This window comes from Gossypium arboreum, chromosome 6 (genome assembly GCF_025698485.1).
Source record: "Gossypium arboreum isolate Shixiya-1 chromosome 6, ASM2569848v2, whole genome shotgun sequence".
NCBI classification, from domain to species: domain Eukaryota; kingdom Viridiplantae; phylum Streptophyta; class Magnoliopsida; order Malvales; family Malvaceae; genus Gossypium; species Gossypium arboreum.
Window position 1 is genome coordinate 21,481,222 of NC_069075.1, and position 72,089 is coordinate 21,553,310.

At 34.7% G+C, this 72,089-nt stretch overlaps 2 protein-coding genes and 1 non-coding gene across 3 annotated transcripts; all 3 read right to left on the minus strand.

Annotated features, from left to right (window-relative positions):
- Positions 1 to 6,015: 6,015 nt before the first annotated feature.
- LOC128294613 (small nucleolar RNA R71) lies at positions 6,016 to 6,122 on the minus strand. The gene has a single exon (XR_008284921.1). It is a non-coding gene; the product is annotated as a small nucleolar RNA R71 (small nucleolar RNA).
- Positions 6,123 to 11,576: 5,454 nt separating this feature from the next.
- LOC108485301 (uncharacterized) lies at positions 11,577 to 12,768 on the minus strand. Its single transcript, XM_017789122.1, has 3 exons — positions 12,402 to 12,768; positions 11,956 to 12,180; positions 11,577 to 11,749 (listed from the first exon to the last, which is right to left on the minus strand). The coding sequence occupies exons 1-3, from the start codon at positions 12,766 to 12,768 to the stop codon at positions 11,577 to 11,579; spliced, it is 765 nt and encodes a 254-aa protein (XP_017644611.1).
- Positions 12,769 to 34,853: 22,085 nt separating this feature from the next.
- LOC108485604 (9-cis-epoxycarotenoid dioxygenase NCED2, chloroplastic-like) lies at positions 34,854 to 37,130 on the minus strand. The gene has a single exon (XM_017789463.2). The coding sequence runs from the start codon at positions 36,964 to 36,966 to the stop codon at positions 35,158 to 35,160; it is 1,809 nt and encodes a 602-aa protein (XP_017644952.1). The 5' UTR covers positions 36,967 to 37,130; the 3' UTR covers positions 34,854 to 35,157.
- Positions 37,131 to 72,089: the final 34,959 nt, after the last annotated feature.

Sequence of the window (72,089 nt, forward strand, 5' to 3'; positions counted from 1 at the left end):
ATTCAAGTAAGGTCACTTCTTGAGGACTTACCTCGGATGTTGTCGAACGGCTTTTTCGCTATTCGATCACCTTTTCCTTCCCTTGTCCAATTGTGGCCCTCTTAGCTCTTGAGCTAATTCAAACAAATTCAATTTATTAAAACCTCATTGTGCTTGCTTATGGCGAATATGACAAGGATTTTAAATGGTCATATGGCCACTCTTTAGCTTGAATACACAATGGTCATGCACATTTTATACTACATCAAGCAATTCAATACAATTTATTTGAGCATCAAGGAAATGCTAAGGCCTTCAATAGGCTACCCAAGGCCGAATATTCATGTACATGTTGAGGTCAATTTTGCACTTAATACCTCACAAAACAGCATGCAATTTACTAATTAATGCTTTGCACATTGTGGCCCAAAACTTATAATATAGCATCAAGCACCTACATGTGTGCTAGGCAATTGTGCTTGCAATTTCACAAGCATTCTTCCACATCTTCTTCTTTAAACCAATATATTCATCACTTAGTTCATAACCAAAACATAATATGCAATCATATATATGCATATATGAGCATGGCCGAATTTCAAGGTGTCCATAGCCATCCAAAACACAAATTTTAACTAACATGCAAGAAGCATGAATCATGCTCAAGAATGCATCATGGCCGAATATGACAATCATGCTTCTTTTCAACTTCAATCATGATAAAACAAAAAGAAAGCTCAAAATCTTACTCATGAGTAGACAATCCATCATTGCATGCATCATCATCAAGTTTCACACTTAGCATGCAATGGCTTTATCACCATAACAACTTTGGCCAAATGCCATTTCCATGGCATAACAAAGATTTGAGCCATGGCTAACATGCACATCAAATTAGCAACCAAACCATGCATGAAACTCCCAACACAACCTCATACATACCTTAATCTTGATGTAAACTTAGCCAAATCTCCTTCTAGGTCTCTTCCAACCCAAGCATGAAGCAAAAATCCTCCCCCTTTTCCCTTAGTATTTTCGGCCAAGAAGATGAGAAAGGATGAACAAATTTTTCTTTTCTTTCCTTAGGACATTCGGCCAAGCCTATGGAGAAGAATGAACATTTTTTTTCTCTTTTTTCATATTCTTATTTTATCATTTCTAACATCATCCATTAGTAAAACATGTTGGGAACATGTTTTCCTTGCCCATAATTTGTCATGGCCGGCCATCCACCTTAGGGAAAGGGGATAATTGACATGCAACTCCATTTATTTCACTTTATGCATTATTAGGCCACTTAAAAATACACCTATCACATTTTCAAGTCCTAGCACATGGGTCCTTTCTTATAAATTAGCACCTAATTAATAAAAATCGAGACACGAAATATTTACGCATACCAATTCCTCATACAATAAGCACGGAATATAACACTTAATTATTCTTGTGACTCGGTTTCGTGGTCCCGAAACCACTCTCCGACTAGGGTCACATTAGGGGTGTCACAAGAACTAATCATGTATATTCCTCACCAAGATCATCATACGAAAACTCAAATTAGAGTGTATATTCTTAATGTTGAGCCAATGGTTACAAACTCAAAAGTGTTTCAGTAAAGTAACTTTCGATGTAGCTCTATGTAAGCTAGAACAGTGGCTAAACATAAAATGATTATTAATATGTGTGTAATCTAATATGTTTAAATTCACATATAAATTGGATGGAAATCTGTGTTCTTACTAATTTTTTTAAAAATACCCCACTGTAGCTTAATTAAATGGGTGTAGGAATTATCATTGCAACGGACTTACAAAATTTTGTTTCAATGGTTTAATGTAAGACGCATGCATCACCTTAATGCATTACGTATAGTTGAAAAAAATTCAAATGCTTGATTTAATACAAAGATAATTAATAGATGGGTTTTCTTTAATTTTAGTTCAAAATGGAACCAACTCCGCTTATTAATAATCTTATTGAGAACAAATTGAACGAAAAAAAAAACTATAAGGATTGGAAAAGGAATATTAACATTTTCCTAAGCTCTGATAAACATAAGTCGATCCTCGATACTAGATACCCTTCGGCTTCCTAAGCTGAAGCAAAAACTCATAGGCGGGAATCTAATGACATAGCTTGTTGCTATATATTGGCAAGTGTGACCAGTACCCTTCAAAAGCAATTGGAGAGTTGTGATTCCGACAAAGGGATGGTTGAAAAACTAGTGGACATGTTCAGAGGCTAAATTACTTTGGATCGACCATCAGCAACTACCATTTTGACAAATGCCTAGCAAAAACCTGACACTCTGATCAAAGACCATATGATTACTATTATGAGTTAATTTTTCAGGACCGAAGACAATAGGAGCAAACTTGACTCAAATGCATAATAAAGATCGTGTTTAAAAGCTTGTCAAAGGACTTCACAGGCTATAGGGTCATGACCTACTGTAATTTGATATGTTAAAGTAAGCTTTCTCACAAGCTTAAGAAGCTTGTTCTCAAGTAGTTTAAGATTATTTTAATGATTTTTATCGATTATTAGTTTTTAGTTTCAATCCTAGCTTTTATCACTTTTGAGACCCAAGTTGGCAAAATTATGTCATTGGGAGTCTAATATTTGATTTGAGCTTGGTAAGGAGATGATTAATGCCAAACATCATAGAGAAATTCAAGTTACGTGTGTCTTGAGACAATGATGCTTGTATGTCATGACACTAACTCCTCATCACTCGGAGGAAGTTGAACTTCACTAAAACTCACCTTAGAGGTGACCTGTTGTTGAGGTCATGACACCAAACATTGGATTTAGTGACATTTGGAGGTTGACTTTGTAGGTGGTCGTGGTCACCATCGAGTCCTCGCTGCACTGATCCGTCTACTGCTGGGGATTACCTGAATAATTTAAACAAATAAAGGGTGAGTTTTTGCAAACTCAGTGTGTACATCCCCACAGTTCCGCATTCATACAGTCAGATAATAGAATACAATCATAATTCAGGTCTGAACCCTTTACACAGTCGGTGTAGGCCCTGGCCCACTCAGACACAGAATCATATACAAACTTAGGGCCTTAGCCTATCTCAAATATATCATGCATAACAGATTAGAATAACAGAAAACATGCCCACCAGCCCTGCACACCAACTCTGTCCAACCCTACACACCATGTGGGGATAAAATAGACCCACCCATCCCTGCACACCAAATATGGGGATAAAATCGACCCATCCAATCCTACACACCATAAAGTACCGTAATGCGGCACATGTCATAAATATGCAGCTTAGCTGCCAAATAAAAGGTTTATGAAGCCTTTCAGTTACTCCCTTCACTTCATCAAACCCACCTCGATGCAATGCATCATACAATGTGGCATACTATAATGCAGATAAATGGATCATACATCCATATTCATAACAGTACAGTTATACATGCTAGGTGTAACACATACATCACAGTATCATATCACAGAACAAGGGCCTAAGTAATGCTTACCGACCCTACGACAGGTCATAGTCGACTTGGGCAACCCATACAACCTTACAGTTCGTTATAGAAAAATGGGCTCACACGCCCATGCAGTCTACCCGTATGGGCCCATATGCCTGTATGGCCCACACGACCCAAATTAGCCTTGGCCGTGTGGATCACACAACCTGGCCCAAAATTTCACACGCCCATATGGTTCATTCGTGTGGGCCCACACGCCCATGTGGCCTACACTGCCCAATTGGCTGAGCCTGTGTCTCGCACACGGCCTCACCAACCATCACACGGTCGTGTCCGCCGTACCTGTGTCGTGTGCGTACGGCCTGGTTCATTGATAACACGACCTTGTATCGCCACACGGCCTCCACACGGGTAATCCACACACCTGTGAGGCATCGACATTTTACTTTTCGGCTTTTGCCGAATCACGTTTTCTGTGCAATCAGAGTACACACTGATAAACCATAATTTATACATATTTTTACCTCATGCTTAGCATATTTTTGGATGAATTATTCTTAGATTTGGTGAATTCAATTCTCCTAATCCTTTAATTTCATGTTTTATACTTAGGTGAGCATAGGAGAGTAAAAAGACTGAGAAATAGGAAGAAATCGGAGAAAATGGATCGACATGGGAAATCAACACGGCCTGGACTTCCTCACACGGGTAAGCCACACGATTGTGTCCATTTGGCAGAATCAAAGCATGACTTACATGGGTAGACCACACGCCCGTGCCTATGTAATAGCCTTGAACACGGATTGCAGAAATCGCACACGGGCATGTCCCTGTCAAGCCCAAGTTTAGTTCTATTCGGAAAAGGCCACTCTTGAGGGCTTTTAGGCATTCTAAAGCCTATTTAAACACCTGAGGAGGCACTTAGAAGGACATACAGAGTAGGAGGCAAGGAATTACTCAAGGAAAGCCGATTGATCCATCTCAGAATCCGGATTCATCATCAAGACTGAAGATCTCCCTTCAATTTCCTTCAGGAGCTTTGGGTTTTCTTTATGTTTTGTTATCTTTATTATTTAAGATGTTTTCTTTCATAATTATGAACTAAACCCCCTAAATACCTAAGGGGAATGAAACCTAAGACGAATCTTGTTATTATTATCTAAATTGTATGATAAATATTTTACTTGTTCTTAATTATGTGTTCTTAATTCTTGTTTTAATATTCCAGGATATTGATTCAAGTTAATGCGCTTATTCAGCAGAGCAAAAGTCCCTATCTAAGAGTAAATTTGTTGTAATTAAGCGGATTTGATTTCACGTCTAGAGATAGGGTGACAAGATTTTACCGGATTAGGGTGAAACCTAATAAGGGAGTCCATAGATCGAGTTAATGCAACACTAGAGTGTTAATTAGAAAGAGATTTCAATTAATCAACCTAGGGTTAGACGTTATTAGTCTCGAGAGAGATAATAATATAACTTAGGGATTTCTACAGATCAAGTCAAATGAATAAATCATCTGATTCAAAGTTAAATAACAAGTGAAGTCTAGGTGGATTTTTCCTTGGGTATTGTCTTAATCAATCGAGTTTTCCCAAAAGCTTCTGCCTAATTTTCTCTCTGTGCACCCTTAGTTTAGTTAATTAGTTTAGATAAACAAATCCCTTAATTTTTAGGCTAGATAATAAAAAGAAAGTAATTACTAGTACTCTTGGTTCCTTTGGGTTCGAAAATCCGGTCTTGCTAAAGCTATACTACTGTGCGATAGGTACACTTGCCTTCATCGTAATAAAAGTTAGTTTCAAGAACGATTAATTATAAATTTTTAAAACCTATCGCGAATATCACGTATCAAGTTTTTGGCGCCTTTTTCAGGGAACTAAGATATTAGGAACTCTCAATTTTGATTACTTTAGCCATTTTACTTTATTTGCAATTTAAATTTTTATTTTCTTTTCTAATTTTTTGTTTATTCGCTTCTAGCAAGTTTTTATAGTGTATGACTAGAAGAAACCCGTCGGGACCATTACTTTTTGATAGTGAGATCAATCGTACAGCTCGTAAAAACCAAAGAGAAATAATGCGAAGCTTAAGATACACAGAGGAAGAGCAAGAGGACGATATTCAAACCACAACCGAGGAGGTGGCTGAAAATCAAGAAAATCCACTACCTCCTGCAATTACTGCTGATCCAGTAAATCAGAATCATGCTCCACGCACTATGTATGATTATGCTAAACCGAATTTAACAGGAACTGAGTCAAGTATAGTTAGGCCTGCTATTGCTGCAAATAATTTTGAACTGAAACCAAACACGATTCAAATGATACAGCAATTTGTTTAGTTTGACGGTTTGTAGGATGAGGATCCAAACGCTCATTTGGTGAATTTCCTAGAGTTTTGCGACACTTTTAAAATCAATGGTGTTTCTGATGATGCTATTCGCCTTCGGTTGTTTCCCTTTTTGTTGAGGAACAAAGCAAAACAGTGGTTGAACTCGTTACCACGAGGGTCAATCACTACTTGGGAGCAAATGACCGAAAAATTTTTACTTAAATATTTTCCTCCGGCTAAAACTGCTAAATTGAGGAATGATATCTCTTCTTTTGTGCAGATGGATCTAGAGACACTCTATGATGCATGGGAGTGATACAAGGACCTCTTGAGAAGATGCCCTCACCATGGGTTACCCTTATGGTTGCAGGTTCAAACATTTCACAATAGTCTGAATCCTTCGACTAGACAGATGATTGACATAGCTGTCGGTGGGACTATTAATAACAAAACACCTGAAGCGGCTTACGAATTTATTGAAGAAATGTCACTAAATAACTATCAGTGGCAAGTTATGAGAACAAAGCTAACGAAAGCAGCAGGTGTTTTCAACCTCGATGCGGTTACTATGCTATCTAACCAAGTAGAACTTTTGAATAAAAAGATTGACAGTTTATGTGGTTCTACTTAGGTACATCCAGTGATGAGGTGTGATTCAAATGGAGGAGGAGTACACACAGAATATCAATCCTTCAACCCTAGCATCGAGGAGGAACAAATTCAATATATGGGTAACAATAATTGTAACACCATAAATTTGGGCTTAGAAGTTTGGGCCTTGAGCATGGGAGCATTTAAAGGCAGCTTATAATATTTTGTTGTACTTGTAAATTTCATTAATGAAGGCTTGTTTTAGTGGTTAAGCGTACTGAGAAGTGTTGGAGAAGTCCTGGGTTTAAACCTGGACTCTAGCAAAAATTTTGGTTTAAGGTGAATCAAACCCTGGGTGTAGTAGGTTGGCCTTAAGAATGTTGTTGGAGAAATTATGCCACAAAAAGCCTTGTAGTCTAGTGGCAAAGTAGCGCCACATAAGAGGCAGGAGGGTGGCGTCAGAGAGTTGGTAAGGAGGTCCAGGGTTCGAAACTCATGGTAAGCAAAGAGCATTTATTTTGCTAACAGGGGGCGGAAAGAGTTGGTGTTGACTTTAAACTCGATGATGGAGGATCCCACATCGGAAACTAACATAAGAGTGGATCTGGTGGCTTTAAATAGAGAGAACCATGAGGAGAGTAAAGGTACCTTTCTTGGCTGATCCCTTTCGCTTTATGGCGTGCTCGTTTGGGTTGGGCGTCGGCTAAGAGTGCTCGGAGCACGGATTAACTCCAGTCTCCTATCAGGTGTGTATTTCTCACTACTCTAGCTGTAGGATGGCTACTTCGGGCCGCGATGGGCCGAAAGGGGTCATGTGGGCCCAATGGGCCTACAGGCCCAATTGGATAAGTTGTTTGATTGTATAGTAAATATTGGACTAGGCTAGGTGAATCTCATATCTGTGGCTAGATTTGGGCTAAAAGGGCCACACGAGCGTGTGGGCCCATTTGGGCCGAGAATAGGCTTTAGGCCCATTCGTATTGTTATCCCTGTTTAGAATACTTTAGTTTACCAAATTACTAAAATGCCCTCAATTTGTAAAATTACCAAAATACCCCTAGTTTGTAAAATTACCTACCCCTAGTTTGTGAAATTACCAAAATACCCCTAATTTGTGAAATTACTAAAATACCCTCGACTTGTAAAATTACCAAAATACCCTTGGTTTACAAAATTACCAAAATACCCCTGGTTTGTAAAATTACCAAAATACCCCTGATTTGTGAAATTTTCGAAAACCCTTAGTTTGCAAAATTACTGAAATACCCTCGATTTGTAAAATTACTGAAATACCCTCGACTTGTAAAAATTACCAAAGTAACCCGGATTTACAGAATTACCATTTTACCCTCGATTTACAAAATTATTGAAATACCCCTGTAGGGTAGAATTACCGAAATACTCCTGTAGGTAGAATTACTGAAATACCCCTATAGGGTAGAATTACCGAATTACCCTTGTAAGGTAGAATTACTAAAATACCCCTGTAAGTAGAATTACCGAGATACCCTTGTGGGGTAAAATTACCATTTTGCCCCTAGGGTGTTAAATGATTGTTTTGCCCTTGTGGGCAAGTGGTGACTTGGATTTGTGTGGTTGATGATTTGATTGTGAATATATGTTGGTGATATGAATGACTTGACTATGATTGTTTGATTCAAATATGGGCATGACATTCTGCATACATGACATGTTGCATGGGTTGGGTTTTATAAAAATGGAGGAAGTGCTAAAAGGGCTTTGCCCTAGTTTATCGAAAAAGGCTTTGCCCCAGTTTACCGAAAAGGGCTTTGCCCCAGTTTATCAAAAAGGGCTTTGCCACAGTTATTAAAAGAGGCTAGGCCTCCAGTTATATGATAAAGCAGCTATGCTGCCAGTGGAGAGTTTGGTTGGGTGGGTTGAGTTATTCCCCACATGGAGAGCTTGGTTGGTACGAGTGGAGAGTAGCGGATGGTGGGTTGAGTAGTCTCCCTAAATGGGCTTGCATACATTCATTAGTATTTCATGTGATAGTGAAATGGGTCTATGGGCCATATCGTTTACAGTAAAGGCTTCGGCCCAGTGATATGATTTATGAAAAGGCTTCGGCCCAATAACCGTTAAACGAAAGGCTTCGGCCCAGTATATGTCGAGACTGAATAAGGCTTTGGCCCAGATTGTACTGATACCGTGTTATTCACTGTTTGTTTGTTATTGGGATTACACACTGAGTTTTCGTAAACTCACCCCGCTTATTAACCTTTCGTAATTTCCATTTTAGATGGATCGAGATGCGAGGGGCTCGGAGATGGCCACACCTCTTGTTTCTTTCTTTTAATTGCAATTAGATTTCGTTTTGGGTTTTTTATGTAATAAGGCCATTGGTGGGTTTTAAGTTTTAATTTGGATTGTGATTTCTTATACTAAACTGCTAGTCTAGGAAAACTCGAGATTTCAAAATGGCATGATTTTTCTAAGGAATACGAGCTTCCAACAACAAAGTTTTCAAAATGCTTCCGCGAGTTTAAATGAGGTAATATACCAAAGGCAAAAAAATTGGTAAACGTTTTGATGGGAACTGTGGTTTAATAAATTTAGATTCAGTAATGGATTTTCACCGGAAAGATCAAATTTGAAAAATGGTTTGATGTGACGCACCAAATTCGACCATAACGTCTAGGCTGGGTTTGGGGTGTTACAATAATTCTAGATCTCAAAATAACCTATACAGTAACACATATAATGCAAGTTGGAGGAACCATCCCAACTTCTCGCGAGGTGGTCAAAGGAATCAAAGGCTACAACATCCTCCGGGTTTTCAACAACCACCTTACCAAGAGGAAAAGAAGTCGAACCTTGAAAAGATGCTAACAAAGTTTATCTCAGTGTTGGAAACTCGCTTTCAGAATATTGAAACAACACTTAAGAATCAAAAGGCGTCGATCCAAGGGCTCGAAACTCAGATAGGACAGCTCGCCAAATTTATTTCTGAACTACCACAAGGTAGCATGCCGAGTAACACTGAATCTAACCCAAGGGAATAGATCAATGCAATCACCATTCAAGATGAGAAAGGATTAGTCGAACCTGAACCTAAACCGAGACAAGGAATTGTGGTAAGTAAAAGCAAAGGTGGGGTAGACCACAGTGAACAAACACCGGTAAGCAAAGAGTACAAACCTCGTGTGCCATACCCTAATGCGACGAAGAAAGACCGCATGGACGAATAATTTGCTCTTTCGCAGATGCCAAATGCAGTCAAATTCTTAAAGTAGCTTTTAACAAATAAGCGGAAGTTGGATGAGGAGTCATATGTGGAGTTAAATGAAGTTCGCTCAACCATACTACAGAATAAGCTGGCCAACAAATTGAAAGATCCAGGGAGTTTTACGATTCCTTGTTTAATTGGTAGCTTAGATGTTAACAATGCTTTGGCTGATTTGGGCGCTAGTATCAATGCCATGTCTTATAAAATGTTTAAACAACTAGGTCTTGGGAAACCCAAACAAACTAGGATGAGCATTCAATTAGCCGATAAAACTATATTGATCTTTTTAAGAAAGCACCCATATCAGATGACAGATATCTCAGTGATGTCTAAGAGGAAGTCTAGAAGTAAAGCATCACTCATATGCACCGGAATCAACAATAACAGAAATAATATAGTCTTCATGTATACTAAGCAGATCAACAACCAGTAGGAGTAGAATACCAACATCACACAGATTTAATCGTTGATCTTTTCTTTCAATAAAATGAAATAGAATACCAGAGAAAGATATAATAATGCCGATTGTAACGCAAATAGCCCAACAATGCTTTCATATATCAATATATATAGATAACGTTCTCATATGATAAGAATTTCATCTGAAAATATATAGCTTCACATACCTCTGAGGATAATTGAACACATAGAGTACCCAGAAGAGTTCTCGTAAACCATTCGACTATAATTACTGTGCTCAAATATCTTTATAATTCAAATATGATTCTACTGTCTATCTCTGACATCACTAATTTCTCATTTTCCCAACACTAACAGAGGCCAACTCATAAGAACTTCTAGTTAATATATTCTTTAGATATCATACCTGAATATTTGGTTTCATCTAATTCAACTTTTCTTTTAACAGTGACTTTGCATATTACAAATGGCCTTCAACACAATCCAATATCTTTTCTGTTACAGTCTTCACTTGCGGACTCATTCTCTTATCTGATCACAGTACTAATTTTTCAATCACGAAACTCTGTCATTCCACACTTGTAAGCTTATTTAAGCTATATAATACAGATTTCATTACAATACTTTACCGATGAGGGGGTGAGGGTCATAAAGCCTCAAATTTATCTCTCATATATACATGCACATCACACATACTATTATGAATGGCCAATTCATTACTAATTCCACATTCTCAAAACACCTAACCATCTTTTACTTATGATCACTTTTTTACTCAACACATAATTCATACGTTAAATCAAATCATTAATTCACAATCAAAATATTCACGAAACAATCACATACCAAACATCACAACTCATATACTCATATAATTATAACATTTATCAATAGCAGAATATCATGCATTCTGATTTATACCTTTATGAGTTTCAACTCATCACCAACACATTTTCACTCAAGCGTTTGAGTATAGCAGTCTGTACTATCAGAATTAGCTAGGTTAAAAAGCATATCTATCTCATCAAAATAAATTTTCGTCAGACTCGGAAGATATCGCACTACCACAGGTCAAATGCGGTATGTATAGCTAGACTCACATACGCTATAGTAGTCCTAGAACCGACTAAACCATAGCTCTGATGCCAATCAAATGTAACACCCCGAACCCTAATCCGGTAACGGATACGAGTTAGGGTTGTTATAATAAATGCCACCAGTGCATTAGCCAAACCAAAAGGCATAACTAGTAACTCGTAATGTCCATACCGAGTCCTAAATGTTGTCTTATGTACATCTGCCTCCTTTACTCTCAACTGATGGTAACCCGATCGCATATCAATCTTAGAGAACACTGACGCCCCTCTGAACTGATCGAATAAGTCATCTATCCTCGGAAGTGGGTATTTATTCTTAATCGTCAACTTGTTCAATTGAAGGTAGTTGATACACATCCTCATTGTACCATCCTTATTTTTTACAAACAGAACAAGTGCTCCCAATGGAGACACACTAGGACGAATAAACCCACAATCTAGCAGTTCTTGGATTTAAGCCTTAAGTTTTGTTAGCTCTTTTGGTGCCATTCGATAAGGGGTGATAGACACCGAAGTTGTACCAATAACCAACTCAATACCAAACTCTACCTCACAACTCGGAGGTAATCCCGGTAGTTCCTCTGGAAAAACATCTGGAAAGTCCCTTACAGTTCGGATATCCTTAACTGAAGAGTCCACAAAATCAGTAACACTAATATAAGCCAATAATCTTTCACACCCTTTCCTTACTAACTTCTCCGCCCTCAATACAGAAATCACATTAGTCAAATAGTCTCGTCGTTCCCCAATCACGACCACCTCATTATCCCCCTCGTTCCTTAAAACAACCCTTTTCGTAGCACAGTCTAGACTCACTCGATGTTTGACTAACCAGTCCATACAAGAATTAAATTGAACTCCCCAAATGAAAGCTCCACTAAATCTGCCAAAAACACTGTCCCTTGGACCTCAAGCGGAACATCTCTATACAACTTATCTACTAAAACCAACTGCCCCAAAGGACTTATCACAATCAACTCACTATCAATATTCTCGATCGGAATTCCCAAAGTCCCAGACACAGTACTAGCTATATAAGAGTGTGTAGAGTCTATGTCTATCAGTGCAAAGTAAGGTACATTAAATATTAAGAACGTACCCATGGTGACATCTGGAACATCTCGATCCTCACTGCGACGTGCAGCATAAACCAGTGCAGACTGCCTCGCCTCAGTTAGTCCAGCACCTCTGCCTGGTGCTCTCTGTCCTCGGCCCATACCGTTACCACCCCTAGTCTAACCCCGACCCCTAGGTGGCTGCTGAACTACCCTCAACAACTGTGCAGTCTCATTAACCGGAGTTTGTATCTAATTCTCAATGGGCAATCCTTAACGCGATGCTCAGTAGACCCACATCTAAGACAAGCTCCAGTAGCTCTCCAACACTCACCCGGATGGCATCTATTCCAGTGCTGACGAAACGTCGCCCCAGTAGCTGTAACAGTAAGCCCAGCTCGCTTAACATCCTCGGCAATCTTTGCCTTCTCAACTAGTATAAAGAAATTCCGCTCCCTTTGAGGAGCTATCAGAACTCGTAAATTGTCTCGGAGACCATCCTTAAAACGGACACAACGCTCATTCTCTGTCGCCATCATGCCTCGCGCATAATGACTCAACCTTAAGAACTCAGCCTCATACTCAGCCATCGAATGATCACTCTGGTGAGATTCAAAAACTCACGTCGCCTCACATCCGTATAGCTGGCTCCCATATACTTACTCTGGAAAGCCATCTTAAATAGATCCCATGTCAGTCTGTCAGGTTTGGTCCCTCTTTAACCGTCAACACCACTAGTATGACTCATCACGAAGCAAAAACACAACCCCTTTAAGTTTTTGCTCAGCAGTGAAATCTAGGTCATCCATAATACGTTCCGTGGCCTCCATCCAGTACTCGGCCACATTAGGAGCAACTCCAGCGATGCCCCTAAATACCTCAGCCCCATTGGACCGGAGTTGTTCCATAACTGACCCACGACCTCCAGAACCAGTGTTGGGCCCAGCGACAGTCTCCAAAATTCGTAGCATGGCTTGGGATAGTGCGTCATTCCCAACGGCGTGATCATGGGACCCAGACCCAATCTCTGTCGCAGGTGATACCGATATCTTGCGAGTATCTAGATTCAGAATCATATTAGATACTAAAGACTTAGTTTAAGCCCATCTACAGCCTCTACCTCAGCACAAGTACCATGTGAGCTCATCGTAAATTTTAGTATTTATCTGTATTAACAGTTTTATGCAAATCAGTTTACGGTTTCGATAATTCATTAACAGATATTTTATGCAGTATAGTATCAGAATGTTCAGAGTCTATTTTCGAGAGTATAGTCTCTCTACAATTTGCAGTTTACACTTCCTAAAGTGTTTCAGTGGAGTATACTACCTACAGTAGTTTCATAGCATATTAACAGTATTTTCAGACAAATCCAAATAGAATTTTAGTATACTCTAAACATGCTTTCAAACAGTACTTATCAAAGTTTCATAAACTTACAGGATCGACGCCAGAGACTCGGTGTACCACTTATTATTTTGAAAATATTTTAAGAACAAATCATTTCTTTAAAACCCATCTTTTAAAACTCAAATCCACTGCCGAGTTTTGCAACCTGGCTCTGATACCACTAAATGTAACACCCCAAAATCGGCCTAGACGTTATTGCAGAATCTGGCAATGTCACATTAGAGTGTTTTTGAAAAAACCCGTTTTGATACATAAAAATCTTTCAAATTATTATTATCTTTTACTTACGAAACCTTAATTAATTTTAAAGAAAACCATGCTTTGGCATTGTAGTTTATACTCCATAATCACAGTCCAAACCTAAATTAAAACCAACAGTCCAAGTCCATAATTACAACAAATATCCCCAAAATAATAAAATAACATTGTAAAGCATTTAAAACATAAAACCCATGAGTAGGTGCCTGTGGTCACCGTCGACTCCTCCGCTGCACCAATCCGTCTGTTGTTCGGGATTACTTAAACAGTTTAAACAAATAAAGGGTAAGTTTTCACAAACTCAGTGTGTACACCTCACAGTTCTGCATGCATGGAGTCAGATAACAAGATAGAGTCATAATTCGGGCCTGAACCGTTTACAGAGTCAGTGTGGACCCTGGCCCACTCAGACACAGAATTAGATACAAACTTAGGGCCTTAGCTCATCTCAAATATAACATGCATAACATATCAGAATAATAGAAAACATGCCCACTAACCCTGTAAACCAACTCCATCCAACCTTACGCACTATGAGGGGATAAAATTGACCCACCCATCCCTGCACAAAATATGAGGATAAAATCGACTCATCCAACCCTACACACCATAAAGTACTGTAATACGGCATATGTCATAAATATGCAACTTAGATGCCAAATAACAGGCTTATGAAGCCTTTCAGATACTCATTTCACTTTATCAAACCCACCCCGATACAATGCATCATACAATATGGCATGCTATGATGCAGATAAACGGATCATACATCCATATTCACAACAGCACAATTATACATGCTTGGTGTAACATGTTAACACATACATCACAGTATCATATCACAGAACAGGGGTCTAAGTAATGCTTATCGACCCTACGACAGGTCACAGTTGACTTGAGCGACCCGTACAACCTTACAATTTGTTACAGAAAAATGGGCTCACACTCCAATGCAGTCTGCCTGTGTGGGCCCACACGTCCGTGTAGCCCACACTACCCAAATTAGCCTTGTCTATGTGGAACACACGACCTGGCCCAGAATTCCATACGCCCGTGTGGTTGACCTGTGTGGGCCCACACGCTCGTGTGGCCCACACGGCCCAATTGGCTGAGCTCGTGTCTTACACATGGCCTCGCCAACCATCACACGGCCGTGTTTGTAGCATCCGTGTCGTGTGCGCACGGCCTAGTTTGTTGATCACAAATCCGTGTATTGCCACACAGCCTCCATACAGGCAATCCACACGCTCGTGTGGTGTCAATAGTTTACTTTTCAGCTTTCGTCATATCTCATTTTCTGTGCAATTGGAGTACACACCTGGTATCGTTTTGAAGCTAAATCAACCACGAGTACTCTAGAACCTATTATTGAATAGTACATCACTTAATTAGTCACTTAAACTAAGTTACTAAGGATAGGAAAATCTCAAAAGTTAACAAAGACCTTACCTCTAACGAACAACGGTAGTTCCTCGCTGACTTAGAGCACCATTTTAGCAGTCTACAGAATATTGACTATCTCCAAAACAGAAAACAATCTCTTAACAACCCAACATTCATAAAAACAAAACAAAACACATCCCTACACTTATCGAATTCGCGCCAAGCGCAGAGATAAGCAATGACAATGGAAGAGGACCAAAAATCAATAATAGAGTGAAGGAAAATAGTAGCAAAAAGGGGGATTTCAGCTGGAAGAACAAAAAAGGAATATGGAGAAGGAGAAATTTTGTAGAGGAATTTCGGTAGAGAGGGAGAGTAGAATATTTGGGTAGCTCTCAAATCCCTTGTTTTGCTCCCATTAAACCACATCTGTTGCAACTACTTAGTATCTCAAACCAACTTAAATACTTTCACAGCATTAGTAGCAAAAATAATGCCTCTGTTTAGACTCGAACCCAAGACCTCCCTCACACCAACACTCCACTTATCCACCAGACCAGCAGACTCATTCTTGCATATTTTTAAAAAAGAAATGCCTACAAGTCTATTAACCAAAGGTAAGGCTTTATTCAATAAAAACCAAAATTTTACCCAAGCTAAGGCTTGAACTTGGGACCTCACAAACACACCCAGAACACTTAACCACTGAAGAAGATACACAATTATGTTAAATAATTGCAGAAACATATTTATAAAATTTGGGGCGTTACAGGCTTTGTGTTTTAATGATGAGTAGGAACTAAGCTTCATAGTGGTTGACTGATTGAAATGTTGCATGATTAATTTTAAACTTAAGAACTAAATCGTAAAAATTAGACTAAATCGAATAAATATCAAAACTTATAATTGTCGACTTTAAAGGAACATTTAGATAGGTGAGACCAAGAGGAGATCCTATTCTAAACGAGTTCGATTTTCCCGTTTTATTGGACCAAATCATCTAATTGGGTAAAATAATGATCGAAAGGTAAAACTGGATCAATTAGGAGTTTAAGCAATTTTGATCCCTGATTCAGGAATTAGTTAGCACCATGGATATCAATTACCCACTCTATTTCATTGAATTAATACTTTTTTAATTTTAGCTGTTGTTCAATTTAGTCCCTCTAAGTATTGTTTAGTTTAACCAAGCATGAATTTTAAATTGTTGTAATATAGCACTTAGCCATTAGATAACTATACTTTCTAATTTCATGTTTAATTGTTGTCCATTCACCTTATCACCTAATCTCTCTTGGGTTTAATCCTTGAAATACTCTATCTTTTATTGTAATATACAAATATTTCAACTGACTTGTCAAACCTGTAGTTAAAACCGCTTTTAAATCTATATTTTTTTAATTCTTTGCTTGGTGTACAAACACCGACACATGCGGTCAAGTTGTCGGTGTTACGGTGTTGTTGTTGGGGAGATTTGTATGTGTGAATTTGAATTATTTTGATTTTTCCATGCTTTGCTAGAGAGATAATTAGTGAAAGCTATGTTTATAGATACAACATTTTACTTGTTCTTGTATTTCTTTTTGCGTTTGTTTTGTTATTTTCATTACTTATTTTTGTTTCTCGTGCCTGCATTTCTTAGTGTATAACTTAAAGTAACAACAAGTTAGTCCCATTTGATCCCAAGATGGAAAGGATATTAACCAACGCAAGATGAAGGAAAATTCCAAGAGAGCATCTAACATTGTTTATATTGGAAAAATCCTACTTTGAAAACGGTTTTCTTACATAGTGAAATATTAAAATTTTGAAAATCGACCCAGTTTGTGATATTTATAGCAATAAATCCTAGCCAAATTCATACTTATGTTTTCAACTTAGTGGACATTCGTTGTTCCTAGGTTTCAACGGAACGATCTTCTTCGCTATTCTCGTACCACGAACTGCTTCGATTATGGGCTCTAACCAATTGAATCGAAACATAGAACTAGAAAGAGTTCTCTCTTTTATTTAGGGTGAAAACAAAAATTCTCTCTTCTTTAATAGATACTGGTAGAATTGTTATTCTAGAAAAATATATTTGATAGTTGAGAATAAATCCTCTCTATTTTTTGGTAGATTAACTGATAACTCTAAATTATATAGACTTTTAAAGAACCTTTTAACTAAGAATGCATGCAATTCCAAACATTTTTTATAGTAAATTATATATTTTTAGTACAAGTTGAGAAATTAGGCATAATTAAAGTAAGATTGTAATTTAAAGAAAATAAATGCTAATTTTATATAATTTTACTTTATGTTGCTACATTTTGGAAAATACATAATTTTGTGCTAAAATTGTTACAGCTTGGTGCACTGATGTGCTAAATGTTTCAAGCCATTATGGACGACGCATGGTCATGAGCTGTAACAGCCTGATTTTTGGGCGTAGTCAGAACAGTGGTTTCGGGACCACGAATCTGATATAGAAAATTTTATTTTTACTACATTTTCATGGTCTAAAATTTTACAGAATGATTTCGTGAAAATTTCGTTCGAAAATTTTGACTTTTGAGCATCAATTTAGCAAAAAGGATTAAATTGTAAAAAGTGAAAAAGTTGAGTTCTACATCTAGATGTGTTTAATTGTTATGAAATTTTAAATTAAAGGTCCTTCGATGACAAAAATAGACATGAGGTAAGAGAATTTTAGTGTTTTGAAAAAAGGACATTTTGGTCATTTGGTAATTAAATGAATTAAAAACCAAAAATCAAGCCAAACTTTAGTCCATCTTCTTCATGCTTGGTCTAAACTTGCAAGGGAGACATGACTAGGATTTTTCCACTTTTCAAGCTCGATTGTAAGTCCGTTCTTGCCCCGTTTTTAATGATCTTTACATTTTTTAAGTCGTTATCACTTGATCTATCTATTTCTACCATTAATTTGAGAGATGATTGAGGTCTAGGGTTTGACCCATGTTACATATTTGTGTATTTTTATGTCTAATAGTAGATTATGCAAGTTTAATGTTAGATGAACAACTTTTGCTAAGTGATTTTTGATGAAAATGTCAAAAGGACCAATTTGTAAAAAGATTTCAAAATGTGCATAAAAGTGTGATTAAATGGAAAATGTGGGTTGTTGTAAGCATGAAAGAGGTTCAGCTAGGCTTGGGTCTTGATGAAATTGAATAGACTTCATTTTACAAGCCTAGGGACTAAAATGTAAATATGTCAAAGTTTAGGGGCAAAAATGTAATTTTTTATAATGTAAGTTTTGGACTGAATTGAGTAATGTGATTAATAAATGAGTTAAATTTGCTATTATGGATCAAGAGAAACAAGGTTCAGACCTAGATCAGGGGAAAAATAAAGTATTTGACGATTAGGTTCATTTCCTACTACTTTTGTACCGAGGTAAGTTCTTATGTAAATAATGTATTGTTTTAATTATGTTTTAAATGCTTTACTATTGTATGAATTATGATTGAACATTGAGCATGTTCAAAAAAGTTACGACAATCGTGAAATCCCGATTGAACCTTAAGAATAGATAGGATACAAATGTCATGACATTAGGGTTACCGAGACTATGTGTAATGCCATATCTGGGATATGGCATCATTATGAGACTTTGTGTAATTGATATGAGATTTCATGTAAGACTATAGTAGGCTATTAACATCGATACAAGATCTGATGTAAGACCATATCTAGTATATGGCATTGGTGTGGTACTATGTGTGCGAGATACCCGAGTATCCTTTAGTATTCCAAGTGGTTCAATAGGAACTACAACGGGAATTGTCAAAGTTGTGAAAGAATATGGTATGTTGTAAATTGGTATAGGTATGTACATTGAACTCATTCTTAATGAGCTCGATATGTGATGAATCCCTCGGTAAGGTTGTGATTGATTAAGTTTGATTTTGAGATTTATAATGACATTTATGTTAATTTACTTCAAGTTAATTGTAAGTTAAATGTGAGTTTATAATGCTTATTATTTGCATGGGAACTTACTAAGCTTTAAAGCTTACTCCCCTTCTTTTCCCTTATCTTATAGTGTCATCAAGCCAGCTCGAGGATTGGAGATTATCTGAGATCTAGTCACACTATCAACTAATTATTTTGGGTACCAATGATTTCAATATTTTGAGTTATGGCATGTATAGGGACTTGGTTATTTTTTTATGTGTCATAATTGATTTGGCCTAATGTGTTGGCCTATATTGGTTGACAATTCATTTTGTATATGGCCATATGAAATTGGCCAATATTGGTTTATGTATATATGCATATGATGATGTTTTCATGGATGTGGAATTATGCATGGTTTAAGTTGATTAGTATGTGATGTTTGTATGTGATAGATGATAGTATGTGAACAAGGTATTGATGCCTTCGTTGTGGCTGATTTGGTTGAATGTATATACTTGGAATGGTGCTATGTTTTTTTGTGTAGGATTTGCGCATGGAAGGGTGACAATATGGCTTGGAAAATAACCTTATTTTTGTCCACACGGGTAGACACACGGGCGTGTGTCTAGGTCGTGTGTGACACACGGCTTTCCCCATGGGCGTGTAATCCAGTCGTGTGTCCCCTGCACCTTAATTATTGCAAAACATAATGCTTAATATTGAGCACATGGGCAGAGACACGGGTGTGTGTCTCAGCCGTATGGACGGCATGTCCTCGAACACGGGCGTGTGCCCTAGCCATGTGAAGTCTGCAACTATTTTATGAAAAATTATAAAAGTTAAATCGACCACGGGTGTGTGCCTTGGCCGTGTGACTTCAATTTGTTCTTGGAAGACAAACAGAGAGTTATACGGGTTAGGGACACGGGCGTATGTGACCACACGGCTTGCCCACATGAACGTGTCCCAAGCCACACAGGCGTGTGGCTCTTAAAACATGAAAAATTTTCTAAGTGTTGTAGAATTTTTCAAAGTTCTCGGTTTAGTCTCGAACCGCTTCCAAAGCATGTTTTGAGCCTCGTAAGTTCGTTTTAGGGACGATGTGAATGTAAATGAAAATTTTTAAATTTGGATGGGAATTTAAGTCTTGGTTTTGTATGTTTGCTTATGTTTAAGTCTGGTAATGCCTCGTACCTTGTTCCGGTGTCGAATACGGGTAAGGGCTATTACATAAGCTGAATATTAATCAGAATGGGATGATAAAGCCTGAGTATTGGAGTCAATGAATTGATTCTACCCCAGCTTGGAAGTGGGTTGATGAAAGGAATAAGACTGCTCTTCACATTGAAGCCTAAATCATCCATTAAATGGGAAGGAGTCCAAATTTGGCAATGAGTAGCCCAACCAATTTTGGAACAATTAATTAAAGGCCCCTACATGTGTAAAAAAAATCACAAATTAGCCTCAACAAAATCCTATAAAATTCTCAAGCCTTCCCTCATTTATAAATACAACCCTTCATTCAACATCTATCATTTAAAACATTTAGTTCATTCTCCTTTCCCTCTACACCTAAGCCTTCCATTTCCTTTCATTTCTCTCATCCTCTCTTTGAAATTTCCTCTAGTAAGTAGTTCTTGAGAGAAAGCTCTCTTGGCCGACCACCTTGAGGAGTAATTTGCATTAGAGCAGCGACAAAATTCAAAGGAAGCCACAATATATAATTCTCAGGAAATCACCAAAATCTTCTCAGGGTTTCTTATTCTTATCTCTTTAAATTATTCTTAGTCTACAAACATGATTGAAAATTATTTGATTGTTTTTCCATTAATTATAATGACTTAATTTGTTTTAGCTAGAATGGTTGCAATACCTTGATTTGATTCATTAAATTCATGTTTATAATGTTCTATGCCTCAATTACTTATGCTTCCAATTAAAATCTTTCATGTTGTTCATGCATTAAAATATGTTTGACTGCATTAGAATTAATTACATATTCATAACTAAATGGTGATTAATGGATGTAGTAATTAGAAGATACATATTTATTTTATATTCGAACAGAAAGAAATTAAAGGTTCGTAATAATTCGAAAGAACATTATTACCTTGCATAACTTTAGGTTTATCTAATTAAATTATTTCAAACAAACTCATCCCTATTACTTTGCTTGAATTCTAAGGAATCTTTAGTTAAATGTTGACATAGAAATATTCAAGTTTTTCTAAGCAATAAATACAAGACTTCGAAAGAAGCTTATGATTTTAGATTCCAAGTTAATAAATAATCGAGTTGCCCTAGAATTTTTCTGAAACATTTGTTAAGCATGATTATGAATAAATTAAATCAAAAGTTGTAATTGTTCCAGCTTATTTTATTCATGTTATTGTTGTTAAAACTTCTAAATTGTTGTTAAAAATTCATTGTATTTTATTTTATCTCATTTGCATATTAGTTATTAATTTAATTAGGACATCTATCACCTTCAAATATTTTATTTTCTTAACCAACTTGTAAATTATTAATTTTATAATTGTTGATTAATAGATACAATCTCTATGGAGACGATACTCTTTTTACTCATTTATTACTTGATAACGACTGTGTATACTTGCAAATTCCACTGTAAACTAGTAACAATCTCTCAATGTTATGTGTATAGCTCTATTGGTGTCATCTTTTTATAAGATGACAAGGTAAAACACTTGTTGAGTTGTAGTGGTTTATTTCAATTAGAAAAACAACTTCCTACTTAGAGTAGGAGTGGGGTGGATGTCACACCCTAGTATTTCTACTAGGCTTGCCACCCCTTTCATGTTATATGATGGGTTTTAGGCCTCTCTCACATCAAGTCCAATTACGAGTACTTCTTAGGCCCTTTGACCCAGTACTCTATAATGTGATCCAACCCGATTTGGTTTTTCCATTTCCTAAAATAAACTATAATATTCTATATTAAACAATTTTCTCATCCCTATTTTACCCCAGTAAATTTTTGATGATTTTACCCCTGGTATAATTTTCAGAAAATATGTTTAATATTTCAGAACTCAACATGTTCACAATGACTGAATGGTGCATTTTAATTTTCGAGCTTCAAAACAACTAAAAAACATAAACTCATTCTTCCAATCATTTTTAAGTAATCCATATAGAATTGCAAATGAATCATTTCCATTTCTATTTCCTTTTTGGGAACCTACATTCTTTTCCAAATGATTCCATTTTTTCATAACAGAAAAAACCATAATCATTCCTAAATGTTTCTCATTTCTCTTTTTCTATTCATTCTGTTTATTTCTATTCAAACACGCAATTCATTTTTGGTTTCCACAAGCTAGTAGAGGGACCGATTAGACATATGTAATTAGGGAAGAAATTATTTATGATTAAGTTTTGGCTTTTGGCCTATTAATTATAAAGTCATTTAGTCGAGAAGTCATTCAACTATAGTATCGTGACTGAGCTCTCCCTAATGACATACCATTACGAAAGCAACTACTCAGTGTTCGTCTAATGATATTGTCATAAGTGTATTACTTTCATAGGATATCCTTAATCACATTGAGAAAATATTTGTCTTCCTAATATGGTCTTATTTTATCTCATGGTAACTATTACATATTCTTTCATGAAAAGTCAATTATTATCGAATAGTAATTAAGTTATTTATCATAAAGATGAAAGACTTATGGCCATGTTTACTTTTCATCAACCATGTAATGCCAATAAGAGGATATCATTTACCCATGTCTCGGGTCATGAATTCCACTATTGTGAATGCCGCTACATACTGCAGAAGTCATACATCCAACACACCATGCATAGTCCACAATCCACTCAGGATTTTGGTATGTCACACTATGAATGTCACAAGCGAATAGATCAATAAACGGATTTAGGATCTAATCTACTTGGGTCCTATCCGATGTATTGTCAGTCTAGTCAGTTACTTCTATGTCATCTGATAACTGACTAAACTATGCTCTAATACCAAGCATGAAACACCCTCCACCCGACCCAATCAATTAAATTTGAGTATTGGGTGTTACTTCTTAAAACAAATGTAACCTAGACTTCTCTATTCGTCTATGTACTAAACGAGTAGTGACTTTATAAAATTTTCTAGTTCTTTTACTTTGAAATACCTCGTTTTACTTATTATGGATAACTCATTGTACAATCTATCCACATTTATATAATAAAACTACAAATTTCATTGAGTACATCTTCATTTTATTAAATACATAATTAGAGCACTATAACTTCTGTGCAGACATTAACATCACCATAAGGCCTTCTTTATAAACTTTGGCATTAATGTATATCTTTATGGCTCTTTACATATCTGTCTCATTATGCTTTCCTCTTTCATTCATTTTGTATCTGTATGCATATCAGCACGAACTATTGTTGCATGTAAAATACTAATGCAATTGTGCAAGTGTAAACGTCATTCAAGTAATAAAGTGATAAGTAAGTATCGTCTCCATAGGGATCGAAAATTGGTAAAAAGCTGATTAAGTTATTATAATACCTATTAACTACACTAAATAGCTGGAAATACTTTTAAACTGAATAAGAAGTTGGTATAATGAATTAATATAATTTAATGCTAAAAATTAAAAATTGATATGACAAATAAAATGTAGTGGCGAATTACAGAGAAAAGTAAGAGTAATTCTATTATTAAATGAACAGGGCTGGAATTATTCAGGTGAAATGCTCATATCAAAATAATGTCATGGAAAAAGATTGTCCAATCAACTACTCAGAGATTACTACTGTAACCTGCCTCTTTCGATAGCTAGATTTAAGCTAGAAATCTAAGTTACTGTATATCTACAAAACTTTGGATTAATAACTGCAATGAACGATCTTCTCTGTACAATTCACAACATCTATGTCTAGAGTGCCTATGAAAAGGTTAATTTTGAAAAGATTGTCTAATTTAGTTCATGGGTGCAAAAGTAAACATCAAACACTACAGCAAAACAGGTTTTTAACGGAGTTTTTTTGGGCCTATAGCGGCGCTTTTACAAACGCCACAAAAAACGCCGCTAACATTTTGTGGCGTTTATGAAAAAAAACGCCGCTAAAAGTCATGATCTTTAGCAGCGCTTTTAACAAAAACGCCGCTAAAGGTCATGACCTTTAGCGGCGTTTTTCCCACAAACACCGCTAAAAAACACGACCTTTAGCGGCGCTTTTTCCACAAACGCCGCTAAAAACATAACCTTTAAAAATTATTTTATTTTAATTAAATAATATTTATTTCTATTTTAAATATTATATTATGTTTAATTCTTGAAATTTGAAATTTAAAATCCATACTTTTAAGGATAAATAAAAATATTAATTAAATTAAATTTTCCATTAAAATTTAAACTTCAAAACTAAATATAAAAATTAATGAATTTAAATTTAATATATAACATTGATTCAATATGTAATTTAATACATAAAAATAACACACACAAACAGACAAAGTATTACAATTTCTAAAACCAAATTTATCCTCGTGAGAAAATAATGCCAATTCTTCATCACCTCTCATTAATCAAAGGAAAAGATAAAAAAAAAAAAAACGAAACAATATACAACAGAGGGTGGTTCAAGCTTATGTGAAGCCAAAGTATCTGCAATGCTGCATATAACTTAGAGAATTCCTTTGATGCTTTCAATTCAACCGCCAGAGAATCCAAAACACCGAAATGAAAGCCAAAGTATGCACTCAGAAGCCAAAGTCGGGCCAATAAGGAAATCACTTATATGACCCTCAAGGCCACATATGTCAAAGCACATTATCTGATCTCTTTGAATTATGAGATGGAAAGATAAATTTTTAATAATGCCACCATAATGCAAGAATTAGAATTTGTTTCGACAAAAGTCATTGATCATGTTATTAATCATGTGCCTTTGCATGTACAGGCGTTGCATCTAAAACCTATATAGTTTAAATAAAAAATATCACCAAATCCATGGCCTATCCTCAAACCATCTATTATTTAGATATGTAAACAAGTCAAACAGAACTTTTACCATCTCAATGTCATTTTGATAGGTGTAGTAAGACAAGAAGTAAACACAGGAAGGAAATTCAGCACTTTGAGGAAGAGTCTCATGTGCTTCACACGCAGCCAGAAGAATGCAGTCTCTTGAAGATCCAGGGTAGTTAGAAATGCCACAGTCAAGAAGCTATCAATCAAATTCAAATAAAGAAAAAAAGAAAATCAAATAAGGCTAGAGAAGGAAGACAATGATGTCTATTTGAATAGCACCAGCCAGAAAATATACTAGTGACAAATTGAGGATAGAACGCGAGCAAGTACCTCAATGAAGGCATTAACAACCATTCCTGCAGTAGATAAGGCTAGGGAAGGAAGACAAACAACCATTCCTGCAGCAGAGCAATCAAAAACATATATAGAAGGTGTTTTTAGCCAAGAATCAAGATTGTTGATAGGCAAGGGAATATACTGTGTATAACTCGCATGTGAAATGTTCAGGCTTAGCAAGGAGAAAAATTGGCAAATAGAGCAAAAGAAAAGCAACAAGAATTGATTCCTAACAGTTAAGCAAGTGAACATCTTATTAAACAGCCAAATTTCACCATTTTCAGTTGGCTTTGGAACACCATGTCCATTGTAATGAAATAAAACTCTCTGACTAGGCATATCTGCAACATGTATTACAAAGTTTCTTCACTTCATCCATCAGAGGATCAACTTTGACCTTCTGTGAGCCGTGCCATGTTTAATAGAAAGAATTAGATTCTAAACTTGATGGAATAGCCTGTAATGAGACGTGGTATAAGATGGTGTTCAAACCTTGGGCTGCCACTTCTCATATTGATCTCTCAAGTTTTTCCCAATAGTTTCCACTGATTTTTGTGGTGCCATAGAAAAATGGTCTGCAACAATGAAAGAAAGAAAAAGTGGAACATACTAATATCAATGAAGAACATTAGATTGAAAAAAAAATTATATATTTTAATCATTTTGCGACCAAAGAATGGATGTTGGATAGAAAATATGATTGAAAACTTATTTTGTGCAAGTGCAAGACTAGGATTCCAACTTTTTCCTCCTTGGCAACCAATAAAGGAAGGCCAATACAAGGGTTGTATATAGAAACAATAAATAGATAAGCATCCACGAGACTGCATGCAAAATACTGACAAAAGTTTCAAATTAGTAATTATAATTTTGAGTGTTTAAAATTTGTATAATCTATCGATTTCTTAATTCAAAATTATCAATCATATTCAATATATTGAATCAATAAATTATTTGTGCGATGACCTGTAGCCTTTTTAAGATAATTTATTCTATTTTCACATATTTTAAGAGTCATGAGTATTACCTTATAGTATTTTATTTGGCCACTATTTTTATTTTTTAATTAAATAGAGAAGTGTTTATTAATTATACATATGCATATTTTACAATAAAAATATAATATGTCGACTCCACACTTGTTATCATTTTAATATTTACTAATTGTTTAACTAAATACATTATGATAATCGATGAGTAAAAATGATTTTATTAAATTATTATAATTTCATGAAAAATTTAATACTAAAAATGTAATATAATAAAATTTGCTATTCAAGTGATGGAAATTAACTAATTAGATCTGCTATTAACTAATTAGATCAAGTGATGAGTGATAAAGTGATTCGAATATATTTTTGTATTGATGAGATATATTACCTAATTAGATCTACTATTCAAGTGATGGAAATTAACCTCGCGATCAAAACGACCTTGCCTGAGAAGTGCAGGATCTAACAAATCTCTACAATTTGTAGCAGCCGAAAATATAACACCTTGCCAATATCAAACCCATCAAGCTCTATTAGTAGCTGATTCAAAGTAGTTTCCCACTCCTGAGTGGCTGCATTATACAGGTGGTCTGTTGTTTCCTTGAAAATCCCCTGACGTCTGATCAGATAGAAAGAAAGAGAAAGAATCATTTACATATGATCTTAAAGACAGCTATGTTTTTCTCCTCTCCACTAAATTCATCTATAGTTATCTTCCTACTCATAATTGCAATGATAATTGGTCTGTAAAAGGCTGGTACAAGTTACTAATATCACATGTAATTCTAGTTCATGGCTGTTATAATGGTATTATACAAGTCAAAAAATAACTTTGCTCATGTAATGATGAAAATGCCCCATCCAAGTCTTGTTCAATGTTCAATATAAAAAATCAAGATAGAAAAATAGCAGGCAAAATTTCTTTGATGCATGAACAATATAAGCAAAGATGGGAACATACTGGAGTTTCACTCATAGCCTTGTGAACCAGATCCTTCAGAATGGAATGAGTCTGAAAAATGTAACAAATGAAATCAATCCAATTTGAAGCATCACTCTATGACCAACATGATCCCTAGTAAACCGAGACCTTAATAGCAATTAAAAATTATCAACATTTTTTATGTAAGACAACTAAATAGAAGAGGATAGCAAGTATGTAAGACAACTAAATAGAAGAAGATTGCAGGAATCTTGATACTTGAAAGAAAAAAAAATGTTTTTTAAGAATCACAACCGAACTCGATCTTTGAAAGAAAAAGAAAACCAGATGACCTTGGTATGCAAAATTGAATATGACAGATATACCATTTTTCTAAAATTTACTTTCATACCGCATCAACAAAGAAACCTCGCCTAGACCTCGATAGTAACTAAAGTAGATTCAATCAAACGATGAGATCCTTGTTCAGAGCTATTAAATGTGGTTGATAGCCATCGACTTCAGAATGAGCTTCCTAAATTCTCCATTGATAGTTGTCTGTCAAATTGTAACCTTTTCAAAGCAGCAGGAAGTTGGTTGTCGAAAACATTGTAAACCTTATCACCACCAGTATGCCTGTGAACAACATTGAAAGTCAAGACAAAATCTCTAACAAAATTGGCAAAAATTGAATGATGTTAAAGACAGGTGTATTAAGGAAGGTAAAACAAGACGTGATACATACACCTCATCTAAATATTCTCTGAAATTTTGATCAAAAAGATTGCAAATCTCCATAATTGTGTACAACTTCCCCTGTATAAGCATCTCAATCATCAGTAATTCCTAAAGAGCTTATAACTAATAATCAACTGAAAGTGGAATAGCCAAAGATATTGAGAACAAAAATTCAACAGTGTTTGTTCAATGTGGTTATCCCATTCGACAGACCAAAGTCCCAAAGGCAGTTTATGGGTCCTATATATGAATACTGTTTATGTTTGACTTAACTTTTAACACCAAAAAGAATCAATTAACGTAAACAAGAAAGGAGGAGATGAGATCGAGCCAGATCTTGGAATACCTTCAGGGATTGTGAGAAGAGGCTGAGAAGAGCAATCGTAAAGGCAAGGTGGGCAAGTGTTGGAAGTGTGGCTGAAGGCTACTAATGCTTCCATGAAATGCCAATAGACAGAACCCCACCTTCAACGCCGGCGTCTGGTTCACTACCATCTCTTCTATCTCAGAGCCCCACCTTCAACACCGCCGTCTGGTTCACTGCCATCTCTTCTATCTTAGAGTCTAACTGGAAACCAAATCAAGACTGCTGCTGGAGAGTTTCTTGATTGAAAAGAGAAACGGAGGGGGTGAGATTGGGGGTGTTTTGAGGATATCGATTTTAGGGGAAAAAATTAGGGGTTTTAGAGGGGGAAAATTTCGGAATAAGACCGCGCCTTTTTTGAGATGATTTTTTTGTGACATTTTATAAAAAACGTTGTTATTGTTAATGTTTTGCTGCGTTTTTTATAAAAACGCCACAAAAAAATCATTCTATTTTAAATAAAACGATACCGCTTTTTTTTTACTAAAAGTTTTTATTTTATTTGTTAAAATTATTAGTTAAATAATTTTATAAAATATTTATTATTACTATTTTTATAAATTGGTTTTATAAATAAAAATTAAGTACTCGAAAATAAATATCGTGTATTTTAATAAGAAAACAAATAATTAAATGGTCGTAATTAATTATTAAGTTAAAATTATCTAATGTAAGCAATCAATCTCTCACATATCAAATTTCTATTAAAGATTGAGACGTTAATCATAATTTTATATTATTCTTTTTCGATCTAATCTCCATTTCATTAGAGATATTTCTTCCTAACTAAAATATAACTATTTTGCTAGAATTGATGTGGAATGATTTTAGTTTTGTATTTCATTTTTATTTGTTATAATCGGTCCTATCCAAAATAGATAGTTACCTATCCATATCAATGATTTGTTGCTTTTTTATTTATTTATCAATATTTTTTTAAATCTAATATTTAAATATATCAAATGGTTTAGATTAAATATTTTTAAATATAAAAGTATTAATTGATTGTAAAAATTTAATCATTTAACAAAACTTAAGTAAACCTTAAACCCTAAACCATTTAATATATATAAAGTTTATCTATTATCTCTTAAATAATTTAAACTATAATCATAATTTTAATATATTAAAATTAATATTATCTTTTTACAATTATATACGTAATTATTTAATATATAAATTAAAAACACTAATTAATCTAAATCCTAAATCCTAGCCCTAACCCCTAAACCTTAAACCATAAAACATAAACCTTAACCTCTAAACCTTAAACCCCAACCCTTAAAACTTAAACCCTAACCTTTAACCCATAAACCATAAACCATAATCCCTAAACCCATAATCCATAAACCTTACAATAGTAACTCATAAACATTAAACCCTTAACCATATACCATAAACCCTAAACAATAATGATAATTAATTCAATATTTTAAAATTAATAATATTTTAAAATTAACACATCTCTTTTACAATTATATAAGAAAATATTTAACATATAAATTAAAAACAATTAGTTATATACCAAAAATCTTTAAAATTATTTTAAATAATAGTATTTTAATTTTTTCATATTTGTGGCGCTTTTTAAAAAACGCCGCTAATGCTGAAGGTGTACTTATAGCGGCGTTTCTTAAAAAAATGCCGCTAATACTCGATCTTTAGCGGCGATTTTAAAAAGCGCCGCTAAAGCCACTAAATTCGGCGTTTTACAAAATTAATTTGCGACGTTTTCTAAAAAGCGCCGCTAAAGGTGTACATATTGCGGCGTTTTTAAAAAAGCGCCGTTAATACTCGATCTTTAGCGGCGTTTTTAAAAAGCGCCGCTAAAGCCACCAAAGGCTTAATTTTTTTGCGGCGTTTTTTAAAAAACGCCGCTAAAGATCAAGCATTAGCGGCGTTTTCTAAAAAGTGCCGCTAAAGGTGTACATATAGCGGCGTTTTTAAAAAGCGCCGCTAATGCTCGCTCTTTATTGGCGTTTTTTATTCAAACGCTGCTAAAAACGCCGCTAAAAACCTGTTTTGCTGTAGTGAGATTTAAACCATTCATCAACATTTAAAAAAGTTTGAATCATAGAAACCAGGAAAACTAAAGGCAGAGCTACAGGATTTCTCGCCACACTCCAGCTTCTCTTTTATCTTTCGATCATTCGTGAATCCATGATAGATGTGTCTTCCCCTTCTTCACATATGTATTCTACTCTCTGTAGCTACTACCCGTTCTTTCTCTAAAATTCTCCAATGGAGTTTTTCTCTGTGCAGAGAGAGGATTATTGCCACCAGTCTCTTTCTCCCACAAATTCTCTTCCCTTTTTTTTTCTTCTCTCTCCTCCTTTTATTGGGTAGATTCGACCCTCCTCAGCACACATTTTTCATTCCTTTTTTCAAGTTGGTTTTTCTGGTACATGTCCAGTTGGCTGAGAGTGACGTGGATAGAATGCTGAGTCATTTTCCCGGAATTGCGATGGCAATTCTATTGGCAATCAATCTTGCCAATTTCCATGGTAATGTTTCACTTCCCTTATTTTCCCTTTTCATCTTCTTGCTCTTCCTACACTTGTATTCAGACAAAGCCACAACTTTCCTCCTCAAGTGATAAAAGTAACAAATAATGACCAATGTAACACAATCCAATATTTGTTATGCAATGTTCAAAAATTATCCTAAAAATGCAGATAGATTCACTTAATTTCAAACAACTAATTCCATCTAGAGGCCTTAAATATAACTCTTTTCAAGAGTTATCAACTGCCACTCGCTTGGTGTAGCCTTAGCATTGTCTCTCAGCACACTCATTACTATCAACCCTTACATTCAGAAGCATTCATAATAAGTTCATAAGAACTTAGTGAGACATTTCCATATATTCATCCATTATTTCCTATTAAACTTTAAATGTTGCACCTTCCTATACTTCTTGGTGAGTACTTGCCAAAATTAGCTTTTCTTATAATAATCTTTTACTTACCTTACCCTCTTTAATACTCCGAAAGCATTCTTACCTTAGTTGATAATGTTCAACTTACTTGTGGGCTCGTGCTCAAGACGTACTTTTTATTTCACCTTTCATTCTAATGAACAAGGTAGACTTCCTCACTTTCAGCACAAAATGTTCCTCATCAGTCTTTTATTCTCTCAAGCTTGTTGGTTGCTCTTTCATTTAAAGTTCGCTCAATCGGCACTGTCTTCGAAATATTACCACGAAGGCTAATTTTTTAGGCTGCGCCATGAAGGCCTACTCCTCCCTTGTCATAGATATCCACAGAAGTCTTCCTTTAACATAGATCACCATAAAGGCATCCTTGCACAATATATAGATAACCACAAAGGCGTCCACGTAGAGCTACAAAGGCGTCCACATAACATCAAATAGCTGCAAAGGCATCTACATAACATCAGATAGCCACAAGGGCATCCACACAACATCAGTTAGCTACGAAGGTGTCCACTTCACTTAGATAGCCACGAACTCATTAGGATCTATTTATTTAACTCATTCTTCCTTTCACTTTATATACCAGATTCACTAAACAAAACTTTGTTCTATTTGCTTTCTCAAGCTAAATAAATCTGTTCTTCAGCAACATAACATACAGAGTCACAATTTCTTACCTCAACAGGGGCATCTCTGAGCTTCACCACCCTAGTCTGAGAATACTTTTTTAGGAAGTAAGGGAACAGTGCCCATCACTTACCCAGTTACTCAGGTATTCTTTTCTTTGTTCTAGTGGATGTTTGACATGTGTATTGATCCATGTGATTTACTAGTTAGATCCATTAAAGCTGTAAAGACTTGCATATGAAAACACTTACGAGACTCACCTTTGGGTCTCAACTCATCCATTATCCTTATTCATTTCGTCAGAGCGTATCTGATGGTGTAACAAGTCACGCTTTGGTGCATTGCGCCTTCTTGGCGGCTACTCATTATTTGAGTCTCCTCAATGCCTTAGTAGGTGTTCTCTTCTATATTAGTTATGTATCTACGTATATGTTAAGAGCTTTAGTAGGGTGGGTAACATCTTATTACTCAGGGTTTGCCTATACGTCTAGCCTTATACTTAACCAATAAGAGTTTTCCTATCTTTTTTTGGTTTTCCTCTCCCAAGGAGAGAGATAAGATATCTTCTTGTCTTAAACACTTTGACTTGTCCCTTGAATTTATTAGGACTCAACAAACGTCACGTTAGTCAATTAGTGGTCTTATCCAAATCTTCTCGATTCCAAGAAACTAATCAAGTGTTTTCCTTTGGTTCTTAACTATTTAGTTCATATCCAGTTAAGCTTTAACCATTGTTTCCTTATAATCTAATCGGATCAAGGCCATCGTTTTCGAATACTCTCTATTGCTGACATAAGCTTTCCACCTAAGGTTCTATTTCTTATAACGAATTTTGCCCAAACTATGCACACCAACCAAAGGCTCCTAGGGAGAATCCCTCCTTTTAGGGCTTACTATGTCATTACCCTAATGTTCGCCAACATTAAGGCGTCACAGACGCACTCACAATGGTTCTTATCTTTATACTAGCTTAAACACCATTCACTTCTAACTCATCTTATCTGACCCATTTTTTGAACAGTATTTGGATTCTAAGATTTTGCCAGATAGAATCTTACAATTATGGGGCTCAATCAACACCTTAAGTGTTTTCTAACCCTTTGTGGCACTTTTACGTATAATAGGGTATTTGATGACACTATACATATTTGGTTATTCCCTTTTTTCTTTGTATAATAATGCTTTTATGTGGTTGGATTTGCAGTCGGTATAAAAGTGTTCATACAGATCTTTAAGTCGTTTCTAGCATGGAAAAAGCTATCGCATTGTATTGTGACAAGGGTACAATAATAACTAACACTAAAGAGACCAGAAACCACAAATTAACAAAACACATTTATAGGAAATATCACATTATACAAGAGGCGACAACAGATGAAATAGTGGATGTAGTCAAATTGTATTAGAGGACAACCTTGTAGATCCATTTACTAAGATTTTGGTGGCTAGGAGTTTTTAGAGAAACATGTAGAAGCTCTAAGAATGGGAAACGTGACTCATCTACTCTACTAGGGCAAGTGGGAGACTGTTGGGATCTAGTGCCTTTAATGGAGTGATTACATCTATATTTTATTGTATTTTCAAACAAATCGATTTTAAATAAAAGCTCTTTCATTATTATTATATTTTGTATTATGTCCTTAAAAGGTTTTTACACGCTAAGCAAAATGAAAGCAAATATTGGCTCATTGGTTATTTAATGTTTAAACTAATACAAAGCGACCCTTCATGGATGGATCCTAGTGTTAGAAGATACCTTATATTAGTAGATAATCTAAACACGAATTTAGTCTTAATTGAAATTGAGCAAGCCAATTAAAAGACTAATATGTCTATCAAGCCCACATAAGGGAGATAACTCAAGATAAGTGTCAAAAGTAACATACTTTAACCTCATTCCTAGTGCATTTTTGGGAGATTATGTGGTGTGAATTATATACTCCTAACCCTTTATACTTATGTTTTAGCCATCCATTTAACTTTTCACCTCTTTTAGCCCTTAAACTTACGTTGTTTGTCAAATCATCCCAAAATAAATGGAAAAGTTAATGTCTGTTAACTTCGCTGATGTGGCATCATGTGGATGCAATAACAACAATTATTTTTTAAAATTTTAAAAATTTAAATAAAACTATTTTTAAAAATTAAAATTATAACATATATATTTTTAAAATTTTTAATTTTAAAAATTAATTACTCACTAATGGATATACACGTGTCTTGCCATATGGATGCCATATTAGCAAAATTAGCAAATATTAACTTTTTATCCATTTTAACGTGATTTGACCAACAGTGTAAAATTAAAATTAAAAAAACTAAAAATTAAAGATTAATTATTTTTTTAAATTAGATGATGAAATAAATTATTATACCGTATATTTATTTACATTGAAAACTTTTTGTCATCAATTCATATACTGCATATAACATTTGTATAATGTAAAGCTTATTTCGTAATATTATTAAATTTATCGTTTCTGAACCAAATATTGAATAAATGTCCGATGCTTACTCAGGTGAAACACATGTGAACAAATTTAAATTAACAAGTAATCTTAATTAATAAATTCTACTGACTAAAACAAGAACAACACTCTTTCTATATTTGAATATTGTAAATTAAATTCTAATGAATGGCAGATTGAAATAAAAATTTAATATTTTACTAACAAATGAAAAGTAAATTATTTCGTAGCCAACATTATCCAAGTGTCAACCTAAGATTTAAAAAAAAAAGAATATTCATGAAAAGACGCCATAAACGTTAATTAATTCGGAACAGCCGAAACAGGCAAATTCTGTTGACATTGTAAATTAATAATTGTAAAACCGTAAACATTTTATTATATACAAATGTAAAAGCGAAAGGACAAGAAGCAAACAGAAACCAGCTGAGCTCAAATTTTCTAGCTACAATGCTAAAAAAGCTTCAAGCTGGTTCCTTCAAACCTATAACAAAGGCAGAAAAAAATAACCTATTTATATATAACCCAAAAAGATAAAAAGTTGCAGGAGACTCCGGGGATCTGTGCTGTGGATCATCCCTCTGGTAAAAATCTCCTCGTAGGGCAATATTTCTTAATTTTAAACTTATGTCTAATCAAGCTTGATTGACCAGGGCATTAGCGTCAATGAAAGTTCCATGAAAGCCGTATGGAACTCTTGAAGGTAATTTAATTGAAGCTTCCAACTGTAAATTCATGGCGTTCACAATCTGGAGTTCTGATTTCCATGTCTTCTCATCGTGAACAAAAGAAAGAATGTATCCATCATCTTCAACTGATTCAGGGTTGTCGTCTCGAGGCAGGAAAAAGGGTTCCCCACCATATCTTTTGTCACCGTAGATATGCTTTTTTACCTCCCCGGTGAAAAGATCTACCTTGGCAAATCCCGACACTTTCGGCCATGGTTCGGCAATGGCGAGATAAGCGTACCTTGTCTTCCTTCCAAGCCGGTTCTTGTTCACCATCCCAGCTTCCAAGTTCACTTGCTCGGATTCTGAGATTATTGGGCGGCGCGTGGACTCGCCTGTCTTTAAGTTAAGCCTGATTTCAGAGAGTACGCTCTTTAAATTCTCGTCGGATTCGTTGAAAATGGAGTCGGGAGGCGTCATGCAGGATCCGATCACCACAACTTCATTCGATTCAGGCTCCTCCCAAGCGTTCCATAGATGAAAACAGAAAGTATCAGGAGATTCCACCCATATGATATCATTTGAATCACTTGCATTCTTTGAAAGAATCCCGAACCGAGACTTTTTGTTCTGGTCGTAAATCACAGGAGAACCTCCGGTTATCATTTCTTGTAGCTTGAACACCACTTGCTGATCAGGTATCACTACAAAGTTCTCAGTGATGGCAAAATCATGCATCATAGTCGGCACCGGAAGAGGAATCTCAACGTCGGGGGATTTAGTACCGTCAGGTGAAAACTTGAAATACTTCAAGTAGGGCTTTTGGACAACGTCGTAACTCAAAGCAAAGAGTTCCTTGGAAAGAGGGTCGATTTTGGGATGCGCAATCATTGTTGATTTAAGTTGATCATCAAAGTTGTATCTCCCAACTGTTTCCAAGTCACCCGAGGAAGTGACACGCACGTGGTAAGGAATATCATCTTCGGACATAGCAAGAAGCCGGTTATTGAAATAGACTAAACCAGCATTAGCTACACCAGTGCCTTTCGTGTGATCGACGAGGCCGAAAAGGCCTCTCGCATAAAACAGTAAAAGTCTAGCAATCCCTGAGTGACCATGTAGTTCACCGATTGCTTTAGGGAAAATAGGGCGGCCTAGTTCTTTTTCCTGTCGAAGTCTTTGCGTTTCGGTAAACCGACAAGCGTAGCTAGCGTTTCCATTATCGATGGAAACAGCATGTATCATGCCGTCACCGTCGAACAAGTGATGGCCAGAGACGGGCTCGAATAAAGGGTTGGCACCGTTGCGGAGGTAAACGCCGTTGATGTAAGAAGGGATGGCGCCGGCGACGGGTAGAGATTGCTTGGCAGGCTGCTCGGGGACAGGAGCAAAGTTTCCTGAGATTTGCACACGTGGGTCAGCGGTTTTAGGAAGTGGGTGGTGAAGGTCGCGTGAGAGCAAGGCGTTTTCAGCCATATCAATGGCCATGGATGCAGCTCTTTGGAGGAGATTCCACTGTGGCTGTTGTTTGGGTTTTGAATTTACAGAGGTGTCATGTAACTGTGAGGGAAGTAAGGGGGTTTGGTATGGTTGTTTGGGAAAATGAAGAACCGAAGGAGAGTGTAAAGCTGAGCGAATAGTGTTGCTGCTTCTCCTGTAGGGATTCCTTTTCTTCCAGGAGATGGATGTGTGAGAGAAGCCGAAACCTAGTGATGAATTTAAGGAAATAGGTTGGGAAATCGGGGTTTTGGCCCAATTACCCATGGAAGTAGCCATTTTAGGTTTTACGAGGGAAGATTTGTGGCTGCTGCTTGTGTTTATGGTGATTTTGAGGGAGGGAGTTTCTTCAGCTTTGTGCTCGTGTGTTGGGGGGTTTTGATGGAGAGAAAGCGAGGCCTTGGGGGAAAAGATGAGAAAATGGGGGAGAATATAAATAGAGTTGGCGGTGGGGATTGACTAAATCGAGCGAGACGGAAAAAATTGTACGAAATAGCGAGCCATATTTTTTTTTCATTTAATGTTATAATTTTAGAATTTTTATATTGAAAAATTAAATTAAAATAAAATTATAAAATATAGAACGGAATTATTAATAATACTATTAAAAATAAAAGATAATATATCTATTTCATATAAATTTTTTATCAGAAGAGTGAGAATTGATTGTAAGGGATGTCCACCTCATACATCTAAGGTGACCACGTCACCGTGCAACAGGCAGTTGTGACTGTTAATTTTCTAACATTTTTATTGAGTATGAGGTAAGTTATGGAGGAGAAGGGGGTGTCTCAATCACAAACCAAAAAGCATCCCCGAGAAATTTGCTTGACAAAAGAGAGTTGGGTATTGGATGGTCCCAAAATTAGGAACCAATGAGATTATGAGAGTGGAAGGCAGTGTGTTTTGCTTTTCTCTTGAGTAAAAAAATCAAGTCAGGTCAGTACATTGTTGACACTAACCCATTTCCCGGTAAAAAATAGGAGCCCTAGATTGAGTTTTTTCATTTTTCCTCAAAAAATAGATAAAATAATTTTTATAATCAATTTATATATTTAAAAATTAATATAATTAATAAAATAATTAGATAATAATACCTAATATATGTATTTTGTATTAATATACACATCAATTTTAACAATAAAAAATTATAATAAAAATTAAATTATTCTTTATTCTAATTTACAATGATTAATTTACTATTTTCAAAAATAAATTTACATTTTTAATTGTTGTTTCCCAACTTTAACTCTTTTTTCTCTTTTTGCTATTTTTCATTTATATAAAAAGAAGTCTAACTCCGCGTTCAACCCTCATCATCGACTGTGCACTCCACCGACGTTGCTTTTATCTCTCCACTGGTTTTCATCCCAGAAATTTTTCCTTCTCACAAATATTTTATATTCATATAAATTTAATTTCATGATTTGCGATGCATAATCATCACACATACATTAAACTATTGGAGTCTCTTAAACTGTTTTTATTTGGTTGCCATATTTAAATCGGGTCGGCCCTTACTTGTCTTTCCTCAATCCAATAATTTTTATTAAGGATAATCTTCTGACACTGCAGACATAACCCTCCTGTAGTCACAAAATTCTCTGCAGTCAGAACCAGCCGACCCACCCATTACATTCCGTGTGGATAATTACAAATTTAACTCGTAACTAAGAAAAAAGGTAAATCAACTTAGTGTTATTAAGGGGAAATATTTAATTAAGTATATGAATTTTATTCACCATTAATATATAATAATATAAAATAGGAAAACTAATAAAACAGTAACTTTTATTTTCATCATATTACATTTTAGTCATTTATGTTTAAAATGTTACATTTTAGTCACTTACGTTAACTTGTTTTAACATTTTAGTCATTGAGCTATTAATTTTGTTAACGTATAACGGTAAGCTTACATGATACGTTAAATCATCATTTTAAACAAAATTTTAGGTTAAATTTTATAATTGATCATCATATTTATTTTTTTTATTTTGAGCAATTTAATTTTTTATTTTATGTTATTTTACCTTTTCTTTTTTTTCTTTATTTTCCATTCTCTTTTACTTCTCCATCTATTTTCCTCCCTTCTCCATCTCTTTTAACATAAAAGAAAAAAATTAAATTGCTCAAAAAATATAGGGACCAATTGTATAATTTAATCTAAATTTTTGTTTGAAATGATGATTTAATGTGCCACATTAACTTACCGTTATACCGTTAACAATAATTAATGCTCAATGACTAAAATTCTATAACATGATAATGTAAGTGACTAAAATGTAACATTTCAAACATAAGTGACTAAAATGTAATTTAGGATAAACAAAATGACTATTTTAATAGTTTACCTTGTAAAGTATTATTATTGAAAAAATAATAGAAAACTTATAAATAATTAATAATTTTATTTAAAAATAGTGAAATATTAATTAATTATATATATACTGAAATCTTAAACTCTAAAGTCAAAATTTTAAAATCATAAACTCAAGAATCTAAACTTTAATTTCAATAATTATTAATATTTATTATTAATATTTTATAATTAATTAATTTTTAATAATATTTAAATAAAAGTAGTAGTATTTACAAATAAGTTCTCTAATTTTTTATTTTATTTAATAATAAGGTTTCATGTTATTATTAATTGATTGTGCATGAAACTTATACATGTTGTTACTTCAAATTTTTATTATTAAATTGGGATTTTCACTTATTAATCAATTGATTTTAAATTGAATGTCTAACACGATAACCAAACATTAAGCTTTTAAGGGATATCATTGTTTCGTTATCTCTCCATCCTCTAAAATCAATATTTACACCCCTACAGAGCATTCCTACATTTTAGAAATAGAGCCTAAGTCATCAGTAAGTGCTTAGCTAGTAACGTCATAACATGATTTTTTTTTATATACATAACCAAAAATATTAATTAATTATGAAAATAATTTAGAGGAAAAAATTATATACGAAAATTACTCGTTTGTTATAATAGAAATTGGTGTCGCTTGATCAATTGGCGGCATCACCTCCTTTCCTCTCAATCATTATCCAATCATCAGTTAAAAAAGGTTTTTTTGTGTTGCCATTGTGTCAAGCGGCACCCGCATGTATTTTTCAAACTACCGTGAAAAATATTAGTATTCACAATGGAGAATTAAAAAAAAAAAGAACATATATTTTTTACTTGGTGTTGTTGGTCTGTCAGGCGACACTGGTCCAATTTTTTTTTGAAAAAAAAATTGTCAATGAAAAACAATTATTATTTTTTCTTTTTTTTTTTCACTGACAGAATTGAAAAAAAAATTAGACTAGTGTTGCTTGATAGATCGACCACACCCATTAAAAAAAAATTCCCTTTTTTCTCCACTGTGAATACTCATACTTTTCATAAGTATTTCAAAAAATACATACAAGTGTCGCTTGACACAGTAGTGGCACCAATTTCTTTTGTTTAAACTGATGATTAGGTAGTCATTAGAAGAAAAAGAGGCTGGTATTGTCAATTGATCAGGCGGCACTAATTTCTACTGCAGGAAATAAATCATTTTTGTATATAATTTTTTTTGTAAATTATTTTTATAATTTATCAATATTTTTGAGTTATTTATATAAAAAACCCATAATACCATTACCACAAGTCCTCGTGGATAATTATCACTTCAAGTTTAATATCATTTAAGCTTTATTTTTTTGTTACTTTTAAAAATACTCTTAAGATTACAGCCACTTTTAAAATCATAAACAATGGTGAATAGATAATTTTTAAATGAAAAAGGCAAAAGATATAATTTCTAAGTCCAAAATAGAGAGGGTAAGTTTAAATAAACGGTATATTTATTTACAATTAATGTAAAAATAATATGATGATAAAATTAAAAATATAAAAATACTATAACCTAAAATAAAAATAAACTAAACACATTATACCTTATCATTATCTAAACTCACCCTAAATTTTTATGTAAGTACGCCATAACACTATTATTACAACTCCATCAAAGATGTCATCATATCGAGTGGAATCTCCTTTAATTATCCTAACTTTCCAAACTCACAAATTCATGTCAATCAAAACACCAACATACCCTAAAATCGAGCCTAGGTTTGGATTCCACGAGAAAAACATCATACAGGAGGGCCCACATCAAGCTCTTTTCCATCTATAAAAGTCCTTCTCCCTTCGAGAAAGGAGACAAACAAGTTAATAGCGCAAAAGCTCTGCTCCTGTAACTACTCAACCTCCTTCAACCAACATATATATCAACTCTTCACACCTGTGAACTGCTCTCATCTTAGCAGCTTTTTTCACCTCACAATGTGAACCGCCTATCATGTATTTTATGTTGTAATAGATCTCTATGTTTGTAAAATCCATTATGCGCCGATTGATTAAAGGGTTGAATGAAAATTATTGCGTGATTTTTGAAGTAAAACTTTTTAGTTTTTTTATTATTAGAAGTGAATTATATTTTTGTTATACTTTCCTAGCATGCTTATTCTTAATTTTTAGACTCGAGGCTGCGTCCTTATTGTGTATATACTATTTTGGCTTTTATTTTATTTCCGTATTTCAGTTTTTTGGCTTTTATCTGGTTAAGTGTTGTGTTGTGGTCAGGATTTGATTATGTCCTCGCAGACTTGCACTTTTTATCAATAAAATTCATCTTACTTCAACAACAAAGTTTTACCATATATATGTCTGATAGTTTGGATAATTTTTATATCGGTATTAAGATAATCTTAATTTCATAGTCAAAATATGCAGTTTGAGTATGTAGATAAATATAACCAATAACTTACTTCAATTGGTTTATACAAGTGCTCTTAAAATGATATTATAGAAATTGAATTTTAACATTTGCAATTATTTTCTTGTTCTAAGACATTCTTCTCTTGTTGGAAATGAATTAGAGCCAAGGGTAGCAAAAGGTAGGTAAAGCAGTTGGCCTCCTTTTTCAGTGGGATAATTGCATTTATAGCTCTTCCCAAAATTAAAAGATTTAATTTAATTTAGTCTTTTTTTAATTTTTGATTAAATAAAAAATTATAATTTTATTCTTTTTGAAAATTAATAATTTAATTTAAACATTTTTAGTATAAAATTTTTCAATTTTGATCTCAAATTTTATAAATTTATCTCCGTTCTCTAAACAAAGTCTCCGGGTTGCATAATAGAACCACTGAAGCCGAAAGATAATGGCATGATAGTATGATGCCTGTTTTGGGAATAATGATGTAGATTGGAGACGGCTAATGGCACCTACTATATCTGTTTGCAGTTTAGAGTCAATCTTATGTTGGGTTTTCAATACGCTACAAAAACAAAATCAATTTCAGATATTATGGAAGACTATCAAGATTCAAGACAAAGAATGATGAAAATGATGGTTTCAAATGGATATCTTTTTCATATTATATATGTAAAAACTAAGCCACAATAGAGAAAGTAAAGAAGAAGATTGGTTTTGTTTCGTCGATCGATCTTTGTAAGTACATATTCTAAAAGTTCCTTTTTATTTGTTTTAAAAAATAAATAAAAATAAAAATTAAAGCAAAGCCAAAGTTAGGTGAGTTAATCATAATACAACAATTGCACTTCTGGTCAGATTGTCATGTTTTGATAGCAAATCTCTTACATGAAGATTTTATCCTTCTTAAACTAATTAAAAGAGATCTGCCCTCACCTGCCTTCTCTCTCTCTCATTTCTTTCATCAGTTCATGACGGAGTTTTTTAGTTCCTTTGTAATAATCAAGTTACATGGATCCACCCTCTCCTTCTAAAATATATATTTCATCTTTTATATGCTTAAAATTCATAATCTGATTAATACATATATAATAATTTGTTGGTTTCTTGGTTGCCTAATGTCATGGATGATTCAAATGAATTCTAAGTTATCATCTCATTTGAATAATAAATTAGGCAGACAGACAGACAGAGATGCTCTTTTTTGTTGCACTCTATCCTTTCCTTTTTCCTTTTCAGAACCCTATTTTTTTATATTAATACATCTGAATCTCCTTAATATATTAGTAGCAAATATTTCCACATTACTGCAGTTTTCCTGAATATCCGATCCCTTTCTTTAATTAATTACGTTCAGTTTAATTTTAATTTGAATGAATACTATGGACGATAATGAAGAATATAATTATTATTTTGAAGGGGAAAAAGACAGTACTATTAGCCATTTAGCTATAATAGAGAGCGGCGCAAATAGGCGCTGTAATCTTCACAATGGAATCTAATACATACAAAGGAAATGTATGAAACATGGGATCTAACAGCAAACCAAGAAAAAAAAAACATGAATTCTTTAATTTGTTTAATCTAACCTTTTAATAAATGGATCGAGAATCCGAATAAGACGGAAATTAAGATTGCTTTTGTAATAATTTGGCACATATATTCTTAATCATGATATGAGGTTTAAATAAAGTTAAATGATATTAAGAAAGTTTAATTTAATTTTATGTTGAATTCATTCAGTTTTATTTTTTTGTACAACGTTTTAGTTGAAGCAATCTCATGTCAATCCATGCAAGTTGCAGCGAGGGTCCAAAACCTAGTCCATAATTATTAGCTATTAAATGACCGAAGGAGGCGGAAATTGGCGAATGGGGTCGCCTTCCCATAAGTAATTAGGCGCAATGACAGGTTGCTTTATATTGGGTGGCATCGTCGACCAAGTTCAACTAACATGTAAAATTACCATCAAAATATACGAATATGGTAACATGCTTCATCGCTTGGAATTGCTTTTTGTAGCAAAGTTTATCTTGATATTGGTGCAAGTTCATGCAATGCAACCAACTTGTAGAAAAATGATGTGACACATTTCACTAGCCTATCTTATTGGCTAGGGACACTGACAAACGTACCAAGTGGCCTCCTAATTAACATGGGGGTACAACTCTTGAAATGACACTTTGACGACTCAATAATGCCTTCTGATTTTCAGTTGTTTATCTTTCTACATCACTGATCCATACTTTATGGAGAGTAAATTTTGATTTATAATATGAAAAAAGTATTATGAATTTCTTTATAACATGAGGTAAATTATATTTATTTTTATTAAAATGGATAAATTAGTTTTATATATTATATTAAAGAATAAATTTATCATTTTATTAAAAATATTATCTATTTTCTTGTTAAAATTAGTCATCATACATCAGCATGATGTACACGTGTAGCGTCTGTTGGAGTTTGGGAATAAAATCAACGTAATTATTACTACTCAAATGGATAGGCATGTCTTTAGCTATAAACATAATTATTCAATAGATATTTACTTAAATAATTTTGACCATTTATTATTAATTAAGTGACTAACTTTTTGTAACTTATAACTTTTCATTTGCAACTATTGGAACACTAGATATTTTGAAAATATTCCAACAATTTCATGTGTTCTTGACTAGTTATTTTGTCAATCACATTAGTTTTTAACAAGTATAAATAAATGGAATTCTTAATAGAAAGGATTAATTCACTTTTTAATTTAACGATAAGATCTAATTTACTTATTTTTTTAATAGAGAAAACAAAATGTAATCGACTTTTAGTAAAGAGCTTCATGGTACTTTTACCATTTATAATGCATATATATGTATTATTTCATCAATAATATGGCATCTCCTCTTAGAGAAAAAAAAATATCAAGAGAAAAGTAAAGACAATGCTTCGAACTTTATGCTAACAAAGGGAAAGATGCTTTGCTTTTCATTGTTGGATTTTGTTAGAGCACTAACCTAGATAAGGCAGGTCCTTTATAATACATATATATTATTGAGGGTGGATTACCCATAATCCATGAAAGCTTAATTAAAATAGCTAATGTTTTTTATAAACGAGGCAGGTGTTAGAGTTTCACATGGTTAGCACTGAAAAGATTGTTTAAATTTCATATATAAAAAAACATATGATATTGTTGGCTCAATTTATTGCTAGGAATTCGCTTTTGCTTTTGCTGATTTAATCATTCATCCAGAAGTTTGTTATTGTCGTTATTTAACCGTTGTCACATGGAATTCACAATAATAGAAGGAATTCCTTTGGCACTTTGGATTAATTATATACAGTAAGGATTATATATAGGTAGTGCCATAATGACCATTTTCATTTTGTTTATTGATAAAGTTGGTCATTAACATTAATGGAAAGTTTGAAGGAATAAAGTCGGTCATTTTTGTTTAAGTGGCAGATATAACAAAAGAATATTAGTTTTCATTTCCTTTTCTTTTTGGTTTTTGAAAATGAAAGAATATTAGGGATTTTTTTTTTCTGAAAATGATTCCATTAGAATACATAAATTCATGGTTAATTTGCTATATTAAATAGTACATGAAGAGAGCCTAGTTAAATTTTATGACCCTTAAGAACATTAAGTCAAATATTTGAATATTGAAATATTTTAACATGAATGAAAATATTAGTTAGTGCATGCAGTGGAAATATATACAAGCATTAATTAATGATTAGTGTAGTAAATATCAAGAATGTTAGAAGGTGAATTGTTTTGAAAAAAAATTCAAACGGATATTGTCTTCAATTGAAAATTTGTTTCCCATTCTGATGAGGTTAACTCAAGTGATAGTATAGTTTTCTATAACTGCCTGACGAGACACTTAACTCTGTTGAACCAATTATCTCATGCACTTATATTTATATTAGAGTTGTGAGATAAAATTTTGATTGGGAACAATATAGATACATTAAGAGATTTATTAGCTCCCGATGAATAACACTTCGAATGCTTTTTTGAAAGAGTCAACCCCAACAGTTTCAAAACTATTTCCTCCATACAAGATATATATATATATATATATATATATATATATATATATATATATATATATATATATATATATATATCCTTATCACCAATAATGTGTGTGAATTTGTATATATAGATGGATGGGGTATAAGCGTAAAACAATATTTTATTTGTACACTTTAATAATCTTTTATACAATTTATATTTATTTTACATGTCCACCGTATTACATGTTTTGTTTAATTTTAATTTGATAATATACGTTGAATTTTAAGTAGATTAAAAAATGTTATCGAAAATAAATATCTATATTGTTTATAATGAGAGTGACTAAGTTTTGGTGTCACACCTAACTTGTGAGACTACTTTTCATGACTCCGTAGCTTTTTTTTTGGTAATGTAATGGTGAAAAAAAAAAATTCAGGCCTTGATATATCCGAAAACTTTTGTAGTTTCCAATTGTGTATCTTCTTTGGGTGGGATCTTAAAACTTGTAAGACTTCGTTATATTTAAATTATTTAATTACACATCAGAGTATTACTATCTATACAATTAAAGTTACATTGGTCATAACTCAATTAATATTGTTACTATTACAATAATTAGAAGAATGTGAAATTGAATATGCTTAAACACATATTTTCTTTAGATATAATAATTCCAGAGAGTTGACTAAAAATAAACTTTATATCATGAAAAAAGTTAAAGTATTTATATAATTTTAGGTTTTTTTTTGAAAAGTTTATTCTTTTAATATATTATCTACTTTTCTGTAATTTCATTTCTTAAATATAACTGTGGTATGTTTTTTTTTTTTTGTTTTAAATGAACTACCTTCGTGTGTAATTACAACTCACATTTTTAAGATAATTCTTTACTTCAAAGTTATTACTCTACTTTCTTTCAAAATATTTGTTTTGAAGGTTTCAAAATAAATATTTTTCAAAAATATTATTTGATCACTTAAAAAGTGAGTGTGATAAATTTTAATATAATAAAAAGACACTATTCTCAATTGATGTTGATATATTTGAATTTTAACATACATAATAAATATACTTATTTTGCTAACCAATTATTTATTTATTAAAATATAAATTGTATAATATGTTATAAAATATGTAAAGTTAACTTTTTAGGAAAAAAAAAATCCTTTTACAGTAGTTGATGCAAGGATCGAGCAAGGGTTGAGCTACAATAATGGTTGGTGGTTCCCCAAGCTTCAGGCAGGTGAAGAGCCATTGCCGGTAAGGATTTGAGGATATTTTGAAGCTTGGCTCGAATTGAAGAGAGAGAGAGAAGAGGGGAGAGAAGAAGAAGAAGAAGATCCTCCTTGTGGTAGTCGAGTGTTGGTTTATATATCCTAGGCTAGAATCTCAAGGTGCCACATGTTGCCTGGTTATAAGTGACTAAAGGTGATAAAGTCAACAGATTTGACATGGTAGGTTTAGATAAGGTCACTAAGGCGATGATTGGATAGGTTGTTAATCATGTTAAATGGGATTAGGATTTGGTAGTTGGTATCATAAATGGCAGTTAAATGAAACCCTTGAATTATTATAACACCCTATAACCGATCCGAATTATTGGATCTAGATATTTGGTGTTACAGACTTAAATTATAACAGCTCGCCCTGCTGATATATTATCATGTTACTGTTTGACACGAAGTTATTTACGCTAAGGGTAGTTAATGAGTAAATTAGTGGAGTATTTGATTTTGTGTGGCATATTTGGTGGAATTCTCTATTTGGATAACTATAATGCCCCGTACCCGAGACCGTTGCCGGAGTCGAACACGAGGTGTTAACGGACTTAATTCATTAATTAAACAGCTCATACAATTCATTTTAAAATTTCCAGACAAGCTGGCTAACTGCATCACAGTCGCTTTAAAAATCATATCTCAAGTTACGAAACTCAAAATCCAATTCCGTAAATTTTTCCTGAAACTAGACTCATATATCTATCTACTAATTTTTTTCTAGAATTTTTGGTTGATCCAATTAGTACAGTTTATTAGTTAAAGTCTCCCCTGTTTCAGGGTTCAACTACTCTGACATCTGTGTATTACGAATCAGATATCTCCCTGTACAGAGCTTCAATGACTATGCCATTTGTCTCAAATAAAACTATACTCAATAAGGAATCTGTACATATAAAGCATGACTTCTAATTATCTTTGTAAAATTTATGGTGAATTTCCAAAGTCAGAACAGGGGATCCAGAAATTGCTCTGGCCCTATTTCACAAAAATTTAAACATCTCATAAAATATAACTCATATACCTGTTTTGTTCCATCCGTATGAAAATAGACTCATCAAGCTTCGATTCCATAACTTATTCATTATTTAATTTCATTTCTACTATTTTTAGTGATTTTTCAAATTCACGTCACTACTGCTGTCTGAATCTATTTTATGGTAAATTTTACCTATTTCATGGTTTCCATGGATTAGCTAGCAATTTGACATACATAACACCAAATATGATCATGATTAGCCATTCCAATGGCTAATCATTACCAAGCATTTCCATACCACTCAATAACCATATCATAAGACCATATATACAAAATGATTATAATGCTATACATGCCATACTCAAAATATACAAGCCATTATGCCAAGATGGTATACGGATAGTGTGAGCGAGTCTCCGACCGTTCCCGATTTCCGAGCTGGCTTGTCAAAACTACAAGGAATGAAAAGGAGGGAGTAAGCATAAATGCTTAATAAGTTCACATGCAAATAGCAAGTAACATAACCATATAAGCAAACATAAAACATCATTTGCATAATCATCACCAAGACATTCATATCACATTTTCATTTATCATCTTACCATATTGTTGTTATATCGATTTTTCAACCCGAGGGTTAAGTACATACCTGTGACAACCCTAATTAGACCCTGGTCGGAATGTGGTTTCGAGACCACATTACCGAGCCAAAATTTATTTTGTGTTTTAATTACATAAATTTTTGTGTGACGTTGAATATATGAGAAATTAAATGCTTAATATTAGCTTTAGGAATGTGAATTAATTGAAAAGGACCTAGTTGACGAAGTTAGAAAAGATGATAGATGAATTATAAGGAGTAATTAATAATAGGGAGAGGAAGCATGGCTTTGCATGTCAAATTACCCATAAAATACATGGTGGCGGCCAAGGAGTGATGATGCTCCACTCATTCTAATTTAATATGTTTTTTTAGTTAACAAATGATGGGAATAATAATAGGAAAGTGAACAAAAAAAAGGGTGTTCATACTTGCCATCTCCTAGCCGAAAAAACCAAGAAAAGAAAGGAGAAAATTTTGAAGAAGTTCGGCCATTGCTTGTATCTAGGAGGAGTGTTTGATGTTGTGGCATGAAAATGAGGGAGTTTGAATGCTTAATAAGGAGGGAAGAAGGAGTGTTCATGTTTTCTTTCTTTTGCAATTGTCGTAACTAGAGGAAGAAGAGGAAGCAAGATTCGCCAAGGTGGTCCTTTAGATCAAGGTATGTTCAATGATATTTTGGAAGTTTACACAACCTTTGGGTGATGAGTCTAAATTCTATCTATCCATGGTTGGATTTGGGGTTGTCGGAGAGTTAGGCTTTGACTAAGAAGCTTAAAATTTTAGTTGATACCTTGATGCTATTAACATGTTAGTTATATGTATGTGTTAAATTGTTTGTTATGTTAGCATGAAAGTTGAAGTTGTTAAGTCACTTTGTTGGAGGTACCGAATTTAGGACTAAGAAGAGAATGAGTATTCGCTAACATGGTTGAAAGGTGGATGTGCCGATTTTTTAGATTTAGACTATGAGAATGGCTATAATGGGCATTAAGATGTGGAACTTAAGAAATGTAGTTATATGTGGATTTACATGATGTTACAAATAGATGTGAAAATATGCTAGATTAGGAAAATTCGATCAAGTGTTCATGAGATGAAATTAGATGTTTAAATGATGTTATAGTTGACATTGTACATACATTCGGCCATCTAATTGAGTATGAAGGTGGTGTTAAATCTAATTGTGATGCCCATTCGGAAGTGTGTATATATATATATACATAAGTATGCCCATTCGTGAGGTTACCTTTGATTATGTGTATAATCAACTAAATGGGTAATTAGTGAGGATGGTTGCCGAATATACTAACATACATATGCATGTGTAATTGGATTATAAATATTTAGCAAGGTGGTTAAACTAGTTGATTTATTGATTAAGCTCAAGGAGTTAAAGGAGGAGAATCAAGCAAAGGCAAAGAAAAGATCATCGAGTAGCCGAGTTGGAACCGTCTTACCCAACACAAGGTAAGTCATTAAGCATATATTTTGTATTAATTTAAATGGTCATAACGTCTATGTAATGATGCTGAATGGAATGATAAATATATATATATACATGTATACATGGGGTGATGAAAGTATTGAATGAAAAAGAAAAGAGGTGAGATGTATTGAGTTGTTGGTTTCGGCACTAAGTGTGCGGGTGTAAACATTCATGATCATGAGATTGGCACTAAGTGTGCGGGTTCAAATTGTATAGCACTAAGTGTGCGAGTTTGATTATATAGCACTAAGTGTGCGAGTTTGACTATTAAGCACTAAGTGTGCGGGCTTATTATACATTCTCTAATAAATATACATGCTCTAAGTGTGCGGCCTTATCGAGTCAATCATGGACAGCGGTACGAGTAAACACCTTGAGCTCATGAGGAATAGACATTTTATTTATATTTGGGATTGAGCTTGGTAAGTCTTGAACCTATGTGGTGATTATACTTGAAGATAAATGTATCCAATGTCATATGGTGTAATGTATGAAATATCAAAGTAGGGCTTGGTATGAGATCGAACCGAAATGCCTAAGGAATTATAGCACAGTTTGGGTATGGATGGAGGATTTTAATCCCGCATTATTTATTTTCTCTTATGATATATTATTACTGAACGGCAATGTAATGCTTATGACTTACTGAGTTATATACTCACTCGGTGTTTGCTTGTCACCTACTTTAGGTTTCTTGGACTCGTCTTTTTGCGTTTCGGACTGTCATCAAGTCATCACACCGGCTAGCAACTTTTGGTATCTTCTTTTTAGTCGGTCTAGAAGAACATTTCGGCATGTATAGGCTAATATGTTTTTTTGAAATTTGGTATGTAAACTTTTAGCCATGCGAAAATGGCATAAATGTTCGGTTGGATTTGGTTCTATAATGTTAGGTCGCAAGTCTTGGTAATTGATTTTTATGCCATATGTCATGGTTGATTATTTTGGTGTTAAAATTCATGATATGGCAATAGTGTAGTAGGGAGATGTTTGACAATGATTAGCCTTTGGCATGGCTAGTCATGATCATAATTTGTGATATGTATGATGAATTACTAGTTAGATCAAGGAGAAATCACGAAATAGGCATAGCTGCTTTAGTAACAGATGCTGGCAGCAGCAGTGACATGAGATTGAAAAATCACTAAAAATAGTAGGAATGGAATTAAATAATGAATAAATTATTTAATCGAATCTCGATGAGTCTATTTTCATATAGAAGAAACGAAACCACCATATGAGCTGTATGTTAGGAGATAATTAAACTCTTGTGAAACAGGGCCAGAGCGATTTCTGGATCCCCTGTCCCGACTTTAGAAATTCACCCTAAATTAATCAGAGACAATTAGAAGTCATGATTTATATGTATAGATTCCTTTTTGAGTCTAGTTTCATTAGAAACCAACGGCATAAGTATTGGAGCTCTGTAAAGGGAGATATCTAAGTCGTAATGCACAAGGGTCAGAGTAGTCGAACCCAAGAACAGGGACGACTTTAACCAATAAACTGTACCAATTGGCCTGGCCAAAAATTCTACAAAAATTCTACCATATAGATATATGAGTCTAGTTCCGGGGAAAATTTACAAAACTGGATTTCGAGCTTCATAACTCAAGATATGATTTTTAATGTGACTCGTATGCAGATTGGCAGCTTGTCTGGGAAATTTCTAATAAGTGGTTTGAAGTCTGTTAACACCTCGTGTTCGACTCCGGCGACGGTCTCGGGTTTAGGGTGTTACAATTTAATTGGTATCAGAGCTATGGTTTAGTCGGTTCTAGGACTACCATAGCACGTATGAGTCTAGCTATACATGCCTTAATGTTATTGTTTAAATGTGTGATGACTTCTGACGGTTAAAATTTTTGTTTTGATTAGTAAATGGATCCCGGTGTAGAGAGAACCTTGGCGGATGACGTTGAAAGTGTAGCGGCTGCTCCTGCACAAGGGACGCCGCTGTTGAACCTCGATTATCTGCGAATAATCAAGGTGAGGGGCTAAACAAGCCTTCTTTACCATGATGAATGAGTGGGTCGCATAATATGCCCGAACCAATCCTATTGTCCAACAATTCCGAATTTGAAGAATCCACCCAAGAGCTCGTAATGCCATCGCCATCGATCTGTGAGGTGAGTAAGCCACCAGAGACTTGATTAGGAAGTGCGGGGCTAAGGAGTTCAGGCCATAGTTCTTGATGATGCCGAAAGGGCCGAGTTCGCTTGATAACACCATTCGGTGTTTGATGAACTATCATGCACACCGATGAATGTCTAAAGTGTGCTATATCCTTGTTGCGGGACTCGACCTACTATTGGTGGAGGACCTTGATTTCCATAGTCCCAAACGAACGAGTTACTTGGGATTTCTTTCAAACGAATTTGAAAGAAGTATATTAGTCAACGGTTCATCGATAAAAAATGTAAGGAATTCTTGGAACTCAAGCAAGGCCGTATGACAGTATCTGAATACGAACATGAGTTCGTAAGACTCAGTCGGTATGCCCGGGAGTGTGTGGCCGATGAGGTTGCTATGTGCAAAAGATTTGAAGAAGGATTGAATGAAGATTTAAAGCTACTAGTGGGTATTTTGGAGATAAAGGAGTTCGTAACACTAATCGAACGAGCCTGTAAGGCGGAAGAACTTGGAAAGGAGAAGAAGAAGGCTGAATTTGAAGCTAGAGACTATCGTAAAAGATCGACGGGTAAAGCTCCGTTCTCGGCTTTAATGAAGTTCAGGGAGGACACTAGTAAGTCAAGGACGACTGCGGGAATTTCCATCAGAGCACGACCATCGACGGACTCCCGAGCTACTTCGGTAGCTAGTGTGGGCAATAATCGTCAAGAGAAACCTGAATGCCCCCAATGTGGAAGACGACACCTAGGTGAATGTTGGGGTAAGTCTACTAACAGGCCTGTTACGGATGCGGTTCAAGGACCACTTCATTAGAGATTGCACGAGCTTGATGAGAAGAATAAGATGCAAGGTGCAAGACCTAGTGGAGTGATGACTAGAGGTAGACCACCGAGAATTTTAGGAGGTAGGGGTGGTAGTCGAGAGGGCCTCGATACTACTGTTCGAGCCGAGACCCGTACTCTGCTAGAGCATATGCCATTCACAAGACGAGAGGAGGCATCCTCCCTAACGTCATCATGGTACTTTCACTCTCTTTGATTGACCCCGCTCTACTCATTCATATGTATGTGAAACCTTAGCATCCAAGAAGACTCTACTTGTTGAGTCTCTTGAGTTCGTAATTCGAGTGTCAAACCCTTTGGGTCAATACGTACTTGTTGATAAAGTGTGTGAGAGATGCCCTCTAATAATCCGAGAATCCTGTTTTCCGGCTAATTTGATGCTTTTACTGTTTGACGAATTTGATGTCATTCTTGGTATGGATTGGTTGACCGTACATGATGCAGTGGTGAACTGCAAAAGAAAAACCATCGATTTGAGGAGTGCACATGATGAGGTAGTCCGAGTTGAGTCTACCGATTTGAAGGGGGTGCTAGCGATAATATCTTCAATGACCGCTCAAAGATATGTGAAAAAGGGGTGTGAAACATACCTTGCGTATGTATTTGATAGCAAAGAGATGGAAAGGAAACTTGAATCAGTACTAGTGGTTTGTGAGTATTCAGATGTTTTTTCTGAGGAGTTACCGGGGTTGCCATCGGTTTGAGAGGTGGAATTCGGCATCGAGATTGTACCTGGTACCACGCCAATCTCAATAGCCCCGTATCGTATGGCATTAACGAAATTAAAGGAATTGAAAGTTCAATTGCAAGAATTGATGGATAGAGGTTTCGCTCGACCGAGTTTTTCTCCATGGGGCGCACCCGTATTGTTTGTGAAAAAGAAGGATGGAACCATGAGATTGTGCATCGACTATCGTCAATTGAATAAAGTGACCATAAAGAATAAATACCCTTTGCCACGTATTGATGATTTATTTGATCAATTAAAGGGAGCCTCAGTATTTTCTAAGATAGATTTGAGATCTGGTTATTATCAGTTGAGGGTTCAAGACTCGGACATACCCAAAACCGCTTTTAGAACGAGGTACGGTCACTACGAATTCTTAGTGATGCCGTTTGGGCTCACTAATGCCCCTGCGGTATTTATGGATTTAATGAATCGAGTATTCAGGCCATACTTGGATCGATTTGTGGTTGTGTTTATTGATGATATTTTAGTTTATTCACAAGGTGAAGCCGAACACGCCGAGCATTTGAGGTTAGTATTACAGATTTTTGAGACAAGTCATTATCGCAAAATTCATAAATGTGAATTTTGGTTGAAAGAGGTTAGCTTTTGGGGCACGTGGTGTCCGTGATCGGTGTTAGAGTGGATCCAAACAAAATTTCGCCATACTCGATTGGAAACCTCCGAGGAATGTTACTGAAGTTAGGAGCTTTTAGGACTTGCGGATACTACCGACGGTTTGTAAGGGGTTTCTCGATGATAGCTGCACTGATTGATGAAACTACTCCAAAAAGATGTTGAGTTTGAATGGACTGAAAACTATCAGAAGAGTTTCGATTGACTAAAGACCTGTTTAACCGAAGCTCCAGTGCTAGTACAACCGGAGTCTGGCAAAGAGTTTGTCATTTATAGTGATGCATCCTTACTTGGGCTAGGTTGTGTGTTGATGCAAGAAGGTCGAGTTGTGGCTTACACGTCGAGACAATTAAAGCCGCATGAGAGAAACTATCCGACCCATGATCTTGAATTGGCGGCCATAGTGTTCATACGAAAATATGGCGGCATTACTTGTTTGGGGAAAGGTGTCATATTTATTCGGACCACAAAAGTCTTAAATATTTGATGACTCAAAGAGATCTAAATCTGCGACAAAGACATTGGCTTGAGTTGTTGAAAGACTATGAACTTGTTATTGATTATCACCCGGGAAAGGCTAACGTGGTTGCCGATGCTTTAAGTCAGAAAGCACAGTTTGCTTTGAGAGCGGTGAATGCTCACTTGTCCGTCTCACCCGATGGGGTGCTAGTAGCTGAATTAGAGGCCAAACCATTATTGATTCGTCAAATACTTGAATCCTAGAAAATCGACGCTGAATTGGTCACTAAACGAGCTGAATGTGCTTCGAATGAGGAATCGGAGTTTCGAATTGACGACAATGATTGCTTGACGTTCGAGGTCGATTATGTGTTCCAAAAATTGAACTTATTTCGATGATTTTGGACGAGGCTCACAAGAGTCGAATGTCAGTCCACCCAGGTAGTACTAAAATGTACAATGACCTGAAACGTCAATTTTGGTGGCCCGGTATGAAACGAGACATTTCTGAATTTATTTCAAGGTGTTTGATATGCCAACAAGTAAAAGCGGAACATCAAGTGCCGTCGGGATTACTTCAGCCGATCATGATACCCAAATGGAAGTGGGATCGGGTAACGATGGATTTTGTATCTGGATTGCCATTGTCATCAAGCAAGAAAGATGCAACTGGTTATTGTTGATAGATTGACCAAGTCCGCTCATTTTATCCTCGTCTGCATGATTTTTCGCCGATAAATTGGCGTAATTATACATCTCCGAATTGTTCGATTGCATGGGGTACCTATTTCTATCGTGTTGGATAGAGACCCAAGATTTACATCGCGATTTTGGAAAAAGTTACAAGAAGCGTTGGGTACTATGATGCATTTTAGCACCGCATTTCATCCCCAGACTGATGGCCAATCTGAATGAATAATTCAGATACTCGAGGATATGTTGAGATGTTGCGTCTTAGAGTTTTATGGTTCATGGGAAAGATATTTGCCTTTGATTGAATTCGCACAACAATAGCTTTCAATCAAGCATTAAGATGGCACCTTACGAGGCCTTATACGGTCAGTAAATGCCGTACCCATTATTTTGGACCGAACTTAGTGAAAGTAAAATTTTGGGGTTGATTTGATTAAGGATCTTTGAGCGAGAAAGTTCGAGTAATTCGTGAAAGTTTGGAAGCCGCTTCAGATCGTCAAAAGTCGTATGCGGATTCGAAAAGAAAAGACATTGAATATCAGGATGGAGACAAAGTATTTCTCAAAGTTTCACCCTGAAAGAAGGTGCTTAGATTTGGTCGTAAGGGCAAACTAAGTCCGAGGTTCATCGGTCTGTATGAAGTATCCAAACGAGTTGGACCAGTTGCATACCGATTAATTTTGCCCCCTGAGCTTGAAAAGATTCACAACATTTTCCATGTCTCGATGCTTCGACGATATAGGTCTTACCCGTCACACGTAATCACTCCATCTGAGATCGAGATTCAGCCTAACTTGAGTTATGAAGAAGAACCGGTTCGCCTTTTGATGCGTGAAGTAAAAGAGTTACGAAATAAGAAAATCCCATTAGTGAAGGTGTTGTGGCATAAACACGAAATTGAAGAAGCCACTTGGGAACTTGAGGACTCTATGAAGGATCGATATCCAAAATTATTCATCGGTAAGATTTTCGGGACGAAAATTTCTTATGTGGGGAGAGTTGTGACAACCCTAATTAGACCACGGTGGAATGTGGTTTCGAGACCACATTCTGAGCCAAAATTTATTTTGTGTTTTAATTACATAAATTTTGTGTGACAAGTAAATATATGAGAAATTAAATGCTTAATATTAGCTTTAGGAATGTGAATTAATTCGAAAAGGACCTAGTTGACGAAGTTAGAAAAGATGATAGATGAATTATAAGGAGTAATTAATAATAGGGAGAGGAAGCATGGCTTTGCATGTCAAATTACCCATAAAATACATGGTGGCGGCCAATGAGTGATGATGCTCCACTCATTCTAATTTAATATGTTTTTTTAGTTAACAAATGATGGGAATAATAATAGGAAAGTGAACAAAAAAAAAGGGTGTTCATACTTGCCATCTCCTAGTTGAAAAACCAAGAAAAGAAAGGGAGAAAATTTTTGAAGAAGTTCGCCATTGCTTGTATCTAGGAGGAGTGTTTGATGTTGTGGCATGAAAATGAGGGAGTTTGAATGCTTAATAAGGAGGGAAGAAGGAGTGTTCATGTTTTCTTTCTTTTGCAATTGTCGTAACTAGAGGAAGAAGAGGAAGCAAGATTCGCCAAGGTGGTCCTTTAGATCAAGGTATGTGCAATGATATTTTGGAAGTTTACACAACCTTTGGGTGATGAGTCTAAATTCTATCTATCCCATGGTTGGATTTGGGGTTGTCGAGAGTTAGGCTTTGACTAAGAAGCTTAAAATTTTAGTTGATACCTTGATGCTATTAACATGTTAGTTATATGTATGTGTTAAATTGCTTGTTATGTTAGCATGAAAGTTGAAGTTGTTAAGTCACTTTGTTGGAGGTGCGAATTTAGGACTAAGAAGAGAATGAGTATTCGGCTAACATGGTTGAAAGGTGGATGTGCCGATTTTTTAGATTTAGACTATGAGAATGGCTATAATGGGCATTAAGATGTGGAACTTAAGAAATGTAGTTATATGTGGATTTACATGATGTTACAAATAGATGTGAAAATATGCTAGATTAGGAAAATTCGATCAAGTGTTCATGAGATGAAATTAGATGTTTAAATGATGTTATAGTTGACATTGTACATACATTCGGCCATCTAATTGAGTATGAAGGTGGTGTTAAATCTAATTGTGATGCCCATTCGGAAGTGTGTATATATATATATACATAAGTATGCCCATTCGTGAGGTTACCTTTGATTATGTGTATAATCGACTAAATGGGTAATTAGTGAGGATGGTTGCCGAATATACTAACATACATATGCATGTGTAATTGGATTATAAATATTTAGCAAGGTGGTTAAACTAGTTGATTTATTGATTAAGCTCAAGGAGTTAAAGGAGGAGAATCAAGCAAAGGCAAAGAAAAGATCATCGAGTAGCGAGTTGGAACCGTCTTACCCAACACAAGGTAAGTCATTAAGCATATATTTTGTATTAATTTAAATGGTCATAACGTCTATGTAATGATGCTGAATGGAATGATAAATATATATATATACATGTATACATGGGGTGATGAAAGTATTGAATGAAAAAGAAAAGAGGTGAGATGTATTGAGTTGTTGGTTTCGGCACTAAGTGTGCGGGTGTCAACATTCATGATCATGAGATTGGCACTAAGTGTGCGGGTTCAAATTGTATAGCACTAAGTGTGCGAGTTTGATTATATAGCACTAAGTGTGCGAGTTCGACTATTAAGCACTAAGTGTGCGGGCTTATTATACATTCTCTAATAAATATACATGCTCTAAGTGTGCGGCCTTATCGAGTCAATCATGGACAGCGGTACGAGTAAACACCTTGAGCTCATGAGGAATAGACATTTTATTTATATTTGGGATTGAGCTTGGTAAGTCTTGAACCTATGTGGTGATTATACTTAAGGATAAATGCATCGAATGTCATATGGTGTAATGTATGAAATATCAAAGCAGGGCTTAGTATGAGATCGAACCGAAATGCCTAAGGAATTATAGCACAGTTTGGGTATGGATGGAGGATTTTAATCCCACATTATTTATTTTCTCTTATGATATATTATTACTGAACGACAATGTAATGCTTATGACTTACTGAGTTATATACTCACTCGGTGTTTGCTTGTCACCTACTTTAGGTTTCTTGGACTCGTCTTTTTGCGTGCTCGGGACTGTCATCGAAGTCATCACACCGGCTAGCAACTTTTGGCATCTTCTTTTTAGTCGGTCTAGGAGAACATTTCGGCATGTATAGGCTAATATGTTTTGTTGAAATTTGGTATGTAAACTTTTAGCCATGCGAAAATGGCATAAATGTTCGGTTGGATTTGGTTCTATAATGTTAGGTCGCAAGTCTTGGTAATTCGATTTTTATGCCATATGTCATGGTTGATTATTTTTGGTGTTAAAATTCATGATATGGCAATAGTGTAGTAGGGAGATGTTTGACAATGATTAGCCTTTGGCATGGCTAGTCATGATCATAATTTGTGATATGTATGATGAATTACTAGTTAGATCAAGGAGAAATCACGAAATAGGCATAGTTGCTTTAGTAACAGATGCTGGCAGCAGCAGTGATGTGAGATTGAAAAATCACTAAAAATAGTAGGAATGGAATTAAATAATGAATAAATTATTTAATCGAAGATCGATGAGTCTATTTTCATATAGAAGAAACAAAACGACCATATGAGCTGTATGTTAGGAGATAATTAAACTCTTGTGAAACAGGACCAAAGCGATTTTTGGATCCCCTGTCCCGACTTTAGAAATTCACCCTAAATTAATCAGAGACAATTTGAAGTCATGCTTTATATTCATAGATTACCTTTTGAGTCTAGTTTCATTAGAAACCAACGGCATAAGTATTGGAGCTCTGTAAAGGGAGATATCTAAGTCGTAATGCACAAGGGTCAGTGTAGTCAAACCCAGGAACAGGGACGACTTTAACCAATAAACTGTACCAATTGGCCTGGCCAAAAATTCTACAAAAATTCTAACATATAGATATATGAGTCTAGTTTTAGGGAAAATTTACAGAACTGGATTTTGAGTTTTAGAACTCAAGATATTATTTTTAATGCGACTCGTACGCAGATTGGCAGCTTGTCTGGGAAATTTCTAATAAGTGGTTTGAAGTCTGTTACAATACCTGTTCAAAGTACCCATTTCACAACACTTACCAATACGTCCCTTTCATCTTGAGTATTCCTCCATTTCAGTATAACTTTACCCGTTGAACACATCGGAATATAATTCGGATATATGGAAAGTTTGCACATAAGTGCCACATATGTAGCCAAGCTACCATGTAACCCGCCCATAAGTGAACTCGGACTCAACTCAACGAGCTCGGGCGTTCGCATCCATAAGTGAACTCGGACTCAACTCAACGAGCTCGAATGTCTAGTTACATCTCTCGAACTCGGACTCAACTCAACGAGTTCGGACATTCGCATCCATAAGTGAACTCGGACTCAACTCAACGAGTTCGGATGCCCAAACATCCTAGTAACATGTCACTTGTATCCTAATCTATTCCTAAGGTTCAAACGGGCGTTTTCCTCGATCACACATCTTTGCCATCTTCCATGGAATATCGAAATTGATACTTCGGTGATAGTTCATACTCATCAAGTAATTCACATAATTACATATTATTCAACAATAACCACAAAGCATAATATTTCATGATAATAATCAGCATCATATCAAATAAACAACATTAAATTGCTTAAAATGACAATTATGTTACTACATTTACACATGAACTTACCTCGTATGCGAAAATGGCTACTTTTACCATTTCGTCCACAACTTGGTATTTTCCCCATTTTAGCCCGAATTTTAGTTTTCCTTGCTCTATCATTTAAAATATAGTCTAATTAGGACTCACATTATTCAAATTGACCCAAAATCATATTTTGGCAAAATTATAGTTTTGCCCCTAAACTTTTGCATATTTACACTTTTTCCCCAAAGCTCGTAAATTAAACTTCAGCCTATTTTCTTATGTTTTATGACATGCTGATCATTTTTCCTTTCTATGGAAACATCAAATTCTCACTCTAACATGTACTTATTACTATTAGGTATTTTTACCGATTAAGCCCTTTTGCTAGTTTTCGCTTAAAACCGAGTAGCACAAGTTGTCTAACATAATTTAAAACCTCATATTCTATCATAAAGCACCAAAATACACAAATTTCACCTATGGGTATTTTTCCAAATATAAACCCTAGGTTGAATTATTGCTAGCATAAGCTAAATCGAGCTACCGAGACTCCAAAAACGTAAAAATCATTAAAAACGAGGCTAGAACGGACTTACAATTGAGCTTGGAAGCTTGAAAAACCCTAGCCATGGTTTCTCCTTGCTATATTCGGCCATGGGGTTGAAGATGAGCAAAATTGGCTTTTATTTTTGTATTTTAATTACTACTAAACTTTCCAAAAATTCCATCCATGTCCAATTTTTGTCCATAGACTTAGAAATTGGTAAAATTGCTATTTAAGACCTCCTAATTAATATGTCAAAACAATTTCATACTAGAAACTTCTAGAATGCAAGTTTTACAAATTATTCGATTTAGTCCCTAATTTCAATTTAAGCACTTTATGCATAAAATTTCTTCACGAAATTTTCACACAATCATGCAATCATATCATAGACCTCAAAATAATCATAAAAAAATTATTTCTATCTCGGATTCTTTGGTCACAAACGCTATTCCGACTAGGCCCAAAATCGAGGATATTACAACTCTCCCCTTTAGGATTTTCGTCCCAAAATCTTACCGTAAAAGTGGTCTTCACTTAGATTCCTCAATTTCATATTCGGTCTTTGAAGAACTTTCACTCAAAGTGGTGCCTCCAATACATCTCTTTAATTTCTCATATGATCCGAAAGCTTACAGTCTCAACTCTCAACTGTTCTTAAATTTTCAACCCTTCTCAGTTTCCCTTGTCATCTTGACATAAAACCAGATCTCAATTTGGTTAATGGAGATTAGAATTCCAATAAATTAAACAATCAAAAAGACCCGAAATTCCATGAATCTGATGAGTAGGAATTCATTCAATACCGATATGATTTATAGATCTCGCCAAACATTTAACAATAGGATACATCACATTTTCCTCTTTCCCTCATGGAAATAATTCTACAAATATGGTTACTTGTATTGACTAAATACCATTTTGTTTCAAGTTCAAAACTCGGCTAATACACATATATACACTAGTAATCAAATACTAACATTTGCACTTCACCTTAATAGCTAGCTTAGCAAACCTTAATTTTACATATAATTGCTCATAACACAATTTAAAGCATCCTCTCCATTCCATCAATTCAAAACACATACATTACTCAATAATATTCAAAATCATATTCGGCCTTAGTACACACTTGTTAGCTGATTTTTCTCCATTTAGCAACTAATGCACATATGTGCTCATTTGTTAGACTCTACTTCACCTAACTACCATTTCTCATCCAAATAACATGAACAACAACCATATTTCTCTTCTACTTCCTACCATGGCGAATGCTCAAGACACCATACCATTTCAAATTTGGTCATGGGTTAAGCAAAGAGCTTAATGACTAACTCAAAAAAATGCTAGAAATCCAAGAATCATCCTTGAACTTACCTTGATTTAGCTAACCACCATAGCTGAATTTTTCCAAGCTTTTCTCTTCTAGTCGCGGCAATGAGGAGCAAAGATGACAACTTTGGTTTCTCCTCCCATTACCACATGTTTTATTATTCTTAATTCCTTATTTTATTTTGTAAACTAATAATGCTAATAGAAAATACATATTTTCATCCATGACCCATACCATGGTCGCCACTACCTATTATAAATGGAAATTTGACATGCAAACCCTCATTTTTATAACATGCATTAATAGGTCCTTATAGATTAACCTATCACATTTCAAAAGTGTCACACATAAGTCCTATTAACTAAATTCACATGCAATTAACTAAATCAAGCTTAAAACTTTCACACACTCATATTCACATATTTTAGACAATAAATATTATACTCAAATACTTCGTGACGCGGTTTAGCGGTCCCAAACCACTTTCCGACTAGGGTCAATTTAGGGCTGTCACAACTCTTCCCACTTAAGAAATTTTCGTCCCGAAAATCTTACCGCAAATAAGATAGGTAACTTTCTCTCGTTGAGTTTTCTAGATCCCACCTAGTTTCCTCAACAGAACTTACGCTCAAAGGCTTTAACTAACAAAACTTTCTTAGTTTGATCATAATAAATCACAGAGATCCACAAAATTGACATTTACTCACTTACTTTTCATTTCGGTAATAACACACATAGGTATAACACAATTTACTCATCGGTTCGAACCTCACGAGGTATAGGCTCGAACCCCACACATGTGTTCTAGCCTACTTAACCCAAAGTCCGAATAAACTCGATGACCATCAACTAATTAGGCTATTAGCCTAGTATACACTTCACCGGTCCCAAACCTACTAGGCACAAGGCCCGAATAAATCAAATATATATATATTCATTGGGTTCATGACAACACTCATTTAACACCTTATGAAAATATATATATATATATATATATATATATTTTATACATGTAACTTAGATAATCTTTCACATACCCATTCATCAATAAAGCACTATCAATAAGAATTTAATACTATCCTTTATCTTGGCTATTTCAAGTAACCACCGATCTGAAGAGTGAAGGTTTTAAATTCTCAATTCAAAGAACATATATAAGTCGATACGAGATTATGTTAACATCTTGCATCAATATTTAACTTAACTTATTTCCAAAGGAAAAATCAACTTCCACGTACTTGAACATTTATTTCATTTAGCACATTCTTTCATAGTTAATGTTACCCGTATATAGTCGAATAAGCATAAAGCCTAATATAATATACTGACATGAGATTTATTCTAGCACATAACTCATATATCCAATATTATCACCATTCATCAGGAATTCTTACCAACTTTTAAATGTCGAAACTTAGTCAAAATAATTTCTTGAACATGATTAACAAAATAGTGTTTATTCACAATAGCACATATAACTGCATATACCGAGAATCTCGTATTTATAATGTATATATATATCACATACCTTGTCAATTTAATGTCTGGAACTTATTTCATTACCAATTTAACACAATGTTGTATAATCTCTGACTCTAATTAGTTCACCAGTGTTTAGTCCGTTTAACGAATTTTCTCTTTAGGTCTTACTAACTATTAGAAATCAATGCAATCGTCTCACACGAGGTCATACATGAAACACACTTCGCATATGCAGTGCCCACTGACTGATTTCGCACACATAGCGCTTGATTAAAGAACTCGCACACATTGTGCCTCAATTACCAATCTCGCACACATAGTGCTCGATTGAAGAACTCGCACACATAGTGCCTCAACTACTGATCTGGCACACATAGTGCTCGGTTGAAGAACTTGCACACACAGTGCCTCATGGTTCTAGCACGAATGCCTTCGAGGTTTAGCCCGGATATATCACTAGCACGAATGCTTTTCGGGACTTAGCCCGGTTACATCACTAGCACGAATGCTCTTCGGGACTTCGCCCGGATACATCACTAGCACGAATGCTCTTCGGGACTTAGCCCGGATATATCACTAGCACGAATGCTCTTCGGGACTTAGCCCGGATATAACATACTGAAATTTTATGCATATTTATCCATCAAGTATACATTTCACTAATTTATCACATTCCTTAGGGCTTATATTTCTAGTTCGCACATGATATATGCATATCATAAAATTCATTGCATCATTTGAAAAAGGCACATAGCAAAATCAACAAGTGCATTTCGCATAGCATATCATATTCGTAATTCACTCTTTTCTCAATTTTGACACATCATAAGCATGTTCCAATGCTCTCAATACCATCTCGCCACACTAGTTCGGGATCAAAATTTTTATTATCTGAAAAACACATTTTAAGCGCCGAAATCATCACACTATCATTTTATCACTTTATGGCATGTATAGCTAGACTCACACGAGCTACGTTAGTCCTAGAATCGACTAAACTGTAGCTCTGATACCAATAAAATGTAACACCCCTATCCCGTAACCGTCGTCGGAATAGGTAAGGGCATTACGACTTGTAACTCATGTCGAACCGTAAAATTTTGAACTTTTCTTGAAATAAAGATCATTCATTTAAATAAGTACTAAGCACGACCAGGATAAAATTTAAACTTCTCTAAGTAAACATTCAAAAGATGCCATTTTCGCATGGCTTATATACATTAACCAAAATATTCTTCCGCCACTAGTCTATTCTATACATGCCATAAAATAATTCAAAACATAACAAGTAACAAGCGTTGGATAGTGATAGTGACTAGTTCTTTGCCGATCTCCGAGAACTGTAGCTTCCAAATGAGATCTATAAACAGAGGAAACAAAGTAAGGAGTTAGCATTACAATGCTTAGTAAGTTTTAAGCAGTGTCAACAGATAATAATCAAATTATAACATAGTTGTTCGTATCTTTATTTCACTCTTCCTTCGGGCATACTATCCCTTTACTGAATATGCACATCTCATCATATACAATAGGCAGATAAACTTTCACATAAAAGTGAGCTCATGTGACATAGATATATTGTATAATTTCACATAACCTCTGACACTGATCCTATGTCACATAATCATAAGAATAGTCTCATAGATTGCTCACGTATGCATCACATAACTGCCTTATGATTTAGTTTAAATCAAGCTCACATATAAAGTTGGAGTACATACCGGTTTAACCTTTCGCATTGAATATATTTATAAGCAATTCTTATTGCGAAGTCTTATAGCTTTAAACTCTACTCGGATTATCGGCGAGACCTTTAGCTCAGATGAAATCTCCACACGAAGTCAGTGGGTCTTAACCCAGACATAGTCACCACATATGGTCATCTAGTCTTTAATCCCGGGTTTACATCATAGAGTTTCATACATATTTATTCACATGTTACAACATTCACATCGACTATCATATTTGTAATTCATTTACCTCATCAAATATCTAATAAAACACACCTTCCGCCGTTTGTCATTTGGCCACAATATATATATATACACATCTCATACATATCTCACATTAGCCATTTGGCTTTACCACATATCCATCTTATACACATTTCGCATTAACCATTCGGCTTTCCCACATATATACACTTCCACGTTCATCACATTGGCCATTCTGCCTTATCACATATATGCATGTTCACATTTATCACATTGGCCATTTTGCCTTATCACATATATGCATGTTCACATTTATCACATTGGCCATTCGGCCGTATCACATATGTGCATGTTCATATTCATCACATTGGCCATTCGGCCTTATCACACATATGCATGTTCACATTCATCACATTGGCCATTCGGCCTTATCACATATGTACATGTTCACATTCATCACATTGGCCATTCGGCCTTATCACACAAATGCATGTTCACATTCATCACATTTGCCATTCGGCCTTAGCTCATATATACACATTCACATCCATCACATAAAATCCTAAATAAAAATATAAATTTTCATGTATTCACATCACAATTATCCAAATATACTTCACATACCACATATACTTTCACTTTGTCTTGGCTAAATCTACATCTATCATTTCCCAATGAATAATTCAATTTCAAGCCATACTATCATTTCATATTCGAATACTTATAAACTTACAATTTCACAAATTTTAATATCAAAGATCCATCTAACACTCATATATATTTTTATAATTTCAGAATTTAGAATTCACGTATGGGTTTAATCAATAGCTTATGAGCAACTAAAACAAGTTTTATCCATGTTTACAACATAACCACAAATTCTCTACAAGCTATTTTCCTGAGCAACAGTCGTTAAATTATTTGTAACTGGGGTTACGAAATTCCAAATTATGTGCCGCTAATTTTCCATGAAAATAGACTCGTATATCCTCTATCCACAAAATTTTCAAAATTTTTGGTTTGACCAATCAATACCAGATTTTTCTCAAAGTTTCCCCTATTTTATTGCTTGACTACTCTTCACTAAGAATTTAATTTCTCATTGTACAGAATTCAGAATGTGTTTTTGTTTATTTTGTTTGAAATTAGACTCATTAAGTAGTCTAAGCATAAAATTTTATCTTATAATCATTTTTGTACGATTTATAATGATTTTCCGAATACTGAACAGGGGATTTCGGAGCCATTTTGACTCTGTCTCACACAACTTTGAAAATCTCATTATCGGCAACCCCTTTACTTACATGATTTCTTGTATACGAAACTAGACGCATCAAGCTTTAATTACATAATTTATTCAGCCTTTATCTCAACTCCCACAATTTATGGTAATTTTTCCAAAACACGCATCGCTGCTGTCCGTAGTGATTTATACAATTTACTCAGAAAGTTCTCATTCACATATTTAAAACATAATATCATATATGCCGTCATTTAGAAAAGTCATTGACCTTAACGTATATGCATAATTAATATTCAACCCGTTTTAAAACTTAAAATTTTCAAAGGAATCAAACTCAATTACTTAAGAACTTACCTCGGATGTTGTCGAACGATTTTAACGGCTATTCGATCACTTTTTCTTTTCCCCATCCGACTTTGATCCTCTAAGCTCTTGAGCTAAATCAAACAATTTACTTCCCAAATCAAACATAGTCACACGGCATCCATGTACATTTTAGAACCAATTCACTTGAATTAATTGCCCACTTAAGTCTCTCATCATTTCATTTTCAAATTTGTATATTTGGTAAGTCACATTAGACTATTATACAAATAGCTTTGATACATTTTATACTAGCCGAAATGTACCATCAAGATATACTTTACTCAAATAATTTACCTTGGCCAAACATGTACAATGTTTTGTAGCTTAATAATTATAATATAACATCAAGTACTCATTTTACTCATGTGGCCGATTATATACTTAATACATTCTACAAATATGGTTACTTGTATTGACTAAATACCATTTTGTTTCAAGTTCAAAACTCGGCTAATACACATATATACACTAGTAATCAAATACTAACATTTGCACTTCACCTTAATAGCTAGCGTAGAAAACCTTAATTTAACATATAATTGCTCATAACACAATTTAAAGCATCCTCTCCATTCCATCAATTCAAAACACATACATTACTCAATAATATTCAAAATCATATTCGGCCTTAGTACACACTTGTTATCCGATTTTTCTCCATTTAGCAACTAATGCACATATGTGCTCATTTGTTAGACTCTACTTCACCTAACTACCATTTCTCATCCAAATAACATGAACAACAACCATATTTCTCTTCTACTTCCAACCATGGCCGAATGCTCAGGACACCATACCATTTCAAATTTGGTCATGGGTTAAGCAAAGAGCTTAATGACTAACTCAAAAAAAATGCTAGAAATCCAAGAATCATCCTTGAACTTACCTTGATTTAGCTAACCACCATAGCTGAATTTTTTCCAAGCTTTTTCCCTTCTAGTCGCGGCAATGAGGAGCAAAGATGACAACTTTCGTTTCTCCTCCCATTACCACATGTTTTAGTATTCTTAATTCCTTATTTTATTTTGTAAACTAATAATGCTAATAGAAAATACATATTTTCATCCATGACCCATACCATGGCCGGCCACTACCTATTATAAATGGAAATTTGACATGCAAACCCCTCATTTTTATAACATGCATTAATAGGTCCTTATAGATTAACCTATCACATTTCAAAAGTGTCACACATAAGTCCTATTAACTAAATTCACATGCAATTAACTAAATCGAAGCTTAAAACTTTCACACACTCATATTCACATATTTTAGATAATAAATATTATACTCAAATACTTCGGTGACTTGGTTTAGCGGTCCCGAAACCACTTTCCGACTAGGGTCAATTTAGGGCTGTCACATTGTCACATGAAATCTTTCAAATAAATAATTTACCATACCGACTGAAACTCGCGCTTTTATCACCTATGCCTTTACTGATGTCAAATCCTTACACAGAAATTAGAAAAAATCCCAATACTAAAATCACCACATTTCCAAGATCAAATTAGTAGTATAGTCATATTTGACATGATTATCACGAGCTGAAGAACGTACTTCGAACATGAGTCATTATTTACAAATTATGGAACAAAGATAACAAGAAAACCGAATAAAGAAATCCAAGATAGAGAAACCCAGAATAAAGAAATCCAGAATAAAGAGATCCAGGATAAAGAAACCCAAGATACGATACTATGCCAGAGAATCGAAAACCAAACTCATAGAGAAAATACAGAATACCCCAATAATTCTTCAAAGAAAGAAAGTCCAAAAGAAAACATATTTAGTCCCACTGGAATCAAATATAACAAGAACAATATATCTTCCCATACATATATATTAGATGAAGCATCAAGTAGAAGAAACAGAAACATAATATCTTACGTATTCTCTCATCAATTCTTATCAGACGAAATGAAATAGAATACCCGATGAAATAGAGCAATATAAATTATAAACCAAATCGAATACCAATGCTTTCATCCAACACCGAATTAGAAGACATTCCCATATAACAAGAATTTCTTCGAAGATCAATAGCCATAGAAATATTTCGAGAACGGGTGAACACATAGAACATCTCAAAAGAGATCGCTAAATCATCCGGTCATAACTGTCACACTCAGATAGTTCACATTTCAATTATCATTTCCCCAACTAGTTCCGTCGTCACAAATTTCATATTAAACCATTCACTAAAGAAGGCCAATTCTGAATAAATTTCGATTTACACTTTTCTCGACCTTGCACCTGAGTAATTCGGTTTACTAAGGAGAATTCCTTTTCTAATTGAGACAGTGCATAACTCCAATAATCTTGACGTCAATCCGATACTTTACTGGCTCTGACTTTACTTATCAGCTCATTTTCAATCTCTGATCATACTTATGATTATTCTATCAATGAACTCTTTGGGTTCTTAACCGAAAACTTATTCAATACAAATCTCATGAAATTCCATTATAAGTACCACTTCGGTAAGGGGGAGGGGTTGCAGGACCTCTGACTCGACTTTCTTATACATACACATATGACACAACTTCCATCATCATAGCAACATCATCAAAATCATGTCATTCATTCAGGCAATGCAACATTCATGTTGGCTTACACAAATTTTCCTATTGTCCCATTTAGACAATATACTTATGCATACATTCTATGTTTTCTAGATAGCTTTACTTATCCATCCATTTAATTAAATTAAGTCATGCTCATGACATCATATAAGGCCAAACAAACATAGATATTTGCATCACAATCACAACTTTCATTTCGTGCATCATCATGTACATATCATTACAATCATATAATTCAGTCCAACAATTTAACATAGATAAGTTCATTTCATTATAATCCTTTATCTCATAAAAATTATATATTATTAACATTCATCAACATTCAACGTCCAATAAAGACAAGGACGTTTTCATTCGTATCATGATATTATGACCTTTATTCATACCTCTACTAGTTTCTATTTATTCTGTTCAACTTAACAAGTAAGCCACATACACTACATCGTATGAGCATTAAGCAAATATGGATATTTATCACATATGTATCATAAACTTTTATTCATACTTTTCTGAACCGAGACTTAACATAATCATAATTTTACTCAAATACCTTTACATATCATTGAACATGGTCGGCATAGCTCGGTTGGAGATTACCCTGTCTAAATAAGACGGTGCTCATACGCGTCGGAAGACATCACACTATCACAGATCAGTGGCATGTATAGCTAAACTTTTACACATGCTAGGTTAGTCCGAGAACCGACTAAACCTGCTCTGATACCACCAAATGTAACGCCCCGTACCCAAGACCATTGCCGGAGTCATACACGAGGTGTTAACGGACTTAATTCATTAATTAAACAGCTCATACAATTCATTTTAAAATTTCCAGACAAGCTGGCTAAATGCATCACAGTCGCTTTAAAAATCATATCGCGAGTTACGAAACTCAAAATCTAATTCCGTAAATTTTTCCTGAAACTAGACTCATATATCTATCTACTAATTTTTTTCTAGAATTTTTGGTTGATCCAATTAGTACATTTTATTAGTTAAAGTCTCCCCTATTTCAGGGTTCAACTACTCTGACATCTGTGTATTATCAATCAGATATCTCCCTGTACAGAGCTTCAATGACTATACCGTTTGTCTCTAATAAAACTAGACTCAATAAGGAATCTGTACATATAAAGCATGACTTCTAATTATCTTTTTAAAATTTATGGTGAATTTCCAAAGTCAAAACAGGGGATCCAGAAATTACTCTGGCCCTATTTCACAAAAATTTAAACATCTCATAAAATATAACTCATATACCTGTTTTGTTCCATCCATATGAAAAGAGACTCATCAAGCTTCGATTCCATAACTTATTCATTATTTAATTTCATTTCTACTATTTTTAGTGATTTTTCAAATTCATGTCACTACTGTTGTCTGAATCTATTTTATGGTAAATTTTACCTATTTCATGGTTTCCATGGATTAGCTAACAATTTGACATACATAACACCAAATATGATCATGATTAGCCATTCCAATGGCTAATCATTACCAAGCATTTCCATACCACTCAATAACCATATCATAAGACCATATATACAAAATGATTATAATGCTATACATGCCATACTCAAAATATACAAGCCATTATGCCAAGATGGTATACGGATAGTGTGAGCGAGCCTCCGACCGTTCCCGATTTCCGAGCTGGCTTGTCAAAACTACAAGGAATGAAAAGGAGGGAGTAAGCATAAATGCTTAATAAGTTCACATGCAAATAGCAAGTAACATAACCATATAAGCAAACATAAAACATCATTTGCATAATCATCACCAAGACATTCATATCACATTTTCATTTATCATCTTACCATATTGTTGTTATATCGATTTTTCAACCCGAAGGTTAAGTACATACCTGTTCAAAGTACCCATTTCACAACACTTACCAATACGTCCCTTTCATCTTGAGTATTCCTCCATTTCAGTAGAACTTTACCCGTTGAACACATCGGAATATAATTCAGATACATGGAAAGTTTGCACATAAGTGCCACATATGTAGCCAAGCTACCATGTAACCCGCCCATAAGTGAACTCGGACTCAACTCAACGAGCTCGAGCGTTCTCATCCATAAGTGAACTCGGACTCAACTCAACGAGCTCGGATGCCTAGTTACATCTCTCGAACTCGGACTCAACTCAACGAGTTCGGACATTCGCATCCATAAGTGAACTCGGACTCAACTCAACGAGTTCAGATGCCCAAACATCCTAGTAACATGTCACTTGTATCCTAATCTATTCCTAAGGTTCAAACGGGCATTTTCCTCGATCGCACATCTTTGCCATCTTCCACGGAATATCGAAATTGATAGTTCAGTGATAGTTCATACTCATCAAGTAATTCACATAATTACATATTATTCAACAATAACCACAAAGCATAATATTTCATGATAATAATCAGCATCATATCATATAAACAACATTAAATTGCTTAAAATGACAATTATGTTACTACATTTACACATGAACTTACCTCGTATGCGAAAATGGCTACTTTTACCATTTCGTCCACAACTTGGTATTTTCCCCATTTTAGCCCGAATTTTAGTTTTCC

Excerpts from the sequence above, each read along its gene's own strand:
- LOC108485604 (XM_017789463.2), bottom strand. The coding sequence starts at position 36,966 with ATGGCTACTTCCATGGGTAATTGGGCCAAAACCCCGATTTCCCAACCT.
- LOC108485301 (XM_017789122.1), bottom strand. The coding sequence starts at position 12,768 with ATGGCTGAGTATGAGGCTGAGTTCTTAAGGTTGAGTCATTATGCGCGA. Across the intron at positions 12,181-12,401 it reads CCGGTTAATGAGACTGCACA|ACATAGACTCTACACACTCT; the intron begins GTTGTTGAGGGT and ends TTGCACTGATAG. Across the intron at positions 11,750-11,955 it reads TTTAATTCTTGTATGGACTG|TTAAGGATATCCGAACTGTA; the intron begins GTTAGTCAAACA and ends TGGACTCTTCAG.